Raw genomic sequence first — 71,557 nt, 5'->3', positions numbered from 1 at the left:
CAGACTGCTGGGTGGCCAAAAACAAAATGGTGGTAAGTGTGAAGTGTAGACGCATGTCGGTTTTCCCTTTGTTCTCCTCTCGCCCTGGTTTATTTAGTCTCTGCCTCAGATGGCCCACAGTCTGTTTTTTCCTGACCGGCTGATGCATATTGCATACAAAACAGGAAAGTACTTTCCAGATCTGGCAAGCTTTAATCTGATTGGCTGACTTTACCGAACTTCAGAGGACACCTCTATTTACCTGTCTGTCAGAAAACAAATTAGTGGTTTTAAGGTACTGAGGTACAATGGGTTATTTTGAGGATGAAATAGTCACTGGATTTGCCAGGTTCATAGGTCATCATTCATAATAAAATGTTGTATCTGTTAATATTAGTTAATGCACGATGAACCAATGGGTATAATTGTATTAAGATCCACAAACATTACCAGAAATTCTTAAATGTTGATAAACTATACTGCTCATTGTTAGTTTAAGTTAGCTAATGCATTTACTTGTATTAACGAATACAAAGTTTTTGTAAAGTATTACCAAACTAAAAATAAAATGGTAATTATGAAAAAAATGGATGCAACATATTAAATGGATACTTCATATAACATTCACTGGAACAAGGCCACCTGCATTATTTCCTGGCGCAGCATGATAAGCGTTTGGCCCTAAAGTGTCAGTCCTGAGCAATTCATTGTTATTGCAACCCATTGTTATGCTTCATTTGCATTTATTAAATATTACCTTCTGCTTCCCTCCATCTTCTGATATCAAGAAGGCGCGTGTAATCACGCTTCCGCTAAATTGAGGGATGGTTCTTTCTCACTAGCCTTTAGTCAAACTCCTGTCAGACATACATAGAAACACTGTCACTTTCAGTCTAACACTCTCTCGCTCTCTCTTCACACACATGCACTTTCCATCACATTGTGATGTTCTCGACTCTATTTTCTCTCTTCTCCCTCTCATCGGCTTATGGGTCAGTGTCAAAAAAGGATCCTTGAGACGATCAAAGAGTGGTCTTCGATAATATAAATACATTCCTGTTGGTTGGTTTATATTAAAACACACCATAGTTGCTTTTAGGGCTGCAACAACGAATCGATAAAATCGATAAAAATCGATTATTAAAAATGTTGGCAACGAATTTCATTATCGATTCGTTGTATCGCGCGACTATAACGCGCGCCACATGTTTGAGTGGCGTGAGCGTGGCGTTTCTGTTGCGTGTCAGCTCTGTGGCGGCTGCGTCGTGTTTTCTGTATCTTTGCACACCAGCACCGTGCCTGACGCGGCGCTGGCGCGCTGCTGCTGCTATAGGTGACATAGAGGGAGGCCGCCGACAGACAAGGGTCTTGTATTCACGACAAGTTTAAACTTTTTTCACATAACCTACACCTTCCAAAATCCGAAAAATGAGTAAGTAGGCTGTCTGTTTATTTAAATAACATTTCCAAATGTTTTGTAGCTTTATTACCTGATGTTGGACCGTCACTCAGATGACACACTAGACTACGTTGTTATTGTAGTGTGTCATATTTTTTTCCATTTTTAATCACATTGTTAAGAGCATAAAAAACAAAAATAATTCAGTCACCAATACTTTTTGGGGTTTAATACGAACCACAATTCGTATTAAGATGATTCTCAGATATGTTATTAAAGATGTAACGTAATCAATTGATGCACGAGTTTACTTTATGCAATATGTGTTTCAGATGGACATAAATTAATATTCCCATTCAATGCAATGTATCTTTTCATTGGATAGCCTAAGCATTTTCTTGGAGGAAGATTTTATGGAAAAAGGTAGTTAATTGGAGTATTCATTTGCAACATTTTAGTAATAATATCTCATACTTAATAGGAATATTAATGTATAATTTATTTCAATATTCACTTTTTGTTTCTCCAAAAATGCATTATAAACATGATTTAAGTCCTGATGTTTTCTACAGTGGACATGTAAACCCCGTAACGTGTAGATGTTGGTTTAATGAAATTCAATTTGAAAATACGTTCAAATAAATGATGATTAGCTTTCAAACATCAAAATGGCATTCATTAATATGTATTCGTGTACAAAATTACATATAAACATCTTTTCCTATTCTATTTTGCCTGGAAACGCTTCCAACACGCTTGCGTGTCTCGTGAAAAATAGGCGTCGATTCAATTCCTAGCATGCACGCGTTTTCCGTGCGGCTCGTCTCACGCAGGCAGTGTGCAAGCTCTAACCTGTTAACATGGGAGCCGATTTAAAAACGGTCACGCCAGGCTTCTGAGACGCTCACGCCACGCATCTAGTGTGTCACAGGACTAAAAAAAGTTGATCGCGCAGCATAGCGGAGAAAAAATAAATTAAAAAAGCAGAGCGGAGGTAGAGGAAAGACCATCAGAGAGACCCGAAAAAATTCCAGAAAAAAACAGCAAACCATGAGAGGCTTCTTGATGGGAAATGCATCATGTAAACCACAGCCAGCTGTAATAATGATATAATAAGTAATAATAAAGCTTTTGAAATATGTTTTGCAATGTCAGTTCTATTTTTCAATAAAGGGTTGAAAATGAATGCTTTTAAAAATTTGTATCCGATTCATCGATTAATCGAACAAATAATCGACAGATTCATCGATTATTAAAATAATCGTTAGTTGCAGCTCTAGTTGCTTTACAATGTTTCTGTATTGTTTTTACTATTTTCTGTAATATGAAATAAATTAATGGTTTAAAAATGTGTGTAACCTAATTATTATTTAAAGCATTAAAACAATACCTATTTATTTAATTAATATAATATTTAATGATACTTTTCTGTTTACAATCTCAATACAGTTACAACACCTATAGACATTTTTGACTTTGACCAAAAATTTATTTTAATTTAGAAGTTTCCAAAATAAAATTGTCATCAGAGAAAGTGTGCATTCAAGCCAAATTACATTTTAATATATTTTTTATTATGGTATTAGCCAAAAAACGAATGTCACATCATTAATCCTTATATCCTTGCACTCTCGCTGTTCCACTTTCACCCTTTTTCCTATTTCTATGCTGTCTATCACAATGGCTGTCTTTCATGCTCATAATTATATTCACGCTTTAATCAGGTTCATTTATCTCTCTCTCCTCAGAATGACACGTGGGGTCAGCAGTACTCTTATGCCCTCTTTAAGGCCATGAGCCACATGCTGTGCATCGGCTACGGCATGTACCCTCCCGTGGGCATGACGGATGTTTGGCTGACCATCCTCAGCATGATTGTGGGCGCAACCTGCTATGCCATGTTTGTGGGCCACGCAACTGCCCTCATTCAATCACTGGACTCCTCACGAAGGCAGTACCAGGAGAAGGTCAGTTAAAGATGACTCCAAAGTGCTATAGAATGTAGGACGTGATGATGTGAATATTCAGATGCAGGAGGAGGAGGAACTGCCTTATTAAAATTTCATCAGTGCAAAGATGAAAATTCCTTTGCTAAAAATGTTAAATATAATTTTTTTTGTGTGAAGAAATAGAAACATTTCCAGACAAGACTAACAGAGAGAAAATGAAAAAGTACGAAGCCTCATAGAAAGTTTGTGACCCTTGTGGAGATCAGTACATGGCTTTAACATGTCTGTGAGTAAGCTGGAGTGGTAATTGAACTGTTGTCATTTTCCGCGAGGAGAAGTGCTTTGACCTCTGCTGTGTTAAAAGATTCAGTCAATTCAGCCCGACCGTGGTTGTCGTGGCAACCTGCATTGTTGATACAAAGAGGATGTATTGATGTACAATTTCCTCATGGACGTCTCCCTCTTTCTTGTATCTTTTTCTACAAGGATTCAATCCTCTGTCAATACAATGTTTTGTTTTCCCAAAAGCGGAATGTGCGGCGAACAACTGTTTTGATTACGGTTTCACAGTACATAATATCTGAAAGAGCTCTGAGAAAAAACAAACAGAGAGAGACTAAAAGAGAGAGATAAAACAGCATTAGAGAGATAGAGAGAGAGAGAGAGAGAGAGAGAGAGAGAGAGAGAGTAATGGAGATTAGGTTAGGTAGAGTTCAACAGGGATAAAATGCTGGAGTTGTCAATTCGTCCTGTTAACTTAACACGCGATTTCATTACCTGCTATACTGGTGCTTTAAACACTTCTATTGGATCTATTCTGAAATATATCGAATCTTTCATTCTATACGATCTCTTCTTAGTGCCAATGTGATTATCGGCTTCCATTTCCCGAAAAAGAACGAGTTCCAGCTACACATTATGATTCGTGCATGCCTCTCGGTGGCATTTGAGCGATCGACTTCACACCCTCGTCTGTCTCGGGAGTCGAAACTTAACTGTATGGCGTGGCATTATTTCTTTTTGTTTTAACTCCTCTCTGCCGGCTTTGTCCCCTGCCCTTGAATATGATAATAGAAGAGCCACTCGAAGGGTCTGCAGCGGAGTTACCGACTGTTACTGTTTGCAGCTGGCATGGCGGGAAGATTTACATGTGGTGAAGGGCAGTTTGAACTAGGGAACCGTCAACCGGCCGAACAGGAGTTCTTGAAAGTGGGAGAACGTAGGAAACGACATGCCCACATACAAAGTCTCCTGAGCTATATAAGAGCAACATCTGAGCGATCCGATTTTTCATAGTTTATTTGTAAGGTTTAAAAGTCGTTGTATCGATCAATTTCGAAGACACAAATGACATAATAAACAGATAGCACAAGGGGAGGGGGTGTAAAATAAACCCTATCAATACGTCCTTCCTCGGAGTCAAAGAGACAGGCAGGGAGAGAGAGACAAACAGAACGACAAAGATAAATGGTGAGATGGCCGCTGATGTGAAAACACTGCAGAGCTTTGCAGATGGAGCCCGGAGACGTGCAGAAACAAGTGCCATAAATAAACCCGGACCTGGACTGTTACACAAGGCCGTCTGTTGTTTCGCGAGACATTTTGTCAATATTTATTTGTCAACAGCAGGGTGTAGTTAGAGATGCAACTACAAAAACTTGGTGTCTGTGTTCTTTGTACAGTACAAACAGGTGGAGCAGTACATGTCCTTCCACAAACTTCCAGCAGACATGCGGCAGAGGATCCACGATTACTATGAGCATCGCTATCAGGGGAAGATGTTTGATGAGGAGAGCATTCTGGGAGAACTGAACGAGCCACTCAGAGAGGTCAGTTGTAAATCATACACCAGATTTTCTAATATTTGTAAACCTTACATGTTAACTTGCTGTAGTATTGAAATGTTATTTGGTTATCATCAATATATGTGGTTTAACTATTCTTCATTTCCGTTTACAGGAAATCATCAGTTTTAACTGTCGAAAGCTTGTGGCCACCATGCCTTTGTTCGCCAATGCAGATCCCAACTTTGTGACTTCCATGCTCACCAAGTTGCGTTTCGAAGTGTTCCAGCCAAGAGATTACATTATCAGAGAGGGGACAGTGGGAAAGAAGATGTATTTCATCCAACACGGCGTACTAACTGTCCTGACAAAGGGCAGCAAAGAGACAAAGATCTCGGATGGTTCTTACTTTGGAGGTAAGAGAACCCTTATGTCAGCGCCTTTAGCGACTGTTATCTGTTGGTTTGATGCAGTGCATTATATGGTTTGGTGTGGAATCAGTTTGAGCTGTTTGCAACCTCAGAGCCCATCTGCGGTTTTGTGGTTGATGAAAGAAAAATATTGGATTGCTCAATAAATGCTCCTCTTTGTGGTCATACAAAATGATTGAGAAATAAAGTTTCATAACAAACAGAAATATGAACTAAGGTGTCCCATAAACATCGACGTATTTCTTTTACAATTGTGATTTTCTTTTCTCTAAAGTGAAATAAAAGGGTATTTATTGTGTGTTGCTCGTCTTAAAAGGAAGGGGTTTGATCCAGAGAATATTTAACATTGCAGCTATGAGCTTAATATAGTTTTTGTTGCTCACTGAAAGAAAAATGAAAAATCAAAGATGAGATTTTTGTCTCATAGACATTCAAATGAATAAATGGAGGGCAAATTAAACCGTTTGCTACTGCATTTTAGATATGTATATATTTTTATATCAGATATTTCTCCTCACAAAAAGATCCAGAAATCTTCTAAATCTTCCAGTTATGAATGTTTACAATGTCAGAAAGAAATCTCAACAATCTGGAATCAAAAGTAAATAATATTGAGGATTTCATTTATTATTGGTATTTATTTTACCTCCACAATCTACCTGTACATTCATTTTACACCTATATTCTTCGTGTGTTTTTTTTTTTGCTCATGCAATTGCAATTCTAAGGTACTTTTATGGTACTAGTTGAATAAATGAATAAATACATAAAAGAAACCCAAGTAAGACTCCCATCAAATCTTCAAAGCTATGAAAAGGTAACATCTAACAATACAAATTCTTTGGTCAGTTGCGGTATTATAGTGAGGAGTAATTTTCCAAAACTACATTGCATTTCATACATTTTTTTAGTGCAGTGTGTCCTCATTATTTTGGCCCATTGTCCTACAAAAGAAAATATTTAAACGCATAAATCTCCATTTTTCCATTAGGTCTATATTTATGTGATGATTATTTTGAAGCATTGCTTGGAATGATGCAGATTTACTGTAAGCTTCACATTAATGATTTTGCATTGAAGTTGCAGATCCCTAACTTTGAGAGAAGACATGTTTTGTTTTTATTAGAGAGGTTTAATACGCTTAATGTTCAGGCTGGTACCACTTTGTTCTTAAAAGTTGTCGGCTGGTTCTCCAGGGGAACCAAATCACTGAATGGCCTCACATCAGGAGCCTGGGGAAATTCCTCGCCCCGACATAAGCTAACCATTCATGAAATGAATTTCCTTCAACTCATTCAAACAAAAGATTGAGGAAGGAGACAAAGATAACAGTTTGTGTTGAGTCAAGTCTTCAGAGGCCATTCTCTGCAGTTTTCATGATTGCGACATTTAATTTTTGTGGATCACATGGAATTTTTGTACTTTTTAAATTCATAAAGTCATAAAAGCGTAATTTTCACCTGATGGCCATTATTGTAAAAGAACACAAACTGCCATTTATCCACAATCTAATTTACAGTGTAAAGGGATGCATTTATATACTATGTACCATATTAACTTGAGTGATGCAAATATTTAGAAAGAACTGATACACCTTTCCATCTCCCCTGGCTCATTTGAGGTCATTACATGTTCAACAAGCCGATCATAATCTCTTTTCATATAAACCTGGTGTGAAAGTACGGAAAGGAAGAGCTTGTTGGATTTTGGTTTAGTTCAGAGCTCACCTAGTCCCCGTATGCCATCTCTCTCTCTCTCTCTCTCTCTCTCTCTCTCTCTCTCTCTCTCGCATGGTTGCACTTCTTTGTGATATTCAATATTAAACTTTGCTCGTTATTCTTTTGTTTCTTCTCCACTTCTCCTTCTTTCGCCACCCTTTATCAGCTCCCTCTTTCTAGTACAGAGAAGGAGAGATTAATCCCAGTCTGGTTTACTTCTTTATCTTACCGGAACGACACCACTTCATTTCTTCACATTCAGGGCCAATGGCACTATTTATCACCCTGTATTCTCATTATTTGGTTTGCACATAGGATGAATTGCCAATAGAGTAAAAGCGCTGCCGTGGTATTTTTTTCTAACTATATCACTGTCCTGGGAAATAAAACTCTCTTCTCTGACAGCCTAGTAGAAGCTGATGTGCCGTAAGCATTAGCCAATCAGAAAACTAGCAGGTTCTCCTCCAGCTGTCGTCTTGAGAATTTGGGTTGGCTGACATGACTTTGGTAGGCGTGTTTTGCTGGAAAAGAGGCAAAGATTGCAAAATGTTCAGTTCACTTTTAATTACAAGTGTAGTTGTGTGTAGGTGCATTTCTTTTTTTTAAATAGGCAATAGACTTTGTAGTCAATAGACATTGACCAAAACGAGTAAGTGGGTCTGTTTTCCTAGAAGATAAAGTCTGTACTCAAGTAAACTATCAGTATCAGGTAAAACGTAACTTTGAGTACACTAGCATATGACCTAAGACCTTTCAGACATAAAGATGATGGTGCCATACGATGCCATATCAGAACTGATTTTCACCAAATAGTTCCATAAACAAGACGTTGCACGAAAGGTTCTTTGTAATATCTATAAAGGCTAAGAAATATTTTTCTTTTAGGAAGTGTTGACTGAATGTGTCCTTTTTCTCTATGAAGAATCTTTTGTAGCTCCTTTTTTATGAGTGTATTAGCATTGATTATACATCCTGCATAACGTTCCTCACAGAACATCTCGCACACTTATTTCTTCAGCGTTGCGAGTGCTATGAACTAAAATGTGAACTTCTGGGAAAACAATATAACAGTATTACTTAGGTGCGAGGACAGGATACTGACTGGGATCCCCAATTTCCACATTAGTGTTGACAGTCCCATGTGTCCGCCGCTCGAGCCGGCTGCTTGTCTGTCACTTTGAAATTTTCTCAGTGCTTCAAATACAGCTTTGCGCTGTCATCTGACCAGACAGATGATAGCTGGGTGCAAGTATAAGCTGTCAAAGTGGTATTTTGGGTCCATCTGGGTGCCGATTAAAGAAGACCGTCATAAGACTATAGCTGTAGACTGAGTCACTGCATTTACAAAAAGGATATTTAATTCATGATTTCCACTATTGTGAATTTCTGCACATATAACAGTGCTGGACTTCCCTACACCTAGACTGAAGAACTATTATGTTTAATGCTCAGTTACAGGCTTAATACAGGGAAAATATAAATGTTTTCCTTAATGCTTGCATGTACTCTATACGGTGACCGCAAAATGTATTTGGACACTTAAGCCATATACAGTATGTGAATATCATTGCATTAGATACTAAGATGTATATCATGTAGATTTGTTCGATTTTGAATAATGAAAATCAAGCGTAGCAGGTCACGTGAGTCTAGCTTGCATCAGCAGATCACTTCAGGTGTAGCTAATCAACGTTAACCAATAGTCATACAACACACTAGACTGCATCCTATTTAAATCTCCTTTTTGCTCCTTATCAGCTGCTTAATCGTGCTGCACTCAAAACCCACCTCCATCCCCATTTCCTTCATATACCTGTATTTGTCGGATCATATTATTTAATCCTGTTACGCATCATGTTCTGCTCTGGTTCCCATTCCCGTGTCTGTACTGAAGGGGGAATTTACTTCATACTGTACATCCACTAGGAGTAACCTTGAGATCACTTGGTTAAAAGTGACTCAGTTCTAAGAAAATGGTCTAACATGTGGGATTCCTTTAAGTTTTTGTATCTAAATGCAATGCTATTCAGACATCTCAAATGTGTCAGCCGTGTCCCAATACTTTTATGGGCCAATGTACGTCATTAGTTGTAGGATTAAACGTATAAGTAAACGCTTTACCAGTTCTACATTTCTAATGGCTCATGTTGTTAAACCTGTACAGAGATCTGCTTGCTGACCCGAGGTAGAAGAACAGCCAGTGTTCGAGCGGACACATACTGTCGTCTTTACTCGCTCTCTGTGGACCATTTCAACGAGGTGTTGGAGGAGTACCCCATGATGCGACGCGCCTTCGAGACTGTGGCTCTCGATCGCCTTGACCGCATAGGTGAGAGCTGTAATTGTATTACAGCTGTTCTGAGATTATAACCTGTAAAGTCATTTTCTCAGTTTAAGGGGGAGATTTTTTGTAATATAGTGTAATATAAATCTTTGGGGTCCACAGAATGTGTCTGTAAAGTTTCAGCTCAAAATACACCGCCAATCTTTTATTATTCCGTGCTCTTAATGCCCAGTTTTGCATGTGAGAGTTTGGAATCATTTGTGGTAACCCCATTCATCTTAACCTTTATCGTTATTTGCAAGCTTTTATTTAGTCAAACTTTATTACTGAGTTTGATATCTCTGCTTTGTCCACTTCTCCTTCAAGGAAAGAGGAATTCGGCGCTCCAACACAAGGTCCAACGGGATCTGAATTCCGGAGTGTTCAACTACCAAGAGAACGAGATCATCCAGCAGATTGTGCAGCACGACAGGGACATGGCCCATTGTGCCCACCTGCTGCAAACATCTCCCCCGGCTCCACACCCAGCACCTACACCATCATCCCACACTCCTGTCATCTGGGCGCCTCTTATCCAGGCTCCTCTTCAAGCCGCTGCAGCTACCACTTCAGTTGCCATTGCCCTGTCTCGCCACCCCCATCTGCCTCATACGCTCTTCCGCCCCCCTGTCCCGCTGCTTGCCTCTTTGAAGGACCAACCAGGGTTTGTAAAACAGTTCCCAACATCTTTGTCGGGCGCCACTGCATTTGGCGGCTCCTCGTCAGCTAGCTCGCAGTTGAGCTCTTGTATAGAGACCCCTATTCTGGACACGCTCAGGACTGAGAGATCACCTACCTCCACCCCTCCACCACTCTCGACTAGTTCTCTACCATCCGCTATCACCACAACCATCACCACCACCACTTCCCGCATCACAGAGTGTTCCATTAATCCCTATAGATCCCTTGCCTCTCATGGCTCCAAAGACTTTAGTGTTGCCCAGCTTCATTCTCAGCCACATCAGCTTCCTCAGGCCTCCTTTCCCAGCTTTGCTGCATCCCTTCCTGGGTTCTTCCAAAAAGGAGTTCAGCTTGCAATTCCCCCCGTATCCACCCTTACACCTTTGATAGCACATTCAGTAAATCCCATACTGACCCAACTGCATTCAGCACAAACTAATCCTCAACCTACAAAACCTAGTATGGACTTGACTAAAGTTACCAGGACAGTTTCCCAATCTCCTCTAAAAGAGTCCCCTATCTGCTCCAAGAGCATGCTAGAACAAGTCCCAATTGTCCCATCCCAGCACCCTCAAACTGGTCTACAGCCTGACGTTTTCTTCCAGCTGTCCCAAGAACCATCTGCTCTTGCTTCCTTAGCACAATATGGGTCAAAAAATGCATCCCCGTGTAGCACCCCTTCAGCTTGGAGCCCGACGTTCCAGAGTCCTACGGTGGAAAAGATGATGTCCACGCATAGCCATCCTGCAAGCATCTCTGGTTCCCAAAGCTCGCTCCTGACCCCTCAGACATTATTTCCGCCACCGTCCCGACCAAGAGAAAGGGGTGGATCACTGGTTGATTTACCTTCCCAGGACTTTAGCACCATTTCTATTACCCTTCCAACTCCAGGACCGCATGAAAAGTCCAAGCTGGTTGGACGAGGACCACAACCTCCGGACTTGTCCCAGCATAGAGGATCAGCTTCAGGTTTTTCACCTCTCCCCTCAACCCCTGCTGTTATCAAACCATTTAGCTCAATACCTGGTCACGTTGTTTTATCGAGACAAACATCAAAGTTGTCCATAAGTCAGACTGCATCCTTAGGTGGATCGCCGGCTCATGAGTCTAGTGATAGGTCCGCCCCTAGCACACCAACTTTGCACCCAAAACTCCCATCGAACTTGTGAGAATGGTCTACACCCTCCTGCAGTGAGTGACTTTATTTTTAATTGCCAGAATTAACAGTCACAGAAACTGACTTTTTGGAGGAGGGTGTATGTTGGTCTTTTTGGAGTTCTTGGTCTACAAGGACTTCCCTATTTGTTAAGCCAAAAGAAAGAAAATGGACTAACAAAATTTAGCAAAGATCAAAGGTGTGAATTCAATTTGTCTTCCAAGTTGTCATTCATTTTTGCAATATTATTGTCTAATAATAAAACTGTATAGGGATATGCAACTTACAACTTCCCAAAAAAAAAACTAACAAAAAATTATCGAAAAAAACTTCAGAGTAGGAATCCTAAGAGACGTGTGTATGTTTGTGAATTTGTGAGCGTGCGAGTGAATTTGTAGTTGTCATATTCAAATAGTATGCTCTTTTCAAAGGAGCAAAATATGGTGGGTCAGGGAAGCAAATCTTCATTCGTCGCAGCTCCTCAGTCTAGAATCATCCGTCACTGTAAGAGGACACGTCAGACAGGTCTCTCCAAGCAGGTGGCACAGATACATAAATGCACATTTAAACACACATACAAACAAACCTAGCCCTCAGCATCCCAGTTATCTAGACCTAATATGTTTTTTCACTAGACCTTGACCCCCATAAATACAGTGAGGGAAATCATTATTTTAACCCCTGCTGATTATGTAAGTTTACCTGCTTACAAAGAAATGAAGGTTCTATCGTTTTTATGGAATGTTAATTTTAACTGATAGAGACATAATATAAAATAATCTAAGGAAATAAATGTTATATAAAGGTTATAATTTGATTTGCATTTCAGTCAGTAAAATAACTATATGATCCCCGAGCAAAACATAACTTTGTATTTGTGGAGCAACCCTTGTTGGCAAGCATAGAGGTCAGACATTTCTGATAGTTGGTCACCAGGTTTGCACATTTTCTCCTTCACAGATTTTCTGTAGGACTAGGGTCTTGAGACTGGCTAGAACATTTAATGTGCTTCTCCTTGAGCCACTCTTTGGTTGTCTTGGCAATATCTTTGTCGTGTTAAAGGCACATCTACAACCCATCTACAGTGATCTAAAGGGGAGGAGGTTCTCGTCAAAGATTTTATGATACATGGGCCCATCCCTCAGTCCCTCATCCTGTACTAGAGAAAAAGCCCTAAAGCAAAATGTTTCCCACACCGTGCCTCTCTGTGGGGATGGTGTTCTTGGGGTCATAGTCAGCATTTCTCTCCCTCCAAAAACAGGAGTCAATTTTGATCTCACAGCACCATCTCTAAATCCCTTTTCTGAATCATGGTGGTGGAGAGGTTGAAATGAAAGATACAGATTCTGTTGGCAGGCATCTTGTATATACATAACAAGCTGATTAAGGAGTACTTTCTTTAACTAATCTGTGGTCCGCATAGGCACATAACCAATCTGTGGAGCCAGAATGCTTGCTGCTTGGTAGGGAATCAAAAACGTATTTCACTGACTGAAATGCAAATATATTTATATCAAATTTTCCCCCATATTTTGTGGTTGATATTCGGTTACTTTCAGTTAAAATAAACCTACCATAAAAATTATAGACCCTTAATTTCTTTGTAAACAGTCAAATTTACAAAATCAGCAAGGGATCAAATCATTTCCCTCACAGTACCTCCTGATGAAGAGTACTGCTCAGTATCTATGGCCTTTCCTCTTTTAACAATACTGCCTTAGTGTCTGAACACCAGGGATTAACACACTCACTTCCACAACAGAACGGATAATATGAATGTTTTGAGTGTTTTGCAGTCATTTTGTATGTGAATTTGCGCAGTACTTAAGCAATAAAATGGTATGCTTGGTTTGGTACATGCACACAGGTGGAACTGTAAATTGCAGCTTTCTTCCTGTCAGACAACGGTGACGATACTATTAATGTGATGCAGTTATTTAAAAAAAGCCCTATGTAGTTACCAAAGCTTATGAGTTATGAAGTGTAAGTCATTGAATCTTGTTTGTGTGTTTTCATTTCCGTTTCACATGTTCAGACACTCTAAAATGCACATTTTGTAAAATGCAGTATGCCTATACCCCACATTTTGCATGAGGTTGTATATGCTTTCCGGCTGTGCAATATCTGTTTTTATTTAGTATTATTATTCATTGTATATCTGTGAAATCAAGTTTTTAATAATTTCAGATGTATTACAGCAATTAAATAACAAAACATTCAAACGTATTCATTTGGTAAACTCTAACAACAAAACAGACATCTTGAAAAAAAACCCTATATTTAAGGTAGCAACTGCTATGCCATATGTGGCCGTTGGTAAAAGGAGGAATAATAATTTTCTAAGTGTCCTTCCTTTTAAACAAAGCTTACACAGGTAGATTATGAAAATTCCCTCGTCCCAGGTTATTAAATATAGTAAAATTTGTATGATTTTATATTACATGTCTATGTATATATATATATATATTTATTGTGTACGTGTTCATTTGTTTTGTTAACCTACTTATATACTTCTGATTTTATCTACACTGTCCTCAACACGCAAATACAGTGTATCACTCGATTTCACTTCTCCATTCTTGCACTATGCTTTCGATTATCGATCATATCATTTTAGTTTTCAGACCCTGATTTGTTATATTCCCTGCACTAAAGGTGGTGAAAATGGCAAGCAAAATGTAAATGAGAGTGCTATGCTGAAAATTAATTTAATATCAAAGCATCAAAGAGCTTTCTGTTAGTGTTACAGAGCACATGTACACTACACACTGTAATCTTTGTCAGGTCCGAGTGTGCGTATGCGTGTTTAATGGACATTTATGTTGTAGCACTTTATAATATTCTGTGCATTTATTGTTTATCATAGCCAATGTGAGATATCATTATGATATTATACAGTAGCATTTTAACCTGATTTCACAAAGAGATGGCCGAGAATTGTTGACTTGTGAGATCGCGCAAGCTTCGCAAGAATTGTAATTTAGGTTGTGCAATTTATGGTTATGCTGTGTGCCACATCCACGATGGACAAGTTTTGTTGTAAATCATAAATCGGCTTCCTGACAAGAAATACCCCTTCTTACTCTCAAGCATATTCATGCTGTATATTTCACAGGTGCAACATGAACAGTATCATGATTTCTGTCAGATATTTTAGTTTTTTTATCAGCTCACCTGCCATGTTTGGTCTTTGTTTCACTGTATAATGGTATAATTATGGTAACTATATAACGACTAACATGCTTCAAAATTAAAATATGACGATATAACGTCCATCAATACTGAATAATCACATATGTATGAACATTCACGAGTATAGCTCAATTATATTTCATTTACACTATGTTAATCGATAAACAATTGTACGAATTAAAATTGTATCGTTTGCCTTTGTTAGTATCTCCGACATTTCTTTCTCCCTCTCCCCGTGTAGCGCGCCAAATGAAATATCTGCTATCACCATATTTGTAATCATTTCATCAAAATTTTATATTTGTATTTCTAGCATTCATACATCATCTCTCCCGACCACATGGCTACTGTGCCGGCGCTACAGACGAGAGAAAAAACAGCAAGGTCGTGTCCTTGAAAAGCCAATGCACTGTTCTCCCAGTTATTGAGCCTCCAGCGCGTACCTGATGTTGCTCCTGTGGGGACAGAGATAGTATCGTCCACTTTCCCGAGACAGTAGTGTAGATCAATCACCTAACGTTACTGTCTTGCTCTCCATCCCTCACTAGTGATCTTACAAACTGTCATGCTGGACTGTTTGACCTCAGGGGCGTCTGTACGTTTCGTGCACGTGCAGCTGACTGACATCATCCCAAATTATACACGTTTTGTCAGTATGTGTGTGTGCCTGGGATTCGAACCTTTACCGTTTTGTTGCAGACATTATCAGTTGAGTGACAGGAACTGAACTGTCAGAAAACAACAAAGGTTATCAGTTTTTCCAGCTATTCTACTCCATTTGCCGCCGCAATAGTAGTGTTTAGTTAAAACTGCTTATATAGCAGCTTGATGTCAGCGAGCCCTGCTGGCCTATCAATAGCTGGCCAAGCCTCACCCTATTTGCATACAAATTGTCCAACTGATCCCTGTCAGTCTCATACCAACAATCCAGTGGCTGTAGACGGCTACACGTGTGCGAGCACATCAACCCGAGAGCAAACTTTGACATCAACCCAATGCGCTCTGAAATACGTTTCGATTGACTCATTGACGGCCATTGTGAAAGTTTGTGAAGCTTAGATGAGCATTCCCGGCACGGCATGAATATTAATTTCGAGTCAGGGCTGCTGACTCATTCTGCATACGAGAGGAGATGAGAAGTTTTTATTAAGGTGAGGTCCTATGTGTTTTTTTCAGGACCCACTCGAATACATTTCTCGTTGTGTTTGCAGTGTTTCGCTGTGGTATTTAGCATGCACGACTAGGAAAATTAATTATTAAATAAAATGGATGAATTATGAATGCTTTTCTTCATGCCTTTTGTTTTTTAATATCGTCCAATGCAGAGGCTTTTACGGCAAGCGGCATACTGCCCCCTAGTGTTTACTGTTTAAAGTAGGGTATGTTAAATCACTTTTCTGCATTTAAGTGATATGTTTTAGAACAGGTAGGGGTATATGGAGACACTAATAGCAAATGTCTTCATGAAACAACCGAAGGAAACATTATGGGGTGATTTTTTTTATACACGTTGTCTGACCCAACAGACCTTTTTAAAACAATCCACTGCTTAATTGTTTTCAAAACAGAAACAAACACAAAAACGTACAGGGAAATCAACTTAATGTTATAATTATTCAGAATACAGAAATGTGTCTGTAAGAGGACCGATGAACAAGATTCTCAGGAGGGATGAAAAAGATTAAAGGAGCTCTGTGACGGAGTGTGACGCCAAAGGAGTTTGATGGAAATTCAAAATGCGACAACACCTTTGGAGATGTTGTCACAGGGCTATTTTGTGACTTAAAAATGTTTATTCAAGGATGAACATAAGATGTAAATACACTAGGGGATGGAAAGGCTATAGTCCGTTAGGTTGAGTTCAAGGCACCAGAACAATACGCATAGTGTTGGTGTAACCAGAGCCCGGACGCCAACCTGTGACCGCGATCAGAACATCACCGGACTTGAAGTACTTCCGGGCTTTGCCTGAAAAACAAAATAGTTCATAGTTTTTTCCCCTCATTTCAGAAGTCAAACAGCAGCAGATTTTAATGTCTGACACAAAAAATAAAGATTTTTGACCATTGCACTGTCTACTTGTAATTCCCTTAATGACTTCCAAAGGACTAGCCTTTCAAATCTACTACTATGCAAAAATGGTTAAAAGCTATGGCAGTTTAAAAAACAGGTAAAGTATGAGCCCTTTAATACATCCTGCCACAACTTCCTGTTTTAGCAGGAAATGCTTAAATGGAAGAAAAATTGAGTTAATCAAGCTGTTTTTTAAGTCCCAACTGTTTACACTCTGGATGGAAATAGCCACACAGTTCTTCTTAACTCACAGTCACCATATGACACGATCAATAAACGCAAAGTAATTTTCCATTACTGCAGCCAGAATCGCTATCGTTAGCTTTAACCTATTAACTGGCCCAGTAAATGACTAAAAGCTCAAATCACTTTTATCTGTTAGTGTCGCACAAGGTAAAAGGACTAGATTTCTCTAGACGTCTCCTTACCCAACTCTAGAGTGAAGCAAACACGTTGATCCACATCCTCAGCCCAGACATCATGGGCGGGCTTGTTGTAGAGGATGGGGATGACGCCCCGATACAGGTGCAGCTGTCGGGCTGTCTGTCCCTCACGGGTCACGGCCATGATGGGTGCACGTGGCCTGTACCTGGACAGCAATTGGGCAGACCTGTGGAGAGAGAGGACAGTCGACAGTTAATACAGATTCTTTAATATATTACAAAAGGAGTTGTGGACTCCCATAAATCCCATAAATAATTATGATTGTGTTGTGTTTCAATAGGTTTTAAGATTATATATTATATTTATTCTATGAGTTTACTCAAATATTTAAAGTATATAACTTAGATATTAAAATATATGATTATATAATTCGTATCTCCTCGGTACGTGTAAGCCTGACCTACAAGCGTACATTAGCTCCTGTGGTCATGCACTTTTGCCTTTCTGCAACCTACCCTTGAACAACTAAAGGAGTAGTTTAAATTAAGCATACAAAATGTCAAGGTTCAGGCACGCAAAGGCCAAGAGCGTCACTGTCGCACAACCACATGCATTTCGATCAGCCACAGGGCAGAAAGGATAATGTGAGCACGTTAGAAAGACATGCCAGCTTACTAACTCCATACAAGTACTATGAAAATAAAGCTAAAAGGCATACAAAGTATTACATGGTAGCTAATACAATCTATTCATAACTCTTCAAGTTCATGTGAGCGAGACTGAGTTAAGGTCACTGTATCTAATATTAGAGTCGAGTGTGGGGTTTGTGTCCTCTGTAAACCTCTCAGGTGATTATGGGTATAGATGTGTGAACATATATTACCTGCCAGTCTTGGTGAGCACAAGGATGGCGCTGGCACAGCACTTGAAAGAGGCCTCCACAGCGCCAATGGACACGGATTCGGTCGGGTCGCGGGTCAGGTGGGTTGTGCGGCGGAGTTCCTCAAACACTTGTCTGTGGAACATTGCGGCTTCGGCTTCACGGGCGATCTGACCGGCCACAACATCGAAGAAACAACCGAGTGAGAACATAGATAGCTATATCTACAAAATCAAACACATTGTTTTAAAACTGTAATAAAAATTAAGGTTATTGCATTAATAAATATTTTTTACTTTTCCTAAATACATATTCAAATATTACTGGTGTATTGCTTAAAAGTGAATATGAGCTTGTTTTATTTGCAGTATTTGAGGTGTGAAAAAATAAATAGCATATTTTCTGTTATTTTGACCTGTTTCTCCAGTATTCAATCAATATTGATTTTTTTTATTTGGGAGAAATATTGTTAGTAGTTAATAGAAATGAAACAAACATTATAATTTTACATAAACACATACCTATAAATAGTAAATTCAGAAAAACTCAAAATAATTTTGAAATGATGTCTTATTGTGTTTCCACAGCTGTAGACACCTTTTGGTAGACACCAAAACCATGGTAATACTTTGAAATGTCAAAACATTTTATATATATACGGTCCATATGTGAGACGTGGTATTACCATCTCATACGACATTTTACCAAGGTACCACCAGTACTTTTTGTATCTATATTCAATTTACCAGGAAAAAATAAATTGCTGATAAGACGCTGATATATTTTATAAGGAACCTTTGATAGCGTGCGAGGTCATGAGTGCAGAAGATTGAACGGTGTATCACGTTGGACAACAGGATGCTCAAAAGCATGCTAGAAATCAGAAAGCACACCAGCTGATGGGCAAAAGAAGCAGCACAAAATCGGCGTGAGTCCACAAAAACAGGCAAACAGAATGATTAACTGTAGATGCAGTCAATAAATGCAGTGATAAAAGCACAACAACATTATTGTTCAGCTATTAATAGATATAATAGATCTACAAAATGATTGGTCGCTTTACATGTCAATCAGACATTCATTGGGCAGTTCTTGTCCTGCAATCCCAGTAAGCACATTCCAAGCAAACTATTCTGAACTTTAAAGGGATGCTTCGTCCAAAAATGAAGAATCTGTCATCATTTAGTCACTCTCAGGTTGTTTCAAACGTGTATAAATGTCTTTGTTCCAATGAACTGAGAGAAAGATATTTGTGTGATATTTGTATGTTAGCTATTTTCAGTTCTGGGACATCATCCACTACCATAGTAGGAAAACAAATTGTATTTTATTGTTCTGTTGAACACAAAATAAGATATTTTTAAGAATTTAGAAAAACAAACAGTCCTCGCACCTTTGACTACCATTCAATTCTTCCTACTACGGTAGTCAATGATGTCCCGGAACTGAAAATGACTAACCTTCTTCCAAATATCGTTCTTTGTATACAGGTATGAAATAAAATGAGCATGAGTAAATGATGACAGAATTATTTTGGATGAACTATCCCTTTAATGCTACCAGTCACGTTAGTTTCAGTAAACAGCACAACCAGAAGGGGGCGCTCATTCGTACCAGGTGTTGCATGTGCACAGCCTCCAGAGGATAGTCTCCCTTGGCCGTCTCTCCACTCAGCATGATGCAGTCCGCACCATCAAGCACAGCATTGGCCACATCACTGCTCTCCGCACGGGTTGGACGGGGCTTCTTGGTCATGCTTTCCAGCATCTGTACGTCAAAAACCCCATTATTGAGCCTATCTGCACTGAGCTATCTGCATACATTATGGTATCTGCCCTGACCTGTGTAGCGCAGATGATGGGCTTGCCGATTCTGTTGCAACGGCTAATCATCATTTTCTGTGCCAGGAACACCTTCTCAGTAGGGATCTCAATACCAAGATCTCCACGAGCGACCATGATGCCATCGCTAGCCTCCAGGATCTCATCAAATCTGGAAAACAAAGTAAACAAAGCAAGACACTTACTAATCTCGAATAAAACATTGTATAACACAATTTGTCTCGCAGTCTTAATAAGATTTGATAAGATACATTGATTGAATTTTTATCCAAATATGTAACTAAAGACATATTAAAGACGTTGTATTCATGTCGCATAATTGGATACTTGAAGTGTAAATTGATGCTCACATCAAGGACGAATTTAAAGAGTTTCTTTAAATGATTTAATTTTGTATATATAAAATGTACCTAGTTATTTTGCAATGTAACCAAAAGGAGCCTTTAAAGCTAATATTGTACAAATACGCCTCCCCGACATCACTTTTGGCCACTAATATTACAACTATATAGCTGACTATAGTGTTATAATGGTGAAAACAAACTCGTTCCACACTACATTTACTCACTTTCGCACACCCTCGTGGTTCTCCAGCTTGCTGATGATGAGAATGTTCTTGCCTTTTTCCCCGAGCACCTGCCTGACAGCGTGCACGTCAGCAGCTTTGCGGATGAAGGAGGCAAACACCATGTCTACGTTCTGCTCCACACCAAACTGAAGGTCCTTAATGTCCTTCTCAGACACAGCGGGCAGGTCCACTTTAGCCCCGGGCAGGTTCACTCCCTTCTTGCTGCCCAACATGCCTCCGTTTTCAATCTCGCAGTTCAAGAAATCAGAACCTGGAAGATCATCGTGTTGATTGAATGGAGTTCACAAACCGACACCTGGACGTATCACTTCAATTAAGTTTGAAAAAAAAGGGTCTCAAACTCACCAATTTCTTTAACTTTAAGTGATATAAGGCCATCGTCTATGTAAACATGGCTGCCCTCCTTCACCACATTGGTGATGTTTTTGTAGTCCAGCCACAGTGTCTTCTCATCGCAGTTGTCCATGAACTTGTCATCGAGAGTGACCTTGATCATATCACCTTTGACAAGCTTTACCTCCTCAGTGCCACTCTGAAGTTCGAGAAATAACATCATGGTAAACCGAGATATTTTAATATGTAAAGTCAGAAAAGTTGAGGGGAAACTTTTAAGCATAAGATACTGAAAATGGATCAATAAATACTCACGCCCTTAATAAGTCCTGTTCTGATCTCTGGTCCTTTGGTATCAAGGGCAATGGCCACAGGTCGGTATTCAATGGTACCAGGTCCAAAACTCTCTGTGGCTTCACGTACGTTCTTGATGGTTTTAGCGTGGTACTGTATAAGAAAATTACATAATGTCAGCAACAACTGTCAAATTACAGATAAAACATACTTATTTTAGATATTAAATGATAATTCACCTAAAAAGAATCCTTTCACAATTTATTCAATCTCATGTCATGACAAATCTGTATGACATTTTTGCTTTTGCAGAACACAAATGAAGATATTTTGAAAAATGTCATTAACCAGACAACATTGGACCCCCATGACTTCCATTGCACGGACACAAAACCGCAGAAACATTTCTCAAAATAATTTACATTGTGTTTTACAGAATTGCCTTTCATGAAAACACAAACTGATTTCTTTAGGAATTCAAATCTTCTTTTTTATGTACAACCAGAAGCTGTGTAATGTTGTGGCATTCATTCAAAGTAAAGGGTGCATCTTTTCTTTTTTTACTTTACTTTACGTTTGGAGTAGTCGAATGTGGCATACGTGTTTACGACTAACACTGTGTGCACCGGACTGGGCGAGGAGCAACATGAAACGATACATGGCTTGTTTTAAATATATTGTCGCAAATGTTTTATTTATAATGGGTTCTAATGTGTTCTATTGTCTTTTGTCCGGCACGGTGCAACAATTATTTTCTTATTTGGTAGATATTTCCTTTGTAGACAAAATAAAACTCATGTAAAGTGTGAAACAGTGACACTGAACTACTGTTTCAGTCAAAGGTTTGGACAAACCTAACTTAAAGTGGTGCATTACGTAAATAAATAAAATCTATTTGTGTCAACTTCATCAGACCAGACAAAAAACTGTTTGCTCTATAAATATAACAAACACATCTTTCTGTTCTTTGTTTTGCTTGTACACTAATGTAAAATGTATGCGTGCACTCAGAACTCTAAATATCATCGCTTTGCAACAACACTAAACACTTTGTAGCAAAACAACGAGATAAACTCAGTCACACTGTTGTGTCGAAGTCTACTGTTTAACCTCTAATATGCTGTAGTGTTGTGTGTCCAATCACAGACGGAGAGATATTTATAGAAACATGGAGAAACAGGTTATATTTCCAATGACCCACAAAAACACGCTATGCCAAACTCCACTTTACACACAGAAATCTTTACTGAAGAAATACGTAAAAACATTGTCTGACTTCACGTAATGCATTATATTGCAATTTACTGTACATAGTAACTAGAGTACTTTATTATACAATTTAAAAGTTTTAAGAAATGTTTACCTTTAATAATAAAAGCACAGCTGGAAGACAAGCTCACTTGCAAGTGAACCTGGAGTAGGATATATTTATCACTTCATAAAGATCACTGTGCTATTTAGCTAAAATGAACCGGGAGGAACTTTGTTACAAGCTAACATGTGATTTTGACCTTTTGAAGCCTACATTCTGAAATATGTAGCCTACTCTATCACTTGATGATGGCGAGTAATGGGGCCTTGCAAAAAAGGTAAAAAGCCATGACTTTTAAAGAGGAAAGGTCAGCTAATGCTTTGGCCTGAACTGGAAATGACTACCGCAGAGCAAAGCCAACATATCGAGCAAATAGAACCGTGTGGTTAACAAGATCAGCTTACAGCTTCTGACATTTCGAGAGGCACTAGGCAAATGCCACAATAATGGATGATCTGCTATGGTGAACAGGGAGCTTTCCAGTTAAATCTTCTGTTTCAACATAGTTTAGAGCTAAAACTAGTGATGTTTTTAAAAAACTAATGTGCTAGCAAAACCCTATCTGGAATGTATAAGATAGCTTACCTCATGAGATCCGTGGGAGAAGTTCATACGTGCAATATTCATGCCCGTCTTGATCATTTCCTTCAATGTCTCCACAGATCCAGAGGCAGGTCCTGCATTAGGGTTAAACAAAACATTGAATGCATTTTTAGGAAACATTCAACAGAAATATTATGCAGAACATTGTTATCACAAATATTATCAAAATATATAAATTAATGATTAAATAAATTTCATGACGAAATATATATGGCCACAACATCTAAAAGGTTTTCTGAGGGGTGATCTACCGACCGATTGTGCAGACGATGCCCGTGTTGCGGGTCGCTGAAGGGACAGAGTCGATGTCCAGCAGGCACAAGTGCTCCAAGAGGGTCTCTGCCATAGCAGCAGGCATCTGCTGTGTCTGGAAGAAGGCAGCGCCCGCATCCGTAACTTTCGTCTGAGACATGGCTGGACCTGTGTCTGCTAGAGATGTTCAGATAGAAGGAAAAATAGAACAGCTCAAACAGAACAGACAAACAAGTACATGACATAATATCCAAGAACAAACAATAAAGATAAACAGATAAACTTGTTTTTATTACAATCACGTATATTTATATTAAATTTTATGTATATATAAATATATGGTATATATTGTGTGTGTGTGTATAAATTTTTTCATATAAATTTTTAAGATTGATATTTTTATTAAATTCTGTACTATAATTCCATATATGCATATATACATCAAAACATGAAATTAATTTAAAAAAGATGTTACTGTATTTCATTAGTATAATTTAGTCATGCTCTTGAACTTAAAGTACATTGTGCCACTGACTTTTAAAATGTAATTGTAAACAGGTGTTAAATTACCACATCAAAGCAACATGTTTCGTTTATACATTACTTATTGAAAAAATAAAACGTTATTTCGCTTTCTGTATTAAGTGTATTTATTAGAATCAATTATTAGCGAAAAATATAGGTACTACACCAAAAAGTATCCTAAATAATAAACGTGGCTTTCATTTCTATACAAGATATGTTATCTACTGAAACTGAGAATGTTGTTTAAATAAAGGCTTGTTTAAACGATCGGTCGTGTTGAGTTTAACTCACCTTAACGCGATGAACGCTTGAAAGAACTTCTGACTCGTTCACCGCCACTGTCTGAACTTAACCAGTCTAAACTAACCGGCACTACTTCCCACATCGTCTCCATCAGCCAGTAAAATAGACCCACTCCAATCAATTGACTGCATATCATTACAAAGAGAGCAACAATTACAATTAAAAGTCTTATTAATAATAACATTGTGAAATATTTCATTTGAAGTCATATTGTTGTTTTTATTTCCAACAATCAGAAACTGCCTGTAAATTGATTTCAAGTGTTCTAATAAAGCTAGTGTGGGGTCAAATAGTGACTAGGCTGTAAAAGTGATTACTGGCCTTCTCACTTTACAAAAATTAAAAACATGCTATAAACATTAACCAGCATGTATTCACTGTATCTCTTTCATATTTTTACTTTGTATATTTTAAACATTTTTTGTGATCCTGGTGTATTCTGAACTGTTACTCAAAATGAAAAGAGTACAGTAAATCCCCCCCCCCCCCACACACACACACACACAGCCCAATGTCATTTTATAAATACCAGCCATAACTGGCATCTTAACTTCTAATAATAGCTCAAGGCCTACAGTTAAAACTTTGATGGCCGTGATAGAATCTCTCGCTTGTTTGATTTGCTGCCCATGTTGTTTGCATTCTGCACACATATACAGATGAGGAAAGATGAGGATGAGGAATCTACACCGTTTTATTCTCATAGTTCATCTATCATTAGTTTTCCACAGCTTCTGGGCTTACTCTTCTTCCAAATTCAGCTCTGCAATTTACTCCTACAGAAAGCTGAAACTATAAGCACAGGAAGATGCAAGTAATACAGTCAAATGTTACTTAAACTATCAAGTGTTGTTTCTATGTATTAAGGCTGTATGCAATTTCCATGCAAGTTCTTTATATGCCTGAACAACAACAGGAAATAATTACAACAGATAAGAGGAATACAGGAAATCTATCTTCATAAAAATGAATATAATAGGAAAATAAAATGGCACCTGTATCTTAAATTTAGAAATATATTAATTTTGTCCACTGGGACAGCATGTTAATATACATTACAGGACATGCCACAAGGCAATACCTGTCAAAATAAATAAGGTAAAATGAGTCAGTATATTGCACTACGAAAAATTATTCAAATTCATGTTTTGGATACTATTTGCTTTATTTGAGTGCAATCTGTAATAAAAAATATATAATCATAATGTGTATTATCAAGGTATGTGGTAAAATATCTTATTGCCAGCTGTTTTCTTCCTAGACTCAAAATGAAAATAAAATTGATCAACAAAAATGTTCACCACTTTTTATCAACAAATTTGATACATTTCTCATGTTTCTTGGAGTCTTACAACCACTTACTCCCTCTAGAGGGCAATATATAAAACTGGCTAACTCCACTGGAACTTATTTTAGAAATTATCCTGTCTCTATACCCACAGGTTATATTTGTACATTCTGGACACAAAGCACATCCTTCTATTTTCAGTTTCATCTGCAGCTATTGTATTTTCACTGATTAAAATTAATTTGAAAAATCATGTAATTGGAGACACAGATTCATGACAAATACTTAAAATCCATATAAGCAAATACACAGTTACATTAATCACTGACAGTCTGTGCTGTACAGTTTCGACCTGTACCTACATAGTCAATTGGCTAATGTAACCACTGCAGTGATTCCTTGTTTCTCTGGGGGCCGCAAGAGGGATCCAGGGGGGCCACAAATGTTGTTGCATTTTATATATAGAGTTATTATATTATTAATATAGAAATTTCTATTTTATTCTATTCAGTGTTTGCCAAGGTTGGATGGACCAATTTAAATATGTCTTTAGTACTTTTCTGGACCTTGGCCTAAACTAACACCATGATGTCTATGAGGAGGCCTGATAATCTCATTTGTCACCTAAATATCTTCATTTGTGCTCCGAAGACAGCGGAAGTTCTCTAAACATGTTAAACGTTATATGGGTAAGTAATAAATGTTTTTTGGGTGAACTTCCCCTTTAAGACAAGGATGTAGAGTCTGAAATCTTACCTATATCTAAATTAGAGTCAATGTTAGAGTCAAAGTACCATTAAAAATCAATAGAATAGAATAGAATAGAATAGAATAGAATAGAATAGAATAGAATAGAATGGAATAGAATAGAATAGAATAGAATAGAATAGAATAGAATAGAATAGAATAGAATAGAATAGAATAGAATAGAATAGGCACAAATTATCAGAACATAACACAAAAGAATAGAATTGTTCACAAAATAACAAAATAGCATGCAAGCAGCACAACATAAGCTCAACACAGAATTTTTCTTTAAATATAATAGAAAATAGAAAAAATTCACATATATTTATTACATAGTTTATGTATATTAATATAACATATTACAAAACAATAGAACTGATCACAGTTGAATACAATACCCTTAGAAGACAACCACAATATAATAAATGTAAATTCAAGGAAAACAAATAAATGTAATGTAATGGGATAGAATATAATAGAAAAGAATAGATTAGAATAGAATAGAGCTCAAAACAATAGACATTTGCTACACCAATGACACACACACACACACAAACAGACACGCAGCCAGACAGTTATACTACAACATATCAGACAGTAAATGATGATACTATAAGGTCAGAGACAGGCAGGAGGTGGTATCTGATCTATGTTCCATGATCTACCAGGCATGTCTTTTCTGCTCAACCCCTCCTCCCCTCTCGCTACAGAATACACTGGCTGTCAGCTGCCGGTCTCATGACCCGGACGATACGCACTGAGCATGCCCAAGCTGTCTTTGTTGTCAGGGAGAAAGCAGACACGGGTAGAGAAGAATAAAAGCAACCCGTCAGAGGCACACTTGAAGCCAGACGAGAAATAGTGCCGGCTAGACAATAGTTTTTTTATTGATTGTACTTATATTGAAAGAATTTATGACGTGCTTGATGTGTTTCCTGGTGTGGAGATTTTGTGATGTTTTGTTAAGGTGTTGACAGGCAGACGTTGATCATAGCACCAGGCTTGTCTTCAGGAGGTAAGAATGCAATTTTCTTTAAGAGAGCTAGGCTAAATTAGATATAAACATCAAATGGCCATTTAAATGAATGGAATGCATTAATATGGTCATGTGATGTTTCATTCATGTCTTTGTTCTGTTTTTCATGCACAAGAGCATATGCATCAGTACAACCAACAGGTGTATGGTATAATTACAATGACAATTTTATTAATAAAGAATAAAAATAAATGGACTCATATAGTTCCCAATTTGAATTTAAAGCATTACATTGCACCTAAATGCATTACTATGCGTTATATTGATCTATTATTTACTAAATAAAATGCATCCTTGCATACATGATTTGTACATTTTATGTATTTATATATTCTTTTGTAAAAAAAAACATCAGCATGTGCCACACATCTACAGAATGAACGGCAACAGGAACAAACTCTAAGTAGACGATTAATGAAATGCCTCTCTTGCATTGTGTTGTCACAGGTTGCCATGGCGATGCCTTTGATGGACCTCGGAAAATGAGTGCTGCCTTTCTATTGGTTATCCTTAACATGTTTTGACTCACAAAAAACAATCCTGCTATTTTAGCTGGGATGGATGAATGTGGCTGGGGGAACTCACTAAAACAGTGAATCTATCAACAGCATGGTATATGTTTTCAATATGTCAATCCTTGTTTCTCCAAGACTAACAAATTAAATAAATTACGCAAATAAGATGTCTTGACGGACAGTATTTTCAGAACAAGCTGATGATCTGAGACATCGAGGCTGACCTACTAGTAGATTACAGACTGACCGACTGACCGATAAGAACAGCTCAGTGTCTATGAATGGGGGATGGGTGTAATGAATGTAATGAACATGCATTGCAGGGGAAATTAGCCGATGGTTTATGATAACTTGTGTTTCAGAGCATCAGTGAGCAATTCTGGAGCGATGAAGACTCAGATGGGAACAACGACGGCGAGGACTTCTTCTATGGAGTGCAGGTTAGCATGACTGGTATGATGCTAGCAACATTAGAGTCTAATTGCTTTTTAGAATGGATAGTTATCAAATCTGTGTATTTACAGGCCCAATGTGTAATTTCTTTTGGAGGATCTATAGACAGAAATGCTATATAATATACATATGGGCTAACTATGGTCCCCTTACAGGGAATTCGTAATGTTATTTTTACAGTAACCCTAGACGGACGACTACTCTACAGAGCATGTTTCGTAAATATGTTATCTCCTTCGGCAAAGAGGCGAAAACATGAGGACATCTTAGCCATGTGTCAGCCACCGTAGTGCTTTAAAAGGGAAGGGGGAGCGGTGGAGTGAGCCGTTGGTTACAATTCGCAAACTGACCGCTAGATGCCGCAAATTTTCACAGAGTGGACCTTTACGATTTGTGTAATTCTAGATCGACATGGCAATGTCTGTAATAGGATAATAATAAATGAATGTAGTTAAGAACCGAGGTTTTATTGAAGCGCATTGTGGGGTTTTTAATTGGATTATTACAAGACTCCTATATAAGGAGAGACAGATGGCTCTGGTTTTTCAGACTGCCATAACCCCACTTCAGATCTCAGGTCCAGGTGTCTTTTGTGATTCTTTAATATGAGCAAAAAATCTTTTTTGCAGGGTCATTATGGCACTGACCTGACTCGACACCCTCAGCTTGATATAGATGTTGGTGCGGTGAAAGACATCTATTCTGAAAGTGGCGTTTCTGTAAGGTACCTCATTACCCCAAGTTCATTTATGACACAATGAAATGCTATAGCAGGAATAAAATGAAATATTTTGAGCTTGTGTTTGAGGTCAGTGTTCATGTTATTATTGTTTATTATGAAACAGAGAGCCCTCATTTAAAGCACAGCTTTTACCTCTTTACCACTATTATTTGTATCACGGCACGTTATGTTACTGTCTATGGCAGATGATACATATTTTAAGAACAATGCCATTTAATGATTTTACTTTACTTAAAATAACTAGAGATTCACTGATATATTTGCCAATAATCTGTATTGGTCGATAAAAGCAATGTTTCACACTATCAGTCGATAGTTTCAAAACAGCCTATGATCTGGGCCGATAATTTAGTGTCTGTCCATCTTTAAAAATATACTTTAATGACACTTATGTATTTAATATTTTTGACTTCAATATTGTCTTACATATAACCGTTTCATGAAAGCTTAATATTTCTATTTTGTCATGGGTATTAGGAATAACTAAGTGACCAACTTATTACATTTTTCAGGGAGTATGACACCATTGATGATGTTGATGTCAACCTTCACATTAATGTCACCTTCTTGGATGTAAGTTAATAGTGTGGATCAGTATATACCTGTACAAGTATATACAAACAAACAAAAATTCTAATCTATTTGTGTTTGAATTTTGCAGGAGGAGGTGGCGTCCGCATGGAAGGTCAACAGAACTGAACCGATCATTTTGCGCCTTCGTTTCTCACTGTCTCAGTATTTGGATGGTCCGGGTGAGCAATAGATATAAATGGCGTAAATTAAAGGGATGGTTCAGGAAGACAAAAATATATTTCGTTAAATGTCTCAGTGGTTTTTCTGTCCGTACAATTAATGTCAATGGGGGCAAATGTTGTTTGGTTACCAACAATACTTCAAAATATCTTCTGAAGAAGAAAGAAAGTCATACAGGTTTAAAATGACAAGAGTGTGAATACATGAAAATGATAAAGTGAAGAATTTTCCTTTTTAGCCAAACTATTCCTTTAAGCTAGAGGTGGCTGTGTATGCATAAATAAATATGTTATTGTCAATTAAATGTGACTTTATAGATGCCGATACAACAGTTAATAAGGTCAATCTCTTTCAGAACCTACAGTGGAAGTATTCCAACCAAGTTGTAAAGATGGCTTCAGTCTTGGGCTTCAGCTTAAAAGGTACAGTATGACGTCTTTCTGTCCTATTCTGTTTTATTATAAAACTCTACATCTGCATCAAGCAAGAGATGACACCAGCCATTGATATTTTTTCGCAGAATACTCACCGTGTTTATATCCAACCAGTGGAAACATCTTAGTAATGAGTTCTTGAATATACAACAGAGGAAGAGACACAGCTGGTTCAAAGCCGGAGGAACCATCAAGAAGTTCAGAGCTGGACTCAGCATCTTCTCACCGAACACCAAGTAAGCTTACAAGGGGATATCTGACTACGAAGATCATCTAGTAACCCTTGTTTACTTTGTTTATGATAAAAAATAAACATGTATATGAATATGTCTTCACCTTTGTTCCATAGGTGTTCCAGTGTTCCTCTGATCCAGGGCCCTGTGGTGAAGGTGAAGTCAGCAGGCCAGGAGTTACGAGTGACCCGTCTGATGAGTCGCTCAATGTCCTGCTCCAAAGGAGACCCGAACACTTCCGGCCCGATTGGGCAGGTGTGTCCAAACAAACATAAACAGAACAAATGACCAAAGATATTGGCATATATGAAGACTGTATTTCCAAAATGAGATAACTTCATAAATCGTGTTTTTATTGTGCATTCCAATGAATATCAATCAAACTGCAGTTTGTTTTGTCTGTAAAAAGATATAGCTAACTAGCACAATAAAACATGATAACATAATAAAAAACATGATTTTTGAAAACATTTGGAAAATTGAGTTATTTCATTTTGGTAACAGACTCTTCATATATACAGTATACTGTATATATATCCAAACTCTTCTTATATACAGAATCTACTAAACACTTTATATATGTGTTGCAGAGTGTGGCTGTCCCAGGCTCAAGATCCACAGTGCAAATCACCACCAGACAGCTCATCCAGCTTTTCTTCTCCTCACAAGCTCTGATCCACTGCAAGAGCATCCCAACCCTAGAATACGGCTTCCTAGTCCAGGTAAACCTCACAGTGTCTCCTTTAAGCAACAGTTCACCTGTATGCAAATCCCGTCATCATTTGCAAATATACTTTGCAGATAAATGTATACTATGAGTATATAATGTCCCTTTTTGAGTCTCCTATCTCTCAATTTCCCTCTGTTCATCTTTTGCTCTGTAGGTGATGAAATACTCTGAACAGAGAATCCCCACTCTGAATGATTATTGTGTGGTCTGCGATGAGCAGCACGTCTTTCAGAATGGCTCTATGCTAAAGGTAAAACCTTGCCAAACCCAATAAAACTGCATTTGTCACATGGCTAATACAGTACAGACGATCTGTTTCTGTGTGTTTAGCCTGCTGTTTGCACAAGAGAGCTGTGCGTGTTCTCCTTCAACACGATGGGCGTGATGTCAGGAGCTGCAGAGGATGTAGCAACGGGAGCTGAGGTAACACACACACACACTTGAACAAAAATGTCCTCTGTATGGCATTACTCATCCATAAGTGACCACAAAATATATCTTTTGGTTCAGGTGGTGGACCTGCTGGTGGCTATGTGTCGAGCTGCCCTGGAATCTGCCCGTAAATGCATCATATTTGACCCTTACCCTTCTGTCGTTGACCCTCACGACCCCAAATCTCTGGCCTTCAACCCAAAGGTAGCTTCTTTATAATGTTTTCCTTCTACTTGAGCAGGGTTTCGGGCTGAAAGACCGCGTGACGTGTCTCCCATTGTCACGTCTTTTCTGTTTCGTTTTCATAAAGAAAAGAAGTTATGAGCGACTACAGAAGGCGCTGGACAGCATCACATCGATTCGAGAAATAACACAAGTGAGTGACTCGAAAAAAGAGTTAATATTATACAGACTGCCCACAGCTAATAAAATGAGGGGAATGATTCACATTTTTACAGGGCCCTTATGTCGAGATAAAGAAGCATATGGACAAAATGGATCCTCTAGCACATCCTCTGCTACAGTGGTGAGTGAAATAAATCAATTATGATTGAATTAAAGAAAAAATGGGGAGAGTTTAGTGACATCTAGTGGCATGGTTGCGAATTGCAACCAATGGCTCACTCCACTCCTCCCTTTCGCTTCAGTATTAACAAAACTCCCTTTCGCTTCAGTATTAACAAAACGTAGAGAAATTTGTCCGTTTAGGGCTACTGTAGAAACTACATGGCAAATTCCATGCAAGGGGACCCGTGGTGTATGACGATTAAAAAAGCTCATTCTAGGGTAATAGAAACATATCGCTTCATTTTGTAAGGTCTTTATACACCTCTGAAGACATAGTTATATGTATAATATTAGATTTGAGTCAATAGATCCTCCAAACAATTACACACACCACCTTTAAAGGAAAAGAAAAATGTATTCTGTTTATTTCCATCTGTATCTTTGCAGGGTTATATCCAGCAACCGGTCTCACATTGTCAAGCTCCCCTCTACCAGGGTAATTTCATCTCATTATGAAGCACAACTTAATGTCATAATTTTTCCTTTTGCTTATTCACGTTTTTCTTCCATCCTAACAGCAACTGAAGTTCATGCACACCTCGCATCAATTCCTGCTCCTCAGCAGTCCTCCGGCCAAGGAGGCCAGATTCCGCACTGCTAGAAAACTTCACGGCAGCACGTTTGCTTTTCAGTGAGTCGCATTCACACCCATTTTAAAATGTCACTGTATTTCGCATACATAACTGTAAGGGCTTGTAAGATGTATCTCTTGCATATTTATAATTAATGTTTCTGTTCCAGTGGTTCTCATATTGAAAACTGGCACTCCATTCTACGAAATGGACTTGTAAATGCCTCCTACACAAAACTGCAGGTACTTCTACATTGTACAATGGCTCCTTGTGTACTTAATGAAAACAGCAGGGCGTATCTATGTATACTGTTTACTTGCTTAGCATAGTGTCATATAAGTCATTCATCCTGTTCTCTATCACACAAGCTGCATGGGGCAGCCTATGGGAAGGGCATCTACCTCAGCCCCATCTCCAGCATCTCATTTGGATACTCAGGTCAGAGACTTAGGTATCATCTAAAAACAACAACAAAAACATTACCATGGTACTATACTAAACTAAATACCAACCTATGCACCCACTGTGTCTTTGGATATGTAGCATGTTAATACTAAGAGTACTTTACCTAATACTAAGAAATAAAAAATAGTTTTTAATGATATAGTCTTTGTGCTCACGATCCATTGTAGCATTAGATGGTCCAGCTGAGTTTAATCTACAGTATCATACTTTATAATATTGTTTACTATGAAGATTTTAATCATGCTGTTTTTCTGGACAGGAATGGGAAAGGGACATCACCACATGCCTACTAAAGAGGAATTAGTACAGCACTACAACCGGGTCAACACTGTCTTACAGGTAACACTATCTGCCGGTGTTGGAGTGATATAAACATAATATAGATTATTAGAGACAATCTCAGACAACTTTAACCGAAAACGTTAGCTAAGGGAATTACAATATAGTTCTGTATAGTTCTCTTATAGGTTTTCTTATACGTGCCTTTATTGAATATGTATTTTTGCAGTGCCGGCCTGTACAATCAAGATTTCTTCAGAGTCGTAATCTAAACTGTGTCGCTTTGTGTGAAGGTATCAATCAAAAATGTATAATAGTATAAATTATACCATGCAAATTAGTTAAAGTCGCTTTTACTTTGATTTGTGCCTAGATTCTAGTTCAGTACTAAACTTCTTTATGCATTATTTTCATCAGTTATAACATCTAAAGATCTCCAGAAACATGGAAATATTTGGGTTTGCCCAATTTCTGATCAGGTCTGTACGCGGTTCTTTTTCGTGTAAGTGTCTTAACGCCAAAGCTTTAACACACATCCATCCATCCCATATTTAAAAGACATAATTTTACTCACAATGTGCAATTATTATTCTTATTATCTGTTTGTCTGTCTTCTGAAGGTATGAGGATGGTCAGGTAGGAGATGCTAATATCAACACACAGGACGTTCGGATACATAAGGAGATATTGCGTGTGATTGGGGGACAATCGACTTGACTGCTTCACCACTGTGATGCTCTGAAACACTTGAGGACCATATGAACTGAACATGCGAAGGTTTACCTCAAACTAGTTTGTCTTTACAAGAAAATAACCCTTTTGTAACATTTTGATATGCATTTTAATAAGTTATTTATAATTTAGTCTCTATTTATGTCATGTTTGCTGCTTTACTTTTGCTGTGTCATGAACAGTGCTTTCTTAGCCTTCATTTATGAAGGTAGAAAGTCTAAAAGTATAGTTCTTTCAATGCCCACCTGGGGGCTCTATTCCCAAACAAAACATTGAAACGAAATAGGAATGAGAAGGGAATGGTATACAGTGACTGAAAGCAGTTATCTGTTGTGGATCGGACCCTTGTAACATGAAATGTTAAATAGAGGGCATAGTGCTCTCGTGCACTCTAAGAGCGTTTACAGTGTTTACAGACTCTGAAAAAAATGAAGACAATACAGACACAGATGGCTGCTTATTTGTTATTCTGTCTTTAAATATGTGTGATATAAATCTAAAGATGATATGTAACGAAAATATGTTGTGTTTTGAAGGGGGCTTGCCGTTTTAATAAAGCTCACATTTCTATGTTAGCACATTTTCCAATAGATTTACAGCATGTGACTTACTGTATGTGTCTATTAATATGGGGAATGACTGTGTGTGTGTTTTGGTATCAGGTGTGCCCACAATAAAAATAATAATAGGGTAAGCTTTTTTTATACATAAGCATTGCTTTTTAGAGGTACATTAAGGGGTAAAGGTAAGGCGCTATAAAATATAAATGGCTCAGAATAAATCAATGGTGAATGATATTAAAAACATGCTTATGTGTCTGTTAGTAGCATATTGTTATCTGTCATGACTCCTAAAAAAGGTTTATGCAGCGTGTTGCATTGTGACTTAATCCCAGAGGACATTTTGACTTCTCGGTTAGTTTACGGGTTTGTTCTCCTCTGGAGCAGAAACATAATAATTTATAACAGTGCACTTCATCCACATGTGTCCCACATCTAAGGCCTACTGAAACCCCCTCACTTCTCTCACTGACATGTGTTTGTAACATTGTTCCTTTCCTTTTTTGGAATTCCTATTTTGTTTGTTAACGTTGCAGTGTGTCAACTTTTGACTTTGAAGCAACAGTTACTGTATATTATAGCCCTGCTGAGATTGCGCGACTAAATCCAAACTTTTTCTACTGTTTTAAATTACACGCTTTTTTCTGTTAGTCATGTTGTACCTTGATATATTACACTGTATCCTTCACTGAGTGTGGTTATTATCTTTCTTGGAAGCATTTGAATGCTTTGACCCTGACAAACGTTTTTCAAGTGCAGATCACGGCTGAACTCGCTTCAATAGAACGCGCCTCTGGTGATTCTGACACCATCAGCAAAATGTGTTCAAAGACCACTTGGACTCCGCCGTGAGGGAGAACTGTTCCGAAACAGAAGTGAGGCATGAAGGAGCGCTCTTCCAATTTTTCATCAGCAAGAAAATTACCCGGGCGGTTTTCAAGCTTGCATATTTCTCGCAACAGTGACAAAGAAACTTGCTGTTATGGTATGTTTTTGAAATGCACTTGACTGCCACACAAACACAATTTAAATTCTTGTCCTCTCTTTGAGTTGCTGTGCTTTGTAAGAGAGATTGCATCCTTTACCAAAGTTCTAGCATAAGCTGCACTCGGTTGGCTCGCACCATTAAACAAACTCAATTCTGACTTCATTTCCCTGTGGGTGTTGCAATCTGCAGTGCCTCTTTGAGACCTAATTTCCCTTTAATTAAATTAGCAAGACTTCCAAAGAAATCCGACGGAGAGGCCCTGCGGCTGGATTTCTGTTGTCGGGCAGATAACGGCTGTGAGTGTGTGTCGTCTATGGAGATTGATAAAGTAATTGAAACAGTAATTGTCAAAGTGTTCGCTTTTATCTGTTCTGGGAGCTTTCTAAAATAAGACAGTCTGGCTGGAAATGTACTTAAAGGACCAATTTCACCAGCATATAACAGCATATATACGGGATATTTAAAGCTAAAGTGTCATTTTTCCACGATAAAGATATACTGTTAGTAAGCCATTAGTATAAACACTGTGGTTTTAGCAAAACATTGGTCCCAAAAAAAAGCATATGCTGGTTAGGTATGTTTAGAGCAGGGTACCTGGTTTGTGCTGGTTTAAGCTGGTCCTGAGCTGGTTTACAACCAGCTTAAACCAGCTCAGGGCCAGCTTAAACCAGCACATGACCATCTTAAACCAACACAAACCAGCTAACATGCTTCAAAAACAAACAAACCAGCATATGCTGTTTTTTCAACATGCAGTTCACCCAAAAAAAATAAACATTTATTTACCCTTGTGTCATTCAAAACCTATATATGATCAATTCTACTGAAAAACAGAAAAGAAGATATTCTGAAAAATGTCTCAATGGATTTGTGTCCATAGAATGGAAAGGCCAATGTGGTTTGGTTACCACATTCATCAAAATATCTTCTTTTGTGGTCTGCAGAAGAAAGTCAAACAGTTTTGAAATAACATGGAAGAGTAAATGATGGTTGAATTTAAATTTTTGGGTGACCCCCAGAGGCCCAACACAGCATCGCTGGCTCACCAAATGGCATAGTTTAGGGCAGGAATATCTGTTTGCCCTTTCATTCAAAGAAAAAGGAAATTTAGCAGCAACTCCTTTTGATTACTCTAGCAATAACACACTTCATCTTGAAAAAAACTCATCTATGCCAACTCATTTATATCCTTCCGAATGTATTTTAATGATGCGTCTAATTGCTTTCATGTTTCACATCATGGGACAAACAGCTTGCTGTGCTTGTCAACAGTCTCTAGAATGTTGAATGCTACCCTTCGGGATACAGACTGTGTATTTTGTCAAGCAGAACTGTGTGGCCCTCTTCTCTGATTGAAATCATAGCCTCGGGGCTCTAACAGATCGAGAGCGCACAACAGCCACAATGGTAGAACGGAACACACTGCACCTTCGGCCATTAATGTTAATGGTGAATACTTTGTGACTTATATTTTATGTGCATACAGCATGATTTTATATGAAAATATGATTTCTCAATATAATAACCCCATTTAAGTAAACTTTGCTCATTTAGATAATTGTTTACGCCATTAGCCCGTCATGCTTGGAAGAGTCTGTTTTTAAACTCTCAGCTTTCATCAGTCACGCATGTTTATCAGTCACAGACACACACTGAGTGACAGGACCCCATTACCACTGAACATTTAAAGGGGAACTCGGTACAGCATTTGCCAGGATGTCATTATCATATAGAGCGCTTAGTCGATGAAAAACTGTGACTGTTCCTTTAAGAGGTCTCTCCCTACACTCGCTCGCGCTGAATGTCCCTCACAACCACACTGCCTCTTCAGTACATTTTGGAGTGTGACATTCACCACTTCAGATTAAATTTAGGGGCTTGAGAAATGACCATAGAGGAACAAACTATTCGACACAAAATCTTTTATGATCCAGGAGAAGAGTACAGAAATATATCAACCAAACAGGTAAATATAACACGGGTGTAGGTTTTCTATACATTTAATTGAATATAACTTTTAAGTCCTGTTGCATGCTTTAATTTTTGCTTTTCTTCCGTATTCTTACGTGTGATTCTACTTCATTTTAAACAATCTGGTAAACTACATGTTGGAACTCTTCTATACACTTTAAAAGTTTGTATAACGCATTCTTGCATACATTTTGCTTTTTGGTTTTAAAAGGAGCGTTTCTGAATTTATCATCATGCTTTGTGTGGTTACAGCTTTCGTCTTACAGAGACTGAAATATGCTTCAAAGGCGGCGAGTCTGAAAAACAGCTGATCCTCAGCACTTTTTCCTTTGATGAATTTGCACGCTTTAGAGAACAGATTTTTCCCTTTCATTAAGTATTTGACATCTTATCGTTCTGTTCAGAGCGGTGGGCATAAGTACATAATTGGAGGGCTTTAATCCCTTGAGTGAAGTCTAAAGCCCTACAGAATTCCATGAAACATTTTTGAACGATAACACATTTTTCACAGTCCAGCTAAAAAGAAACCAGTATGTTTGTGCCGAGCAGAGAGCTTCATCATGATAACATGCAGTCTAAATGTACGACATCCGTCTCTCATGTCCAGCACCCTGAACTGAATGTCACAATCCCTCCTGGATCTACCAACAAACCAAAACAAAATGGATTTAGGAAGATATGTTCCACTGGAGAACCAAGCCCATGTCCAATCCCAGGACTGGGATCCGGTGTGCTGGAAATGAGAGTGAAGGAGGGGAGCAAGATCCGAAACCTTTTGGGTTTTGCCTTGTCTCGGTTGCAAGCCGACGGACATGAATCTGCAACGTCCCAGGTTCTGTTTAGCGGAATGGGACGTGCCATGACCAAAACCATCACATGTGCAGAGATAATGAAACGCAAAGTGCAGGGTTTACACCAGGTGTCAAAGCTTCAATATAAGACGGTAACTGAATTGTGGGAGAGCCTTGAGAGCGGCCAGTCAGTTCAGATGACCATACACAGAACTGTTCCTTCTATTTGCATTCTTCTATCCAAAGAACCACTAAACCCGCTCGAGCCAGGCTACCAGCCTCCAGTGGAGAAAGTCTCTCTGTCAAAAGAGGAAAACAAGGGTGATAGATTGCAAGAGTCTGGAAACCCAGAGAAAAGACCTTATAGTCCTTGTTCTCATGTGGTTCTGCCCAGTATAAAGAGAGCTGCTCTGGGACAGGACAGTTTCCCAACTAAGAAATAAGTGGAAAATTATAATTATTTAATTATTATAAAAAGAGAGGTCTCTTAACATGTATATTTTGTTAATAAATATGAATAAGGTGTCATGTTGTTGTATGCTAAACTGTAATATATGTCAGATTGGCCACATTAGAATGCTAAACATTTATGTGATAATCGCATGTTCAGTTGTATATTTGCTAATTGTCAATTTTTTTATTGTATCTACAATATGAGTCGAATGGTTTGCTGTCTCTTTACGCTTACTTTTTTGTTTCAGCATAAATACAATGCTGCCTCCTGCTGGTCAGAGCAATAAGTTTGGAAGCAACATACTGTAACTATGTTGTATTGCATTTGTTTATAGATGAATTCATGTTAGAAAGTAAATGTGAGCTTTTTATTTTTGTATTTGTGTAATAGGTATTAAAAGGCATATTTTATGCTAGAAACTAAACGATATCACAATAAAAATTCAAATGACTCCATTTATTAAAAACAAGCGACTTCCATTCATTTAATTTGCACCAATCTTGTGTTAAATAATAGCCTACATTACAGATATAAAACATTTTTCTAAGAATCAATAATTAATTGTATACAAGTGAATAATAAAGTATACATTATAATTACTATTATTTGGCCATAACAAGGTAATTAACTGAAACGAATATACCTACTAACATTTCTGTTATTTTAAATAAAACATGGGTCTAGATAAAAAAAACTATAACTAAAAAAAATGAGAACTGTTACCTCAGCAACAAACTAAGATTATTTTAAATTTAGGCACTAAAATTAAAAACAGAAAATAAATAAACCCCCCCAAAAAGTACTCATACAGCAATATAAAAAATAAACAAATAAGTAATAATCTTTTGTAATAAAATTTACATACAAATATAATAATCTGATTTCAAAACATTTTATGAAAAAAATGAAGATGTTCTAGGAAATTATTTGGGAACTTGTTAAGAAGGAACATTCTTATGGGCTTCCTATCATTTATCTTAAGATCACAGTTTCGTGAATCCGGCCCCTGCGGTATTTTGAGTACTAGCCTGCTATCTGTGTTGCATATAGTGTAGATATGTCACTCCACATTTATTCTTTCGTCCTTTATGCGCTTACTATAATCCTCTTTATCAAGCTCCCTAATCGCACGACCAAATAAACGCTTCCATTGCCAAAACAGCATCCACGCCACGCATGCGCAGTCACACTGCGGCGGTCGCATGTTAGCACAACGGCTAGCTATCTTAACTAGCCCGATCAGAGCGAGCTCCAGTGTAGTTTCTCAATCTGAGCCGCACCATGTTCAGAGCCGCCCTTCGACTCTCAGTCTCCGGTGCTCGGGGTTTAGCAAGGTCACGGCATCAGTATACAGGTAAATACACACTTTGCCACACGAATTATAAAACTGTTCATAGAAAAATTAACGGCGCGAGCACTGAAAACAGAAGCACCTTGACGCTGAATTTAGCTTAGCAGACCGGTGCCGGTGTTAACACCGGATGTGTGCTTCAATGAGAGGTTATGCGTTTAGGTTACGCTATAATAATTACACTCTTGGTTATTGGCTTTATATTCGCAGTTTTGTCAATACGTGCGTCGTATCTGTCATTTAGTAAGCCGTGTAGCTGTGGTTTTGAAAGTGTCCTTGTAATGACCCACTAGAGTGAGGCTTCGGCCCTGACGCGTTGGGTTAACGTCACGCTCATAGCGAAACGCAATCCAGATTTGCACATTCTGACATATGATAAATTGCACAATAGATAAATAATGATGTTTTTATGTACGTTTGTGAAACGGACTACTTTTGTGCTCTCTAGCAGAGTGATCATATGGAGAGGTGTGTGCCTACGTGCGCCGTAAGGTACCGTCTATGAAGTGCGCTATTAAATTCACCTTGCACCGTCGGTATCGCTATTGCTCACGTCATCTGAGATGATCGTTTCCACGATCCGACGACCGTATATTGATCTTTTGCATACAGAGACCTCAAATCAAACGCGTTATCAAATCTGGCGGATAATATGGAAAAGATGACTTGTACCAATAGTGTTCATACAGCTTCGTTTGTGCAATTGTTTGGATATATCAGTTCAACTTTGGCTGACCTTCCTTGGCAGATAGTTGGGAGTTAGATCAACTCAAAACGTCAATTAAACCGTGCACCATTTCAATGTAGGTCAAACAAGAGCATTGGCCAATATCCAGCTGGAACAAGTCCTGTGTGTAAAATCTCACTTCTCGATTAAGTGGTTTTACCCTTGACTTTTTCATCGATCAAATGGCTGCTGCCTTGTTAGGGCAGTGTTCTTATACATGTCTAGTGTCAGGAGGAATACTTTATGTAGAAACAACTTTTAATGTCCCCTCAAGACAAAAACACACCTGATATCCTTTGACTGCATTGTATGATGTTTTGCATATCTTGTCATTTATCCTTGATCATTTCTGTCGCTCGGAATCATGACTGTATCTGGTCTTTCTCTTTTTCAGCCTCGGTAGCTGTTCGCTCTTATTCTCATGGCAAACAGGAGACAGATGAAGAGTTTGATGCCCGATGGGTCACTTACTTCAATAAACCAGATATTGACGCTTGGGAGCTGAGGAAAGGTGGGCTGCTGAGCCTGTAAAGCGGGAGTTTTGATTAGCAAAAATATATTCTGTTTGAAAAAAGTCAGTAATAGACTATAATGATTATTCTTTCTGAAAGGCTTTGTCTGATGTTGTTTGGTGTCCATGCATTGTGTTTGCTCCAAAAGTGGCCAGGACCTATATCTTTAAAACCCTTTATGGATGTATAGTATTTATTAGTTACTTTTAATACACTATATTACTAAGACAAAAATATCTAAAATCTTAAAAAGATATGAGCTAGCATTTTTATGAGACCGGTCGAGCCAGTTTACTTTGATATGTCAGTTTCACTCAAAAACCAGTAAACTTCCTGTTTATGTTCCTGATCTGAAAACGTTAAAATACGGAAGTACATTATGTTTTGCTTTTACATCAAGGAAGAATATCGAAATACTTACATGGTCTGGTGCGTTTGGAGTAGACTAAATATCTAATAATAATATCGCCTCTGTTGTTGTACTGCAGGAATGAACACTTTGATCGGTTATGACTTGGTACCTGAACCAAAGATCCTGGACGCAGCTCTGAGAGCCTGTCGGAGGTTAGACGATTTGGCCAGTGCCATCCGCATCCTTGAGGCAGTCAAGGTTAGTTTAAGACTGTAAAGTTCACAACAATGACAAAGTGAGAGTCTCACTATTACATGTGAAATTTTGAAATATCGCCTGCTGTCAAACTCAAAATCAAGCCATAGACTTGTTCATAGATGATGTATTGCACACAAGCTATGATGTCAACAACGCCTGCCAGTATGAAAACTGAAATTTATAAAAACTCAACATTTGTGCACGTTGCATTGCTCGCAGTAACAAAACACGCTCGTAAAGAAGCTCGTAAAACCATCCCCCATTCCAGTATGTGAAAACATGCATTAAACATACACATCTTTTGCAGTCTTCACCTCTCACCCACATTCCCGTTTTATTCACTCTGCAGGACAAAGCTGGTCCACATAAAGAGATCTACCCCTACGTTATCCAAGAGCTCCGGCCAACCCTCAATGAGCTCGGTATCGCTACACCTGAGGAACTTGGCATTGACAAAGTATAAGTGTCTGCTGCTGTGGTGGGTTCTAGCATGCAATCGGAATATTCTCTTAACGCTATGCAAATATTGGATCCATAGTGTAAAACGTCAAATACATTATTTTAGTTTAACGTCATATTTTTGTCTTACAGGGTCTTCCAAGGGACTGCTGCTCTTGTCTGGACTGAGTAGACCGCTGTACTTGAAGTCTTTGCCTTGTGTCACAGTGTTTGTGTTATATTTAATTGGCCTTTATTATGTTCTTTTGCTTGTAAAATATTGATGGACCTAATAAAGGGAAATATATCTTTACTGAATTGTGTGGTGTCCTTAGATGATGTCTCAAGCATTTGTTGTGTTGTATTACAGTTATTATTGTAGTTGTAAACTATCTTTAGATATTACAGAAGTGTCAAATCATTAGAAGTTAAAAAAATGTTTTGCTTAAGTTGACAGTAAACATAGCACAATATATCCAGTAGAGGGCGTAGTAACAATGTTTTTTAATGTGCATACATTTTTCACTCCACAATAAAAAAATTGATAGTCATATTTAATTCTCACCAAAATAGGAATCTAACTTTTTACATCTAACTTTTATTAATTTCTATTTTTCTAAATAAACACTTTATATGGGTTTATTTTGAAGCATAATTGTGAAATCAAAATAGTCTAATATTAGATGCACGTATGGCCGCGTGTGTGTACATTATGTCCTATCAGTTTAGTGCTATAAATATTTTACTTAGCTGGTGGTAAAGGAGAAACATTAGATCGTAGTAACTTGTTGCATGAGCCAGTGGGGCGGGATTTAAATGTGCGTTAACGTGCGGGGGGTTTGGCTCCGGCTGGAGGAGGAAAAGTCGAGGGGACTGTGGGAGTCCCTGAGCGCGGCAGCGGGAGGTGAGGTCAGGCGTTTCCCCTTTGGCTGGCCCCTTGTTTAAATCCCAGCATTTCTGCAAGCAGCGAAAGGCGTATTACTCTTTTATCGGGGGGATATTAATCGTTCTTGTGGATGCACACGTACTTTTGAGCGAGGTTTGTGGTGGAAAAAGCGCACGAACAGTGGTCTATAGGAAAACCGTGATGGTGGACAATTCCAGTAGCAGCAAAACGCAAGTGGTGAGTTCCGTCCTGTTGGCACTGAGCCCTGTTGAATGTATTGATAAGCTACTGTAATATTTAATCGGCGAACCTCGAGCTTTAAACCCGCTTTTCTTCAATGTATCTTTAATAACATTACACCATCAACACGTTTACATTGATCAGTCGCATTTCGTGTGACTGATCGAGCTATAATGTATAGAAAATCCACATTGTACACGTCATGATTTCCAGATATTTCAGGTTGATGCAACTCGTGTTGATTATTCGTCCTTAAAGTGAAATTTTGCGCTCCGATGCCTTTGAAAAGTTAACCGTTGGATTTCAGCACAACGCGATAGTTTGTCGCGTAGTGCGTTCGTTCTCTCTTTTAATAGCTTAATTGTTTTTGGAACAGCGCCATACTCTCAGGCAGCCATGACTCGACTGCGATCCGACTGCTATCTTGTACAATCGACCCGCTTATCAAACTACCCGTTATTTCGATATAAAGTCACGTAGGAAATAAATCGAAATTGGCTAAATATTAATTATTTACCTAAATGTAAAGCGACACGCTGTTTTGGACCGGACATCCGGTCGTTCTGCTATCCAGACTGCTCGCCTCTTTTGGGGGGGTCAAAGGTAGGTTGGCCTGCGAGCAATGGAATGCAGGACCGTAATGTTTTTGTGGTATGTAAATATATTTTTATTCTAATGACGTGAATTTGATTCGCTCCGTCGCAAATGTACGGCGAATTTGTTTTTCTGGGTTGCTCGAGTGTTACGTTGCTACGTAACTTCACGCTACGTCACTTACTGACTCTGTTTGTTTGTATTGATACATTGTTATTATCTTACGCATGTCAGAGCAATTTCACTTCTTATCATCTTTAAAAATAGAGAAAATTGATTCTTGATCAAGCAAAACATTTTTGTGCACTTTATAGCCCAGCTTGTCTCAGGACAGCAGTCTGGCTGCGTTCTCCCAGGCGGCTTTTGGAAGTGCTGCTGGTGTCAAACTGGAAGCAGTAATGGAGCAGCTCCAGAGACAACAACAAGCTAAACTGGAGATGGAACGCAAAGAGAGACATCTCAGGGAAGCCCATATTCTGTACGCCCAGCAACTGGCGGCACAGCAAGCAATCATGGCCTCCGCCAGGGCCCAAGGCACCCCATTACCCCCTGATTTTTACAGTAAAAACTCCCGAGACAGAGCGCTAAAAGCCGGGCAGGGGCCACCAGCTGCCCGGGCTCCCATGAAAAGCAGCGCTGAGATGGAGGACGACGCGTCTGATGAGATGGACAGGGGAAGAGGGTCTGAAGGGGACGAAGAGGACGATGACGAAATGATGGATGGAGATGATGTCAGCGAAGATGAGGAAAGCGAAGGCTTGGAGTTCCTCCGGAAGCAAAGCCTCGCTCTTCAGCAAGCTGCCGTCGGAGTCCCTTCGTACCCGTACCAGGTCTACGCCGCCTCACCCTCTGCTGCTAAAAAACGTGCCCGCTCTCCGACCAACAAGGTGAAGGACGAACCAGAAGATTCCCTCAGCGATCAGCATTCGTTCAGCACGCCGAACGGATTGGGCGATTGGAACCTGGATGACTCATTTAAACAGGTTTGTGTCTACAATCTGGTATATATCTTTACGTTTGCATGTCGTTCATTTCAAAGGGTTTTTAGTAGGTCAGGCATTCTGTGCGCTGTGACTCAACTACACAGCCGCTCTTTTATGCGCCCACTCGACTTTATCACCATTGCTCTACAAAAGTTGCAATGCAGCATTTTTTCGTTCTGCTCTGAATGATTTGAAGAGCCCCGCATCATAAGATGAATTGTCAAGAGTCTTGAGAGTGCAAACTTTTTGTAAGGAAAAAAATATAAGAGTCATCTTTGGCTTTCAATTTTACGCTCTAAATGGAACAAGTCGTCCAGTTTTCGCACACACAAAAGAACTCCATGTTCTTAAAGTGCATGAAAGAAATGTCTTTCTGGTCATTGCATTATACTTCATTCAGGTTTTTTTAAGCTATTGTCCTACTCTTCCCCTATTATCAATAGTCTCCTGCTGTGAACCAAGCTGTACCCCCAGTCGTTGTTCTTTAGGTCTGTCAGTTAATTTTTCATCTTGTTCATCCGAAGTCTTTAGGGAATTCTGTTCTGACATAAGGCTTTTGTCCTTGAATATCCCTGAAGTGTGGCATTCTGGCAGGCCGCCCAACAGGAGTGCGCTTTCATTCTCTCATTCTTCCTGGCTTCTCACTTTCCTCTTTCGTTCCCCCGCTGCTGGCGTTCCTTGCGAACAAGCTCTTGGCAGTGTACTGTAATGCTGTGTTGGCCTGTGACCAGAGAGGCATGATGTCAAGTTGCAATACAAGCGCAGAAGTGTTACAGGCGCGTGCTGTGGGAGAGCCGTCCTGTCAGTTTTTACACGTGGGGATGTGACATGATTTAGTTCTTAACTGGACGCTTGTATATTTATAACGTCTAAATTAAAATTTATTGAAATTTTTTGCCTTGTATAGCGATTGCATAAGGCATACCGTACATGTGTCCCATGGTGTGACGTGGCAACATTTTGAAAACCAAACTGTCAATAATGTAGTATATTATATTATTAATATTTATGACATAAAATGGCATAAGAGATTTATCCAAAATGTTTGCTGTCTCACCATAGGACACATTTACGGTTTATTTGTCAACTACTCGTTTATAAATAGATGAGTGGTTATTTTTAACTAAATGGACATCACTGTATATCTTTCTAAGTGTTTTGGGTTTGTCGATGAATATTTAATCATTTTTGTTTATGTAACAATGCATGCTAATTTTCATCCAAATCATGTTTACTAAAATATTTTAATACATGAAAACTGACTCGTACAGGCTTCCATGATTATTTATATTTGACACAAACATTGAATAAACATTTTATTTTGGTTCCTTATGCACAAAAATGACACCAACTCTATTCAACGAGGCCATTAAACCCACAACGTTGCTTCATTACCATCATTCAAATTATTCCAAAAGTATTTTGCACATCGCCATGTCCTACCATTACTAAATCAATTCATGATTTCCTCATTTTATTTGCTTATCTCGGTCACAGGGAGATTAATCCTTGCTTCCGAAGATTCTAGCGTGACGTCTCAATGGATTTAATGTATAGTGAGACATTTCCCAGTAGTGCTGTCATCCATTTTAGCGGCCCCCGTTCTGAGCTCTTTGTTTGCTCAGCTGCGCCTGAATGATCGATCAATCAGGGAAAAATGGATTGCTCTAATTTCATACGCTTGCTCTTACGGCTTCCTCCAGCCCTTAATATTTGCATGCTTTCAATCAAAGTCCATTTGCTCTACTTTATTATACGCCGATAAATAACTCTGTAACATATCCTAACCCCAAAGCGCCATTTTAGAGCGGTGTCATAAGGCGTTTTAATTTGAAAGTGTAGCTATATCTTTGCTGCTGTGATGTTGTTTTTCTATGTTTTGGTGCACAACATTCAGCATGTTTGATGGGAGTCACTATCAATAAAACGTTCAAAGCCGTTTTATTTTAGGTAGGTGAGTAACAACAAGCACACAGCCGTTAAATGATGATGAAGACGGTTGGCCAGGCTATGTTGACAGGAGAGCTGTGATGTTTTCATCACACCCATGTCATTATACATGTACATCTATTTATAGAGGGTAGAGGTACAAGGGATTATAAACCACTTTTCAAATATAGGCTTGTCCACATGTATAGGAAACAAAAGAAAAATGATTGCTTTGAAATGGGTGCCGGTTGGATTTTATTACAGAGCAGTAAAAATTCTGTGAATAAGCTTCACTGAGTCACTTTATACAACACAATGGAGCCCATGACAGACATAAAACCTTTACACAACAAGTTTGGTGCATTGGCATAAATCACTTTTTTGTGTTGTATCTGCATGTCAAACTATGAATGGTATCAAATAAGTTGATCAAAGTGATACTTCATCCAAAAGGAAAATTCTGTCATTATATACTTGCCTTCGAGTATAAATGTCTCTGTTCTGATGAACACCGAAAAAGATAATTGGTAGAATGCTTATAACCAGACAGATTTTCCCCCATTGATTCCCATAGTAGGAAAAATTACGGGCAAAATCTCTCTTGTTATAAGAATTCTTCCAAATATCTTTCTCTCTGTTCATCAGAAGTCTTAGGTTTTTATTTCGTTTTAGTCTTTTACTTTTGAATACTAAATAACAACCTCAATGCAAAATGACACAGAGGCCTCTTCAATAAAATGGTTTTAGAGCTGGAGGGGCCCGTTCTTTCTCTCCCCCCTGTTGTGTGCCACCCATCTTTATTTCTGTCCTTTAGTATTTAATGATGCTCACTGTGGTAACAGTATCAGATTGCAGGGTGGGGGGGATGTGAAGAGACAAGTTTGATAGCACTGACTTTACAAAAGAGAACAGATGCCCCAAATGGCATTCTCAAATGAGTGTGGGGGTTGGCTTTTTGAAGCTTTTCACACTTTAACGGATAAGCCTCAGTCAGCTAGTAAACACCTTTGGTAAAAGCACAATGGTCGCACGTGAAGACGGTGGAAGTGCTTGTCCGTAATCTTAGCAAACAGGAGAATTAATTGGCAGTTTGTGGATGAGGGAGGTTTGTTTTGAATCTCCGAGGGGATAGACATTCAGACCTGGTTTGGTAGTGAGGTGTAGATTAAGTTTTATTTAATTTGTTATATAATTTTTACAATGTTTTATTATTTCTTTTGCTCGAAATGTTCAACGTTGAATTGAGGTAATGAGGTTATCAAACGGCCGCCATTTTACTTTTCATAACCAAAACAAGTCCCTATTTCGCAGTAGCTTACACGGTGCCCTTTTTTTGGTAGCTTGGCATGCCAATCTGCCATGATTAATGGAGTTTTAATCGGGCTCAGTTGACGCTGGAGTGCATGTGCCTTGAGTTATGGCCAACGGTAGTTAGCTTCCCATTTGGAGAGTATGATCCGGCCATATCAAAGGCATCAGGTCAATAAGAACACCCCCTCACTTCTTTCTTCGATTCTACATTTGTCAGAATCCAAATTTATGACCCCAATTAGCAAAACTCACCAAGCACCAGTTTATTATTTTAGGGGCCAGATATTCCCTTGGATATTATTCCAGGGCCTTCTTTGAGTAAGAAGAGTAATTGTGATTTTGCTACTCGACTCCAGTGTGACATGCGTTTATTAAAAAGAACCGTTGGTCTGTATTTTGTCTCCTTGTGGTTGCTATTGCAGGAACGTTGTGTAGGAGTAAACAAAACAACAATGGCTGATCAGCCTAATTCGATCGTACGTGTGCCTACCCACCCCCCTCCAAAATTGTGCGTTATTTTTTTAAGCACTGGAGGAACAACAGGTTTTCTTGCATGCTTGCTTTGTCTTGTTTGTCGAACTCTGTTGCATTATTAAACCGTCAATGTCACCTTGGCGACGTTCAATCCTGTTCTGGATGCCAACTCTGCTGATAGCGATCAATGCTTATTATATGAGGGTTCGCCGTCGGAATGATTTTCCATATAAATTATCAATGACCTGACAACCTCACGCTTCTGCGGGCATCTGGTATACGTTAACAGTACACCGTAGCTTATTTCCTGTGCGTCTCACGGTTTCTAGAGCCTGACAGGTAGCGTATACCCTTATAAGGCCCGGCAGACCTGGTAAGCTTCGGTGGTCCATCCTGATGGAGACGTTTCATTGGGTATTACAGTTAGACAGCTCTCCTGGGCCCTATGATGATGTGATCGCTGGCGTCAGCTCAAAGTGCAGCCATCTGTGAGATAGATCAGTGGCTATTCAATTAGCACGGCCTTTGTGCTTTGCTTTTAGGAATATCATATCAACAACCGGGTGTCGTGATAAAAACGGGGCTTATTTGAACTGCGCAGCCAACTGTCAAACATGGATGTTTTATAGCCCTGTTTTGCTGCTTCGTCGCCCCTCCCGTTTTCTGAAGTATAGTGTGAACTATTTGCTTGGGTGGTAACTCGAACCCTTCAATAGAAGGCATTTGATAGTAAAAATCTTTAAGGGCCAGAGGCAAGAATGCAAAGTTGGTGAGGGGTTGGCGTCTACGTCTAGCTTGTCCAGCCCCACCCAGAGGAAACATTCCAAGAGGAATTAAGAGTTTATTTTCTTCAAATGGTGAGACTTTCCATTAGGGGCCTGTCCATAAAGGGAGAATAGAGGGCATGTCTTATTTGGAGTCATATGATTTGTGGCCTTTTCTAGTCCATTTCAACAAATGTAACAGAAGTAAGTAATGGAGGGGTAATAGTAATCAACCAGAAAGGTATATGGGGATTGGGGTGAAGGGGGTCTTGTTTGTCCGTCCATTTCCTTTCACTCTTAACAAGTAGAATGTTAATCCCCTCTGAAACCTGTCCCGACTCGCTGAAGATTTTCACCTTTCTTCACTTTACCGAAAGCAGCTTAGCTTTATCACATAGTATCTATTTATCAGTGTCACTACAATGTGGAATTTCAAACGTGCCTTTCAGGAGAGATGGGTTTGAGCAGCGCATTCCCACCCATTTTAAAGTGGTTTTAGGCCGTAAAAGTGTTTAACAAAACCAGTCTAACAAATTTGAAAAGTTACCAGTGTGGTTTGAGGAATTTGCCATCTGATTCTTTGTGTTGCTATTACATTTTTTTGAGCTTAAGTCAACACAATCTGTTTATATACATGAAAGCTTAAGGCTAGTCCCAGACTAAAATAAATGTGTGTCGCGTCTCAACTCAATATAACTCGCACAGAAATATCTTAAAATGTATCTGTGCCATTGTTTTGTCTCAAGATGCACACCAGTAATGTCTTCTTCTAAGGTATTTTTATAAAAAGCGACACAAATCTCTTAAGTAGATGCTCATGTAAAATGGGAATCTTTAACACATTCTTCAGCAATCGGTTTGTCCCTGAGACTGATGTGGGACCGTGGTGAACCTGCGTGGACTTAGATGTTCACACCTGTGTCCATTTGTTTGAAAGACAATCTGTTTTCTCATGTAGCACCCAGATAATGGAGGTGGACATAGCCTCGGGGCTTGCAGGATGTTCAAGGACTGGGGCAAGCAGTTACAGGCCCTGGTTTGAACCTTTTGTCTTCGTTTCGGCTCTTCTCAACTATGTGTCATTTGTATTGTTCAAAGGGCAACATCACCAGAACCTAATAAAGGTACTTTGGGTTTCTCCCCTCCTTCTTTGTAGTAAACTTTACTTTTAGTTTTCTCGCCTTTGTAGAGACTGCAATTGTACTTTTTTGTACTTCAACATTAACCTCCAAGTTTCCGTTCTGAATGACTAGTGGCTACCCTCACAACTTAAAATATCACTTAGCGTAGTGGGACATTCTGTCATGCGCTGCTTTTAATGGATCCATTACAAATTCCCAGGGATAAAATTCCACCCCCCCCAACGGCTCTATTGCTCATGGCACAGCAAGGAGCCGAATAAGTGAAATAAATGATACCGTGAGTCTTGGCAGTCGAGGCCCAATTATGCAATATGGATTAAACATTTCTGACCCTCCCCCGCAGCGCTTTTCCGATGCCGCTGCCCACGGGGTGGCTGTGTGGAGCCCGCACATAGATTCTCTTATTCAAGTTCCATTGGTCTATTCTGTCATGTTTTTTTTTCTTTTAATGGTTATTGTAAAGCATTAGAGGATTAAACTACTAATAAATGTGCCTGTGGTGAGGGTCTTAAAAGGCAAAATTGTCTCGCACGGCATGGTCTCTAACTTATCAAAATGCAATTACTGCCCGTTCCTATCAGCACACTGGTATATTTACATTAACACCCGGTGGTATCTGTTTGATAGAGAGAAGTTTACTGTTTAATCTTACTTGAAGAATCTCATCTAGGTGTTGAAGGCCGTTGGAATAAATCTAACCTTTTTTGCATTAGTGCCTGTTGATGTAGTGTCTCTCAATAGTGGATTGTATTCACATTAATCAGCAAAGTCCCAGTTGGGTGAGTTTGGAGTTCTTCATATCTAGCAGATTCATGCTGTGTGGTCTCTGTGTCTATGTGGAAATCACAACAAACCAGCAATGTCTTGCTTCATTTACATTGTCATTTAGCAGACTCCTTCATCTGAAGAGATTTAGAAATAAGAGCATTTAAAGGGGTAGTCCACCTAAAAATAAAAATGTTCCCTTATGTTGTTCAAAACCTGTTTTTGACTCTTTGGTCTGTGGAACACAAAATGAGATATTTTGAGAAATGTATCGGTGGTTTTGTGTTCAATTTTCAATGAAAGTCAATAGAGATATTTGATAACCAACATTCTTGAAAATATCTTCTTTTGTGTTCTGCAGAACGAAAGAAATACATAAGTTCATAATGACACGAGGGTGAGTTAAATGGATATTCATCCAAAAATGAAGATTCTGTCATCATTTACTCGCCATCAGATTGTTCCAACCTGTACAAATTTCTTTGTTCTTCTGAACACGCAGGAAGATATCTGGAAGACTGTCAAATCTCATAACCCATTGACTCCTATAGTATTTATTTTACCATGGCAGTACATGGTGGGTGAGTTGAGATCTGACATTCTTCCAAATTCATTCCTGCGTGTTCAGAAGAAAATAATCTTTTATTTTTGGGTGACCTATCGATTTTTTTTATTGATGAAAAAAAACCTTCAGTAAAAAACGTAATGTAGCAATTTTGTGAGTTATTGAAGTAACCGTAAACGTCCAGCCTGAACTGAGGTTGTGAAACTTTGGGGTTTGTCCCTTTAACCCAAGTAATTATTTGAGATCTTTAGAAGCTGGTCAACACCATGTGTTTGGCCATTCCGCCCAAGTAATTATTTGCTAGCATACTGGTTTCTGTTGAATTAATATGGGGGAAGGGCCTTTCATTTCCTTTGGGTGACCCAGATGGTGATCTGTTTCCTTTTCTCAGCTAATTTGGCCACTAGCCAATCAGTTCTCCTATAATATGATTAGTGAGGCCAAAGCCTGACCTATAAGCCTGATAACAGCTTGCACAAATGTCTTTGATTCAAGACGATGTCTCACGTTGCATGTGTAGATGTAATGTTTAATAGAAATTGGCTTATTTTCCGATCCTTGTACGGAGGGACCTCAAGGTTGTACAGTAGATGTTCATTGGTGCATTTGCTTGGGAAAATACTGTCCCAGTCTCCCACATCACAATGCCACACAGCATGCATGCCCACCACAGTTGATCCCCTGCCGGGTTCCCTCTCCCGGGCCCAGCTGGTGTGTGTTTGCTGTAAACGTGAAGAGGGCAAGTCTGTAAACCGCTCTCTCCCCCAGCTGTGATTCACTTAGCATATTAAAGAGTAGGACGGTGTAAAACTGCTTTATTGCCACTCTGCCTTTTCCTTTCAGTCTCTGTGTAAATGAATACTGGAGCCTTGGTGGATAACCTGTAATCAAACACAGTGCATGTGCACAGGGGGACTATTAGATTTTATAACTGTTTTGTGGTCACAGCCTCTGGGTAACGATGGGTGACATGGGGCTAAAACTAATTGGCCCCGAGCGGATGAGCTGAAAAGATTGGATTGACGTTAATACTGATGTTTGCCTACTGTACGTTTATTGCTCGCTGGTTTCTGCTGTCTTGGGTTATTCGTCGGGCACATGTTTTTTCTTGGAAAAATTTGCAGTACTAGTCTTGGTTGTCAACAAAACTTAACCACATGTTAAGTTTTTTTCTTGTATGTACTTTAGACTTAGGTCTTATAGAAATAGAGGGTGTCGCCAATGCTAACGTATCATAATGTTTATGCTACGCCGTATAGCTTTGTTTCAAGTAGGGCTGTGACGGTGGCAGTTTTTTACCACCGCTGTGGCAATGGACGAATTATGGTGGTTGGGAAGTTTATGTTATATTTGTGTGTAGCAACCACATGACTAGTGGAAGAGAAATGTAGACCTTATTTAAATACTTTTTGAAATATGATATCTGAAATAAATGAGGATGAAACATCCGTCCATGTTTAATGCACAAAACCACCAGCGAAAGGCACACAGCAATAACATTTAAATAAACATCAGTAAATAATGAAAAGTTAAATAATGTAAGAAAGTTAAATATTAAATAAAAAAGCTCTTGTTGCTGTGACAACTTCAGTCAGTCGTTTATTAACCCTTACGGTCCTTAATAATTCCATTTGAATCAAACAGTTTAAACCTACCTAGTAACTTTTTTATGGCAATCTGAGTATGAAAGCTGTTTCCAATGTTGGCATTGTGCAGATTAAGATGTATACAGCTGCACTAAATGCGCGTTCACACGATGTGCTCGGAGCGCAAATGAATAGATGACTAGCAAACGCTGCACGCGCTCCGCCACCATGCAAACGGCCGTAGCCGGTTTTGATTTTATGTATCTGTTCATTTCACGAAATCCACTGCAGAACCTGCTGAATAAGCTGGGTTTTGCCATGAAGGCCCTTGATCGAACGTACCAACGTAAACGCATGCCAATAATTTCTGTGTTAATGTAAAATCCTTTAAATAGAAACACCCACAACTGATTGGCTACATACACCAATCCTTTATTACACTTATATTTGTCACAGTAATGTGCACTACCACCGGAGGCAGTTCTCCACACCATCACAGCCCTAGTTTCAAGATGAAACAACGTCACATCCTATTCAAAAATGTTCTTCTTGAAGGTTTTTTCTAGCTATAGAATAAATATGGCATGAACATTGAATTTTCAACAGTTTATCCAAAATATTTGTCTCATTATGTAACACAAAATACTTCTTTTTAGGGTGAAAATGTTTTTTATACAGTATTGTGTGGTAAAATATTAACCTCAAGCTAGGTTATGGCTTAATTCTCTGTTAGCAACTATTAGCATAACCTTTTGAATGTGTCATTGATAGCACTGCTTTCCCTGTAGCGACTGTCTACGTATTTTCTGTCCTGTAACTGCTCTGCTTACCCCGCCAACAGCTCATTGGCTTTATACCCCCTCGTATTAGCGCTAAGAAGCCCCTTGGAGTTCAAAGGTTGGCGTTAAAGGAGGCTATCCTGACAGAGAGACAAGAACCCGTTTTACTCCCGACACCCAATAACTCACTTTCTAGTCTGGTCTTTTAAACATTGGCTCCCAACGCCATCCCTCCCCCATGACTTTTTGTGCTAATTGTCTCTTTTTCTTATAGAATGGGAATTCAAGTTGGAACGAGGAAGGAGATGGAGGAAGAAGCCGAGGGGAAGCCTCCAGAGACTTTGCCAAGGTAAACATTGGATCTGAGTCCCAGCTGTTTAATCTTTACACATTTTGTCAGTGACACGCTAACATAGTTCTGCTGGTTTGCCTTACTGTATAGACATTTATGGGCTCGTTCACAAATTCAAGACCGTTTTTACATTTTGTTTCTTTGTAGGTTTGTAAATTGCACTGCAAGTAATAACTGTATTCAGTTTATTTGCCTTTTTTTTCGAGCTCATTTACAAATTCAAGACGGTTTTTAGATTTTGTTGCTTTCTAGGTTTGTAAATTGCACTGCAATTAATTACTTTCTTCAGTTTATTTGTCTTGTTTTCATGTAAAAGTGTTTAAGCATCATTAAAACAAAGTGAAATTAATATTTAATTTCTAATTATTATTCATAAAATCTAAGACAACAATGAAAAAAAGAATAATAAACCTAAAGCAATGTCATTTATTAATATATTATTATTTTATAACTCAAATAATCAAATTAAATTAAAGAATGAACTGATTAAGTAACTTTGGTTTTAGAAAGATTTTAGTCACTATAAATATGCCTATATATATATATATATATATATATATATAAAGTATATAGTTATATAAAGTTGTTATTTATTTTTGGTAAATTATATTGTCCTTGTTTAAGCATAAATTATAGAACTATTTGTTAATTATGGATATAAGATATACTCTCAGAAAAACAAATCGTGCTTATTCATTATTCAATATCTAAGCAAAACTGTTTAATGTATATGTTTTTTGTTACCAGTTCCGTCTAATCTAATTATTTAACAGGATTTCTCTTTAAAACATTTAATATTTGATGAAGGTTAACGTCTTGGCGATTACGATAAATTTTCGATTAATTGCACAGCCCTAATTTTTTGTTAGTTCATTGACAAAATATTAAATGCTAAGATGCTTTGGATAGAAGTCTTTGCTGTAAATGTATAGCATTTTCTGTAAGGACATTTACAGTATTGATATTTTTTAGCTTTATGAACTGGACAATGACCCAAAACGGAAGGAGTTCCTCGATGACCTTTTTGCGTACATGCAGAAACGAGGTAAGACTGCCATTTACACTAAAGTTATTCAGAGGTGACGTGCGTAATATCTAACACGCCAATGAAATTAGCTGAGATTGGCTCAACCCAAGATGTGAGTTTGGGGCGAGGCTTTCTGTTTGTTCAGTAGATGAAGAGAGCTGTTGAAACTTGTTTGGAAACAGTCATTATTTTCACAATTTCGTCAGGTGCAGACGCTCATCCCATTTAACGTTACCCTCAACAAAATATTTTAGGAATTGTCCAGCGACCTACATCTTGAACTAGCATATCCACACATAATTCAAATCCACTGTTTGGTGGCTAGCGATTCCAATCGGACACCTAAACCTAGCATGGATCCAGCCCCCTTGGCTAAGTGGAATCATATGTCCTCGGTTTCAGATTAGCACACTGTGACAGAAAGATGTGCCTGACGCCGTCATCCGACTAAGACTAAGCCTTCAGCGGCACAGTTTGACAGGGCTATTAACCCTTTAGCATGGGTTTAAACTCAACCAGATGGAGAGCTGTTTGTATTGGTCTTCCATCAAACCCCCCATACCACCTACTAGCGTGTGTAAGTGGGGTTGTCAGCTGAGACTTCATAATGGGCCGGGGGAGGGAGAAAAGTGTGATCTTGCCAAATGTCCATCATGGAGGTCCTCTACCATCAGTCAAAAAAACATCATTAATCATGGTGGTGTGTGAAATGACTTCTGTATGCACGGATCGAGTCGGGTTTATAATAGAACGGGGCACGTGTTATTTAAAGGTGTCCGTCCTGAAAGTGTTTGACTGTAGTGAACTAAGACACATCAGTCTGGGGCTGGTTTCTTTTTTTTAAAGTCATTTTGCATTCTGAAATTTCAAGATCTATTTTAAGCAGGAATTAAGTAGTTTGTTTTGCACAGATTACAAGATGTATTTGTGTTGTCTGGTCTGAGGGACTCTGGTTGCGGATTATCAGTGACTTTTAGATTGATAATATCTCTCATTTACAATCTGACCAGATGGAGGATCAGGTTGATGTATGTGTCTGTTTTTGTATCTGTTGATGCTTTGAACTAGTGTCAGAAATTCACTTTTTTAATAAGGGGGCCCTGGAAATAAATGGGGACTTGTCTCTGGCCATGTAAAGTCTAGCTAAAGGGTGTCGTCACTTTGGGTAAAAAGTCTTGAATCGGTAAATTTAATTGCGGTTGTTATAGGTTTGTTTTCGGTTTTCAGCTTTTATATTTATATTTGTAGATAAAAAAATAACTGCATTATTTTCTTTATATAAAGCTATGCAAGTTACATTTTTCTTTCAATTTATTTATTATTTAATTAATACATTTTGGACCCTCGATTTGTTTAGTTTTAGGTTTAACAATTAATATTAAGGCTGACATTTTATTTTATTAAGATTTATTAATCGCTTTATAGTAAACTTTTATAATCATAAACAGAAACCTTACAAAGGTAGCTATCACCCAATAATGCTTTTTAAACATTGTCTAACTCGCATTTTAGATTTCTTAGCTCTTCTGTGTCTTGCACAGAATATTAAGAAATGTCAAAACACATACAAAATCTGACAGCATATATGATATGCTACATTATTTGATCAACCAAAGACTGTTGGTGGCCTTTTCCCCCCAAGGTTTCCCAAAAAACTTTAACTTGACACACCCATGGAATATTTTTATGCTTTGATCCTTTTAACTTTAAACACACGCCTATAAAAATTGGCCTCTGCCCCTTGTGTATTGTCCACATCAGAGCCGCCTGAAACTTGATAAGATGGGAGGGGGACAGGAGCTGTGTCTGCAGGGGAGGTTTGTCAGGGATTTTCTGTGTGTGCGTGTTGATTGGAGGGGGGGACATGTTGCTCGGGGCCTGGGGGGATCAGATAGAGGGTGGGTGAGGTGGATTAAGGGGCCCCATGTCCTTCTGCTGAAGATTAATGAGACCCTAAAACTCAGGGCCCCACCTTTGATATTAGAAGAATGACAGACAGTAGGAAAGCAAAGACAATGAGGCAACTGGTGAATAAAAGTGCGGTGTAAAGTGAAGAGGGTGAAGGGGATTGTGTGGATGAGAAAATGATGACAAGATGAGTGCAAAAACAGAAGAGAGTGTATTTTACTCTTATAAAACATTTTATAGGAATGCTGAAGACCACGCTATGTCCATATTTTACACAACCACATGTTGAAACCCAGTATTTTTCAAAACCCAATGTTGATTTAAATATACCTAGAAAATGTACATATTATACCTAAGAGCTGCAAACAGCCCAGTAATCCATAAACTAGTACATTTTGTCTAACAATGTTTAACATGTTCTAAATCAATAATAAATATAATAGAAAGCAATGTATTAAATGCATGAGCTTTGATGTTCTGGTTAAACTAGTGATGAATTTCAAATTCACATTGCAATTCTCTAAAACTACTATGCAATTGCTTGATTTGTAAAGCAGGTCAGCTCTAAAAGGCATGCGAACCCTGATGTGTCCGGCGTTTAAATTTATCGCAGACATATGGAACAGCTGCATTGAAATTGCACCTCAGTTAGTCGTCGTCAGCAGGGAGGAGTTTATATGCGTGCATGGCCTGTATTGTGTGAGTTCATATGAAGTGTGGCACATCCTGTTTGGAGCATTTGTCTTCTCACTCCTGAGTTCTTCTCAAGCATGTTTATGACATCCTGGTTGCTTCCCATCCTTTGGGGTTTGAAGTGGGCAGCTTCTTTCCCACCCGAGCGCCCCTGTCGTTTTATGACCACCGAAAGCACATTTATCTCAGAAGGCAGGGAAGATCCACCAAAAAAACTCTTTCCTTATCCTTTACTTTTTATGTCAATGTGCACTGTCCCCCAGAGGACAGAAGCCTTGCATGTAGCCCGTAATTTGCTTTTATTGCTCTGTGCTACAGAAATGTGGCTCTTTTTTAAAGCAGTAAAAATGTTTAATGTTTATCAAATGCACTATATCAAACTCATCAGCAAATTTCTACCATTAAATCCATTTGAATTATGACCCAGTTGCTTGTTGGCTAGATTGATGGATTTGATTTGCTTGTGTCGAAAGCATAAATTCTTTAGACAGCTGTTATCTGTACGTGTGATAAAACAATTTTTGTGCTGAATGTCATTTTGTTGAAATGGTCCTCCATGAAATTAAAGTTAAACTAATGGTTATTAATAGAGGGAATGTTAAGAAGCATGTATTTAAAACAAGTGGCTTTATACGTGTAATTCTTCTTTAACCCACTTGAAATTAGCTCAAATGGACCAGTGTGGCTAAATGTGCACACATGCAGGAGTGTTGCGGCGTAGAATTTGAGGGTCGAAGGAAACATGAATATTTTATACAGAATGGAAAGTGCTTATTACCCAAGTAAAATGAAAAATGACTCTTTGGCTCCCTGTTGGTCATGATTTTATCGTGGTCAGGGGAATGTTGTGGATGAGCATTTGGCTGAATCAGTCAAAATCTGTACAGAACGTCCAGGTCGTATTTCATCAATTAAAAGCAAAAAAGGAATAATATTTTGCTTTGAGAAAGTGTTTGTTATTTTAACAATTTAGCTGATTGCCCCCATTACTTAAATACAGAATAATATTGAAGTGTAACTTCTGCCATTTTCAACCCAATTTGTATTATTTCAGTACCTGTAGAATTTAAGCCACAAACTGAACAATACTATGGATTCTGTTGTTCTGAGATAGATCGCTTTGTTTGTGTACTTCAAAGCAATCGCATCGTAATGATGAAAGCTTGTTCTGGTGCACATGGTAAAGTGCCGTGTGAGCACAGGCCAGCTGGGGAGTGGGGAGGGGCGACAATCGTGCTTGGGCACAGTTGACAGCAACCGGGCTAAATTGTACTTAATTTAGTATATTTGATATATTTAAGAAATATTCACATGTATGTATTTCTATTTACCAATAATTTAAAGTGTATATAAATGTTTATTCGTTTTAATATATTAATATTATTCTTAAATATATGCATGTATGTTTATGTTTATATAAATACAAAATTACAGTGCACAGACATTTATTATGTTCACACAAGCTTTTATTCTGGATGCGATTAATCGCTTGACAGCCCTAATAAAAGGATTGCCCTGATTGACAGCACAGTATTTAATCATTTAATATTATAGTTTTCTTCCATTTTCTGAAAAACAGTGAATTTGGACATCTTAAGGTGTAGGAAGGTCTGCGTTGATTTGAAAATGATTTTTTTTTACTGTGTCTCTGTGTTACTTGGACAATAAATTAATGTTTGTTTGTCAGTAAAACATGTTGTCTGGCACGCCACAAGCTTTCAAAAGCAGATGATGCGTTTTACAACTTTTTTGTGCCAGTACCAGTAAAAGATCAACATTTTACTGAACGGTTGTTTACATCTATTACTGACCTAAGCAGTAAAGTCAAATAAGAGTTTGTAATAAGAGTTTGTTCAAATAAATCTGCTTAGAATAAAAATGTCAATGCAGAAAATCATAAATATAACCAACTTTGTTGTAGCTTTAAGAGTTTAACAAACACAAAACATTTAGCCACATAACATCATCCAGGGTCTTTTATCAGATGTCAGACCGTGCACTTCCTGTATGCCCCCTCACTTCCTCTTACAGTAAGAATGGCAGTCATTGTTTAGAGCTGTGGGAGGAATTTCCTCACCAGCGTCTGGTGTTCCAGGGTGCCCTGTTGCTTTATTACAGAACTGCAGCCTCTTGATGTGGGCAGCTGTTTCCTCTATATTAAGGCCAGTACTGAGATTCACTGGCCTGTTTTTGAGCTCAAAAATGGGGAGGGGGAAATTAGATGCTGTGTGTTAACACAATTTTCACCTTTATGCAAATAGGAATTATTTTTCTCTTTCTTAATAGAGACACAAACTCAAGTCATCACAATCTAAACATTAATGACCGAACATGACTGCATTGTATTATTTTATAAAAGTTGATCTGCTGCTGCTTGAACGATAAGATGTGTCAAAGCCTTTAATGCCAGTAATGGTTCCATCCAATTCTGGAAGTGAATGCAGAACTAGCGTGCTTTAGTTCACGCATTTGTTATGTACTCGTTGAACTTTGACTCTTTAATAGGCACCTTCGTAATTCACTCTTGCACATTCATTTGCCATCTTTTGTTTAACTTAGTTATTTTTCTCCACCACGCTTCGAGTTTATACCACATCAAACCGTTTGCTTTTATTTCATCAACCCCATCCGATTCGAGACGTTTCTCAAGATCGAAGACGACATGATATCAATTAGAAGAGCATTGCTTCAACATTAAGGCGAAGCACGGCCCGCATCAATCAATAATGAACCCTCTTTAGAGGGAAATGGCTTCAAATGACTTTTCCACCCTTTGAGTTTCAGCTAAATTGGTTTTACAGTCATTGAGCGTGTCACAAGGTCATACGCGAAACGCCGCAACTCCACACTGCTTCCTGTGGACCTGTACCTGAATCTCTAGCTCGGTGACCCGGCCCTAACCTTGCGCTTGAATCCGAGGGGCAATTGTTTGATAAATGAGTAATGTCATTTCCAGCATTAAATAACTACTTTTCAAAGAGAGACCTTGCTCTCGTCTCTCCAGGGGGTGCTGGACCTTGTTTTGGAGGCCTGGGTTTCTAAATTACTGCGGGTTGTCTCGGTAAATGACGACTTTATGGTTGCAACCCCTTAAACTCTTGCTGTAAAGCTAAACTAAAATGAATCCTTATATTTATATCGAGTATAGCTTGAATTCTAACATTCGCTCAACCTTGGAACATAGTTGCTGTTGTACATTTGTGGATTATAGATTTATCCCCTCCCCCTGGAAAAGTCACATACAGGTTTATACATGTGAGGGAATAAATACAGAATAAACTCTGGTTCCCATCTGTGCGTGTAAATCCATGAGAATGAAGTGGCCAAATTATAGTATAATCCTAACCTCATGTCACCAGGACTATTTACCCCCCATATGCAAGCACACACAGATCTACACATATACACATTAATTGGTTTTATTCCAGCATAGGCCTAGTGCGTGGGGGGAGGTATGGGAATTATGGGGGCTCAAAGCCCTTCCCCTGCTGTTCAATACAAACTGTCGTAACTGCGCTAATAGAGAACGAACGTGTGTGGTTTTAGTGGCCACAATCCCTCTAAATGAGCTCCATCTCACTGGCCTATCAACACACAGACTCGCATAGCTACCCGCAGATTAAAAACTCAGTCGCTCAATCCTTGTTCTGCTGGGTGGGGTGATCAAAACTGACGCATTGCACTTTTAATGCAGCAGATTGACTGGAATTGCCTGTAGTTAAATTATGCTCCTAATCAATATAGAGTTATGCAGATGAAATGGGGTTTGTTTCACATGATCCGTCATGCACAGAAGCTCACCTGCTCCTTTACGTCATGTCTCTTTCAGGTACACCTGTCAATCGGATCCCCATCATGGCCAAGCAGGTGCTGGATCTGTACATGCTGTATAAACTGGTGACTGAGAAGGGAGGTCTGGTGGAAGTGATAAACAAGAAGATCTGGAGAGAGATCACCAAAGGCCTGAATTTACCCACCTCAATCACCAGTGCCGCTTTCACGCTCCGCACACAGTAAGTGCTTCACACATCTCCCATAGCTATTGAAAATCTAAAACGTAATTTTAGGAATACACTGTTAAAACGATTACATATATTGTTAAATATCCTGATTTATACAGTAAATAGACATTAAACGGCATGATTCTGTCATCAATTATTAACCCTGTAGTTGTTGCAGACATGAATACATTTCTTTGTTCGGTTGAATACAAAGCGAGATCTTTTGGAATAATGTTAGCAACCAACAGTTCTGAAGCATTAGTGCTATAGTAGGATAACAAATTTAGTAATTTTGGGGTTCTGTTGAACACAAAAGAAGATATTTTGAGGAATGTAGGAAAACAAACAGGTCCGGGGCACTTTTGACTACAATTTAAATGTTTCCTACTATGGCTGTCAATGGTCCTTCAGAACTGTTGGTTGTTTAAATTGTTCGGTTGAACACAAAGAGAGATATTTTGGAATAAAGAAATGTATACATGTTTCGAACAACTAGAGAGTAAGTAATTCATGATAGGATTTACATTTTTGGGGGTAGTATCCGTTTAACCAACTATAGGTTATTAGTATTGGATGGTTATTGAAAAACTGTGTTAGTTAAACTTTAAATGTCTCTGTTTCTAAAGTGACATTTTACTGTGTCTTAGGTATATGAAGTATCTGTATCCCTATGAATGTGAGAAGAAGGGTCTGAGCTCCCCCGGAGAGCTTCAGGCAGCCATAGACAGTAACCGCAGAGAGGGCCGTCGTCCCGGCTACAGCAACAGCCTGTACCGCTTTTCTCCTTCTCCTAGTGCCTCAGCACCTCACCTTCTCTCCCCTCCCAAAATGCACCTACCTGCCACCGGTCACAATGGACTTCAAGCCACCCCTAGTCCAGGTCTGAAAAAAGCCACAGGTGTGTAATGATGTCACATCTCATTAACCTTTTGGTTAATTTTAACTATATCGAAACAGAGGTCAGCAAAAAACAAACTTAAATAATAATATAATAGTAATACTTAAATAATGCTTAATTTAAATAATTGTTCAAAAATTAGGTTAAGTATTCCATTCAGCAAAAAAGGCCAAAGTTGGGGCCTCCTTGGTGTGTTAAAGGGATGGTTTACCTGAAAATGTCATCATACTGTCATTCACTCACCCTCAGATCGTTCCAAACCTGTATAATGGCTTTGTTCTGCTAAACACTAGGACAGATATTTGGAAAAATGTCTGTCACTAAACAGGTCTCTGAGAGATATGAAAAATATATTGACTCTGTATTATACTGTATGTGGCTGCTTCAAATGGACAAAATACATTTACCTAAATCTTCGCACATGACACCTGCACAAAATATCATTGTGATGTGGAATAGAGGTGAATAGATGCAGAAAGGAAATGGCTGCAGGAAATGGAATACGTTTCCTGGCCTTGAGAGGCTGATTTGGGAAACTTAGGAGTGTGAAAGCCATTAAGAGGCTGTGTTTTCCTGAGAGGCCCTGCAGGCTGCTGTATCCTCAGAGGTCACTGGAATGTAATTGCATACACCAATCTGTAATACAGCTAACTGTGTTTGAAAAAATCTCCAGACTGTTGAAAAGTTTTCAGAAACATAGCACAAACATTTAGATAAGGTCACATGAAATCTTATTTATTCTGTTTACATTCCTAATACATTTTCCTGGTGTTATTGTGGGTGGTTTATCAGTGTGTGTTATTCTTAAGAATTCCTTGTGTTCCTGATCTTTCATCAAAATGTAATGACTTGTCCCACTTCGGAAACAGCGTTCCTTTGAGAACAAAATGTGAGTACAAAAACGATATATTCATAGGAAGAGGGTGTAGCTTAGGAAAGCAGCTTAACCTTGGCTATGGGCAAACGATAGCTTTAAGGATTTCTAGCCGATCTAATTCGGTACAAACTCAGTTTTTTCAGTTGTCGATTTGGGTTGAAATATTTATAGTTGCTGATACGATTTTACAATTAGACAATTGGTTAGATATTTGCAAATCCCAACGACAAACATAAAGGGTGACTGATAATATTTTATGCAAAAACAAATGGAGATATGAGGTTTTAGAAGGACAGTAGCGATATACAGATCCTGGTTTATTTTTCCCCAAAAAGTTACAGATTGCAGCTTTAAATTATAGTAGTATTAAACATAAGTTTATCCAAGTTTGTAACATGTTAAATTCATTTAAACCAATAAGCAACCTTCACAATCAGCTCAAAACTAGCCTGCATCGAGATGACTTTATTGAAAACAATCCTGGTGAATTTAGATTTTTTCCAGTTTTCAGATGAGGATCCTATCTGCACGGTGGTTTTAATATTTATGATTCAACCATATTGTGTGGTTTGACCAACAATACCGTATTCCTTAATGAATATTTAGAGGCTGAATATGACGGTCTTAATCGAAATGTCTTTTACTTGTTACCTCTCGCCAGTTCCAGAGGACGGCCCGGCCTCCATGTTGCCGGGGCGCCTGCCCCTGGCACTCGCTCTGAGTCATCAGCAGCAGCTGGCACGTGCTGCCACCCTTGAGCAACTGCGGGAGAGACTGGAGACGGGCATGGGTGTCGGGGCCTCTGGAGCAGCTGCGATGGAGGGACCCGAGAGAAAGATGGCGCGTCTGGCGGAGGAGCAGCAGAGGCTACTGCAGCAGGCTTTCCAACAAAACCTGCTAGCCATGGCATCGCAGGTGAATCCCGCTAATCTGCGGATGAACAACGCCAACATGCGCGGTGAGTGCGGGCAACTGAGAAAGGGAGCTGAGAAATGCGGGGGAAAACGTTATTTGTATTTACTTTGGCTGAATTTTTTTTTCAGAGGAGAAGCAAGACCTGTCTCTCAGCATTTCTTCGAATGGCTCGGCGAGCATTACTGTGTCCGTGGAGGTCAATGGGATTATTTACTCAGGTGTGTATTTGTGCACGTTGGCAAGTATTTCCAAGACACTTAACCCCAGGGACATTATCCCTCCAACTGCCCCAGATGTACTAACTTCACTTATAACTTTGTAGTAATATGCACGTTACATAACACTTTATATTAATTTATGCTGTTTCTTTGTACTCTACAGGATCCTTATACGCCCAAAAATCATCTGCAGGCATCCCCGCCTCTGTCGCAGCCATGTCCACAGGCCACACCTCCACCCTCAGCCCTGGCATCCCCTCATCCTCCTCTTCCTCAAGGGGTTCCGACTCTGTGGAGCAGGCCACAGGCGGGTCACCCTAAACCAAATCCCCCTACCAAACATCCAGTCAGTCCCACCCAACTTCAGTCTCCAGAGCGGCTGGCTTCCACCAGTTTAAGGCGCTCTGCCCTCTAGAGGCGGCTAAGAAAATCACCGGCTGCCTCTCGCACAAATCCAGGATGGAAAGGCCACACACGCTCACAAACTCCTCAGTCGTTTAACCTCGACACGGACCTCGCCTGCTCTTTTCTACATGATGTTTTCTCAGGACTCAGGTTTTTAGAGATGTTCGATTCAACGAAATACCTCAGCTGTCTTAATCCTAGTGCCGTCGCAAGTGCACACGCTCCGGGTTTCATGTCTTCTCACACCCGTGGTCATTTACTCGCAAAGATCTGCAAGGCAATCGTGGCGTGATCTAATCTACTTCTGCCAAAGTCACATTGTGAGGTTGGGGTTGACGGTTTTTATTTAGCTGTCTATTAATTCTTATTTAACGTTTGCTGAATTGACTTCCTCTGCAGTGAATTGAAAAGACTCAGGATCGGTTACCATATAATACTGCTGTGTTCTTCGTATTTTGATTGATTTTAATAACTCTCCACCATAAGAGTCAGTTTGGAAAAAAAAACCGGGTCACTTTTTTTTCTTTTCTATTTTAAAAATGTATTTACTTGATTTTATTGTTTTCTATTTCCGTTTTTAGTTTCTAGATACAGAAATATTAATATGATTTGAAAAAGAGTTTTGAGTTTGAAAGTGCATTAACACAGCTCAGAGGTTTTGTTGTTGTTATTATTTAGACAGATTTGGGTTGAAAGGTTTTTCTCTACCTCAGACACAAGTCAATGTATGGTTGCAAAGAAACCACGTGGACTGCTACGCTCGGCGTCACACAAGTCAATTATTTCTGTGCGTTTGGACGATCATGTACAGGCTCGTGAATAAGAGCCGGTTTATTGTACAATTCTTTCTCATAAGAGTATATTAAACCTACTTAAAACCAGGTCACGGAAAAGCAGGATAGCATTCAAATCGAAGGAGGATTGAATGTTTTTTCTTTTGTATTTTTAATCGTTAAACTTCAAATCTCACGTATCTTTCCATATTGGAAAGGAAGTTTCTCAGGAATTTCAGTTTTTTTTCTTTATCAATTTTAACTACAGAACCAAGAGTCTCACATCTGAAAGAAAAAACACTACGTAAGTCGGTCAGTGTGGGACTGAAATAGCTACCTCAGTCAGGATTTACCTTAGATGTAGTTTCAACTGCCTGCAGTACATCACACAATTACCTCAGAAAATACTGTTCACCTTTTTTTCTAATGCGAAGAAAATCTCAGGTAAGATTAGCAAAATACCTCAAAAATGTAAAGAGTAGAAGACAGAACAACATTAATTCAGACGTGTGAAATGAGACTTACAGTATCTCAGGTTCATGAAGTATTGATAATCGTCTGTCTTCCAGTACACTTCCAACAGATCTGGAGCAAGACGTCCGGTCGGGAAATATTCACGTACTTTGCCGGTTTAGTCTTGTCGACAATTAGCTTTACATTTTGCTGGTCATAATCCTGCGTTTACTTGACTCTGGAACCTGCTGGGATACAGACACCTGTAGTTTCTTCTGTATTCTTAATTCCTCAGATAACTGCATAGCTAAAAACCAAAGACCGTGTGTTTGTTATCCACTTTGATGACCTCACTGTACAGACACATGCAACTTTACATAATGAAATTAAAGTCTGATCTGATGCAACATTTTCGGTCTCATTGTGTGCTTTCTATATAGATAATTCTGTTCATTTTGTGTTAAACTGTCCCTTTAATGCATTGACCTTCATGTCATTTCAAACATGTTCTTTTGAAGAACAAAAGATATATTGACGAATGTTGGCAACCAAACATTGGGCATTGGGGGGGAATATGATGCAATTCATGATGTGAGACACCAAGAGGCAGTACAACTTTTCACAGTTTCAATCTTTTTTAATCTGATTTCACAGATCTGGCTCTGTGATGAACATTAACCTTATGTTTGTATTTATTGAAAGAATATATTTGTCTGCTTATAGCATTCCACACTTCACATAAACCGGCTAAATATTTTTGATCATGTGCATTAGCCCCAATGGATGTGACAAATGCTGTTTTCTGTGTCGGATTTTACACTGATGTCCTTTTAAAAATGAAAAGTTGCCTTTGCCTTGACCTATCACCACTGTCTGTCCCATCTCTGAATTGTCCTGTCTGAGCTGGACCACCCCTCTCAGCTCGACTCGTGAGTCCTTGAAGAGGATTACAGCCTGGAATATAACTGAAAAACAGATGTGAAAGAGAAAATCTGTAGAATTAAAATCATTTGTAAAGTTCCAAGGAATAGTTTTGGTATTACAAATTTTATATGCAGGAAAATTTAAATTTTCACCATTCAATTTTTTGTTTAAATGTGTATTCAAATGTTTGTATTTTTTATGCATACTTGTGTGTACAATGTAAACTGAAACTCAACCCTGCTTTCGAAGAATTTCAGAAAAAAAAATGAAAACAACACATGGGTCCTTCTATAATTGCGGGTACATCTGGCATTTACAATTTTTAACAAATGTGAAGTTTTCCTCAAAGAACAAGCACAAGCTTACGTAAAACTCTTATACTCAAATGCTTATTCTGTTAAACAATCTCTGGTTTGGATTTCTTAACCTTAAAATTTACTGTTACTCGGTGACAGAGAAACAAAGCTGAAATTTTCAAAACATTACGTTTGCTATTGTAGCCAATATTTGGGAAATGAGAGAGGATGTACCTCCTAGTCCTTCATTCACAATATGCAATTGATGTGAGATTGGTACATTCCATTCCTTTTTGAGAGAGGTTTACCTAGTGGGTTGAAGAGTTGACAGTCACGCACAAAAAAAGAAATATCACAATGAAAACGGTGTATAAAAACCCAAACGTCTTGTTTATCTATCTAACTAATGGCATAACTAATACTTTTGATATTTGAGGGTATTTTTATGCTTGAATACAGAGTAAAATGAGCAGCTTAAAAATGTAGTTTTCTCCATTTTTGTACCATATCACAAATTAAGTACACTAAAGCAAAGTTAAAGTACACTTAAAAAAATATTTACGATACTGTTCACTTTATTTAAACAATTCATTTTGTTTAAGGTTTTATGTTGAAACACACTTGGATTGTGTTAAACCGACTAAAACAATTATGCTTTGGCTTGTAAACTAAATGTTTACATTTTAAATTGAAGTTTAGATCAAGTAGATCAAAATAATATTTGATAATTGTTCAATTTACTTAAATAAATCAATACACAATTATTTTGAACCAAAGATACAGTTGTATTAAAGTAGCATTATAGAAATTAGGAATAGGAGCTGTATAGGGAGAGTAAAAGTTGCAATAAAATGTTATTTTATAAATATTTTATCAAAATGATGAAAAGGCGATATTTGTTTGTTTTTTAATACTCTTTTATGTTTGTATTGAAAATTGTTTCTGGTATGTCAATTATGTACTGTGTGTGGTTCCACATTACATTTACATTTAGTCATGTAGCAGAGGCTTTTATCCAAAGCGACTTACAGAGAGCTCAGGCAGCAATAAAGCAATATGTCATACAGGAGCAATAATACAATAGGTGCTAATACCAAGGTACTATCAACAAAAGTCCGGACCAATACCTGTTGAGAGAATGAGAGAGGGTGATTTTCTTTTTTTTGTCTGTCGAGTATTCACAAAAGAGATTGCTTTTAAACATTTTTTTGAATGTTTTGAGAGATGTGGTTGACCGGACCGAGTTAGGAATGTCCCACCAGGAAGGAGTTGTGAAGGAGATTGAGCTGGAAAGTGGTTAACTGCCCTTTTTAAAAGGCAATACAAGACGCCGCTCATTTGCTGAACACAGGCATGGAGTGTAGGAGGGTGTGAAAGTATGCTGGCACAGATCCAGTGATAGTCCTGTAGGCAAACATCAGTGACTTGAATCTGATACGGGCTTGCACCGGCAGCCAGCGGAGAGAGATGAAAAGGGGTGTCACATGAGCCCTTTTGGGCTGTTGGAAGACGACGCTCAAAGCTGGAGTGGTTTAATAGCCTTTGCAGAAAGACCAGCAAGGAGAGCATTGCTGTAGTCCAACCTTGAGCATGACCGGGTTGTCTTTGCAATGTGATCATTGAAGGACAGCTGTTCATCAAATATGATTCAGAGGTTCCATGCTGTTTTGGAAGGAGTTATTGTGGTAGTGCCATGTTTGATGGTGTGATCGGGGCGTGCCGGAAATACGAGTAGTTCCACATAATGGAAACATGTTATCCGTATTTAAATACTTTAAGTAGGATGAACTTAATTGATTCAAGTTATTTGGACATTATTTGGACATGGTTGTTTAAGTTTACTCAGTTCAGTTTACTTCATCAACATTAAGTATTTGAGTAGAGATAACATATTTCTGTTATGTGTTACCGTTGTCCATAATTATTAATTCCTCATGCCAATACATTTTATTCCTTTTGTTGGTAAATTATACATAAACAGTTATCATTTGCAGTGATAGTTACAGATAAGCATTCTATCCTAACCATCCTGTCTCTCTTTAGTCCACTTGCAGGTCCTGCTGAATGTTGGCTTGGCACTCTTGTGTTTGACCCTAATCCTGGGCTGTGTCCTTTGTTGACACAGGACCCGACACAAACCCCCGGCTGTTAAAAAGGATGTGACCCGCTCCACCTGATTCTGTGGATCACATGACCGTAGAATTCATCTGGGACCACATTAACCAAGCTGCAGAATGAGGAGCTTGATGGAGAAGTCCTGGACAACTCATCTATGTCTGAAAGCTTGACACCATCAGATAAACGCTTACTACTGTGAGGTTAAACACAAAGTGTGTTTCCAAATGAGACTACTCAGTCCTCTAACCATCTCCACTTCTCTATACAGACCCATGGCCAGCAGTCGATCTTCTTTACCATCATTTCCAAGACTTGGTCTTGGTTGTGGAAAGTCATTGTAGTGTGGTTGGGGAAGAACACAAAAGACTCACAGTTCTTAAGGTAGAATCACCTTACACCCTTTCCTCATTTTAGACCAACGATCCACAAGGAGAACATTTATTTCCAAACTATGGTTCAAATTCATGCAACAAGACTTTATTCTTGCACTTCACCCTGAACTTATCTTCTATGCACAACACTTTGACCAGAGTAGGTATAACTGGTAAAGAACACAGTTTAGATAATGTCACTGTCTGGATCAGACTGTCTCCACTTTGCCCTGAACCTCTGGATATTATGTTTGTCCAGGACCAAAGCCGTGACATCTTAGTTGTCAATTTCGGCTCAAAGAGCTTAAGGGTTGTATACTGAGACTAGCAGTCTTTTCTCTGGATCATACAGAGACGTCCCCATTAGGGGAAGTAGAAGTTTGTTGTGGTGATCTGGATTGGACACTGGACAGGATCTCCTGCGTTAGAGAACTAGGACTTAGAAGCTAAGACTGACAATAAAATGGATCTAATTTAATATACAAAGCAAATTCAACGAATAAATTCAGTCCTTCATTCACAATATGCAATTGATGTGAGATTGGTACATTCCATTCCTTTTTGAGAGAAGTTTACCTAGTGGGTTGAAGAGTTGACAGTCACGCACAAAAAAAGAAATATCACAATGAAAACGGTGTATAAAAACCCAAACGTCTTGTTTATCTATCTAACTAATGGCATAACTAATACATTTGATATTTGAGTGTATTTTTATGCTTGAATACAGAGTAAAATGAGCAGCTTAAAAATGTAGTTTTCTCCATTTTTGTACCATATCACAAATTAAGTACACTAAAGCAAAGTTAAAGTACACTTAAAAAAATATTTACGATACTGTTCACTTTATTTAAACAATTCATTTTGTTTAAGGTTTTATGTTGAAACACACTTGCATTGTGTTAAACCGACTAAAAACAATTATGCTTTGG

The 71,557-nt window shown here is 38.6% G+C and overlaps 6 protein-coding genes across 6 annotated transcripts in view; 5 read left to right on the top strand and 1 right to left on the bottom strand.

Annotated features, from left to right (window-relative positions):
• hcn4l (hyperpolarization activated cyclic nucleotide-gated potassium channel 4l) overlaps positions 1–11,433 on the top strand; it is a gene marked incomplete at both ends in the record, with an annotated part of 20,326 nt that extends 8,893 nt beyond the window's left edge. Inside the window, 6 exons of the mRNA XM_079450843.1 lie at positions 1–32; positions 3,127–3,345; positions 5,010–5,156; positions 5,287–5,527; positions 9,425–9,589; positions 9,911–11,433. The exon at positions 1–32 is cut by the window's left edge and continues 130 nt beyond it. Of these exons, the coding sequence (XP_079306969.1) occupies positions 1–32; positions 3,127–3,345; positions 5,010–5,156; positions 5,287–5,527; positions 9,425–9,589; positions 9,911–11,433 (2,327 nt within the window). The remainder of the gene's footprint in view (positions 33–3,126; positions 3,346–5,009; positions 5,157–5,286; positions 5,528–9,424; positions 9,590–9,910) is intronic.
• A 4,308-nt stretch (positions 11,434–15,741) lies between these two features.
• On the bottom strand, positions 15,742–24,078 carry pkmb (pyruvate kinase M1/2b). Its single transcript, XM_079449982.1, has 11 exons — positions 23,990–24,078; positions 23,177–23,350; positions 22,904–22,995; positions 21,028–21,159; positions 20,725–20,911; positions 20,359–20,629; positions 19,791–19,941; positions 19,564–19,716; positions 17,953–18,119; positions 17,114–17,295; positions 15,742–16,580 (listed from the first exon to the last, which is right to left on the bottom strand). Exons 2-11 carry the CDS (start codon positions 23,331–23,333, stop codon positions 16,474–16,476), a joined length of 1,599 nt encoding a protein of 532 aa, XP_079306108.1. The 5' UTR covers positions 23,334–23,350; positions 23,990–24,078; the 3' UTR covers positions 15,742–16,473.
• A 2,694-nt stretch (positions 24,079–26,772) lies between these two features.
• On the top strand, positions 26,773–34,778 carry parp6b (poly (ADP-ribose) polymerase family, member 6b). Its single transcript, XM_079449844.1, has 23 exons — positions 26,773–27,051; positions 27,520–27,684; positions 27,950–28,027; positions 28,670–28,764; positions 29,295–29,355; positions 29,444–29,534; positions 29,891–29,957; positions 30,056–30,205; positions 30,319–30,457; positions 30,793–30,924; positions 31,087–31,182; positions 31,263–31,355; positions 31,443–31,568; positions 31,675–31,740; positions 31,823–31,890; positions 32,319–32,367; positions 32,450–32,562; positions 32,673–32,745; positions 32,872–32,941; positions 33,228–33,307; positions 33,477–33,540; positions 33,665–33,749; positions 33,868–34,778. The coding sequence occupies exons 2-23, from the start codon at positions 27,682–27,684 to the stop codon at positions 33,962–33,964; spliced, it is 1,896 nt and encodes a 631-aa protein (XP_079305970.1). The 5' UTR covers positions 26,773–27,051; positions 27,520–27,681; the 3' UTR covers positions 33,965–34,778.
• Positions 34,779–38,064: 3,286 nt separating this feature from the next.
• On the top strand, positions 38,065–39,198 carry rpp25a (ribonuclease P/MRP subunit p25, a). The gene has a single exon (XM_079450780.1). The coding sequence runs from the start codon at positions 38,067–38,069 to the stop codon at positions 38,730–38,732; it is 666 nt and encodes a 221-aa protein (XP_079306906.1). The 5' UTR covers positions 38,065–38,066; the 3' UTR covers positions 38,733–39,198.
• Positions 39,199–39,895: 697 nt separating this feature from the next.
• cox5aa (cytochrome c oxidase subunit 5Aa) lies at positions 39,896–42,693 on the top strand. Its single transcript, XM_079449640.1, has 5 exons — positions 39,896–40,097; positions 41,216–41,332; positions 41,822–41,943; positions 42,293–42,421; positions 42,535–42,693. The coding sequence occupies exons 1-4, from the start codon at positions 40,025–40,027 to the stop codon at positions 42,404–42,406; spliced, it is 426 nt and encodes a 141-aa protein (XP_079305766.1). The 5' UTR covers positions 39,896–40,024; the 3' UTR covers positions 42,407–42,421; positions 42,535–42,693.
• Positions 42,694–43,221: 528 nt separating this feature from the next.
• arid3b (AT-rich interactive domain 3B) lies at positions 43,222–67,330 on the top strand. The gene is made up of 9 exons (XM_079449893.1): positions 43,222–43,504; positions 44,416–45,084; positions 54,674–54,748; positions 55,724–55,796; positions 62,209–62,392; positions 63,028–63,278; positions 64,817–65,113; positions 65,199–65,288; positions 65,452–67,330. Exons 1-9 carry the CDS (start codon positions 43,469–43,471, stop codon positions 65,607–65,609), a joined length of 1,833 nt encoding a protein of 610 aa, XP_079306019.1. The 5' UTR covers positions 43,222–43,468; the 3' UTR covers positions 65,610–67,330.
• The last annotated feature ends 4,227 nt before the right edge of the window (positions 67,331–71,557 follow it).

The sequence above is a fragment of the Barbatula barbatula genome (genome assembly GCF_947034865.1).
Source record: "Barbatula barbatula genome assembly, chromosome: 25".
NCBI lineage: Eukaryota > Metazoa > Chordata > Actinopteri > Cypriniformes > Nemacheilidae > Barbatula > Barbatula barbatula.
The sequence above is the reverse complement of the archived record's forward strand: the minus strand, read 5'-3'. Positions and strand labels throughout refer to the sequence as shown.

Coding starts and splice junctions, on each gene's coding strand:
- cox5aa (XM_079449640.1), top strand. CDS start 40,025: ATGTTCAGAGCCGCCCTTCGACTCTCAGTCTCCGGTGCTCGGGGTTTA. Junction 41,333..41,821: donor CGCTTGGGAGCTGAGGAAAG/GTGGGCTGCTGA, acceptor GTTGTACTGCAG/GAATGAACACTTTGATCGGT. Junction 41,944..42,292: donor GCATCCTTGAGGCAGTCAAG/GTTAGTTTAAGA, acceptor TTCACTCTGCAG/GACAAAGCTGGTCCACATAA.
- rpp25a (XM_079450780.1), top strand. CDS start 38,067: ATGCAGTCTAAATGTACGACATCCGTCTCTCATGTCCAGCACCCTGAA.
- parp6b (XM_079449844.1), top strand. Junction 30,458..30,792: donor CTTCCGGCCCGATTGGGCAG/GTGTGTCCAAAC, acceptor TATGTGTTGCAG/AGTGTGGCTGTCCCAGGCTC. Junction 30,925..31,086: donor AATACGGCTTCCTAGTCCAG/GTAAACCTCACA, acceptor TTTGCTCTGTAG/GTGATGAAATACTCTGAACA.
- pkmb (XM_079449982.1), bottom strand. CDS start 23,333: ATGTCTCAGACGAAAGTTACGGATGCGGGCGCTGCCTTCTTCCAGACA. Junction 22,996..23,176: donor GGGCATCGTCTGCACAATCG/GTCGGTAGATCA, acceptor ACCCTAATGCAG/GACCTGCCTCTGGATCTGTG. Junction 16,581..17,113: donor TTGCTTCACTCTAGAGTTGG/GTAAGGAGACGT, acceptor TTTGTTTTTCAG/GCAAAGCCCGGAAGTACTTC.
- arid3b (XM_079449893.1), top strand. CDS start 43,469: ATGGTGGACAATTCCAGTAGCAGCAAAACGCAAGTG. Junction 43,505..44,415: donor GTAGCAGCAAAACGCAAGTG/GTGAGTTCCGTC, acceptor TGCACTTTATAG/CCCAGCTTGTCTCAGGACAG. Junction 63,279..64,816: donor AGGTCTGAAAAAAGCCACAG/GTGTGTAATGAT, acceptor ACCTCTCGCCAG/TTCCAGAGGACGGCCCGGCC.